Source organism: Rhinoderma darwinii, chromosome 10 (assembly GCF_050947455.1).
Source record: "Rhinoderma darwinii isolate aRhiDar2 chromosome 10, aRhiDar2.hap1, whole genome shotgun sequence".
Classification (NCBI taxonomy): Eukaryota; Metazoa; Chordata; class Amphibia; order Anura; family Rhinodermatidae; genus Rhinoderma; species Rhinoderma darwinii.
Genome location: NC_134696.1, coordinates 87,903,846 through 87,975,934, shown reverse-complemented (window position 1 = coordinate 87,975,934; position 72,089 = coordinate 87,903,846). Strand labels below are relative to the sequence as shown.

Sequence of the window (72,089 nt, the reverse complement as noted above, 5' to 3'; positions counted from 1 at the left end):
TGTTTTATCTCTGACTGTCACGATGATTGGGTCTCCTTCATTCCCCTGGCAAAATTTTCCCATAATGACCGGGTCAGTAACTCGTCGGGGGTCTCCCCCTTTTTCTGTAATTTTGGGTTTAATCCACGGTTATCCTATGTTTCACCTGGTGGTTCCAACAATCCCGAGGTAGGTGTCGTTCATCGGGAACTGTGCACAGTCTGGGCCCAGGTTCAGAAGAACCTTGAGGCGTCCCAGAGCATCCAAAAGACTCAGGCAGATAAAATACGTTCTACTAACCCCTTATTTGTGGTCGGGGATCTGGTGTGGCTGTCTTCCAAAAATTTGCGCCTTAAAGTTCCGTCCCAAAAATTTGCTCCCCGGTATATAGGGCCGTATAAGGTCATTGAGGTCCTTAACCCTGTCTCCTTCCGGCTGGAGTTACCCCCGTCTTTTCAAATACACAACGTGTTCCATGCCTCCCTCCTTAAACGCTGCTCCCCGTCCTTGGCTACCTCGAGGAAACCTCCGGTCCCTGTTTTCACTCCTGAAGGGGTAGAATTTGAGGTGGCCAAGATTGTGGACAGCAGGATGGTCCAAGGCTTCCTCCAGTACCTGGTCCATTGGAGAGGATACGGGCATGAGGAGAGGACTTGGTTATCCGCCCGGGATGTTCACGTTATTGCTCAGGAAATTCCATCTTCTTTTCCCCAACAAGCCAGGCCCACCTAGGAAGGGTCCAGTGGCCCCTCATAAAAGGGGGGGTACTGTAAAGGATTTTCCAGACACAGCTTCTGTGTCGACGCCCGTGGTTAACCAGCCAGCATCTGTTCCTAGGTCTGCTAGAGTGACTCGATCTGCTACCACTCAGGCTGGTAGGCTTAGGAGTGGGAGAACCTATCAAAGCCTAGCCAGATGGTTCTAGCTCCCGCCCTTGGTCAATTTATACCTTAATTTGCTGCTTTTCCTTTGCCTGTGATTCACTTGTTTCCTGACTCTGCTGTTCCTGCGATTACCATTGACCTCTGCTTCATATTGACCCTGGCTTGACTGACTATTCTCCTGCTCTGCTTTTGCTACTACGTACTCTCCTGGTTTGACTAGGCTCGTTCACTACACCTGTTGCTCACGGTGTTGCCGTGGGCAACTGCCCCACTTCCCTTGCTTCTTGTACCCTTGTCTTGTGTTGTCTGTCGTGCACATATTGAGCGTAGGGACCGTCGCCCAGTTGTACGCCGTCGCCTAGGACGGGCCGTGCAAGTAGTCAGGGACTGAGTAGCCGGTAGATTAGGGCTCACCTGTCCGTCTCCCCACCCCGACATTACAGCAAAGCAGCAAACAGGTATTTGAAGCCGCTGGTGCCTCTGGAGTAGGAGGTTTGCAAGTGTGCATAAAGCTATTATTCGGCCACCCCTAAACAATACTCACAAGCAGAAACGGTTGCTGTGGGCTCAGAAATACATGAAGACTAATTTTCAAACCGTGTTGTTTACTGATGAGTGCCGTGCAACCCTGGATGGTCCAGATGGATGGAGTAGTGGATGGTTGGTGAATGGCCACCATGTCCCAACAAGGCTGCGACGTCAGCAAGGAGGTGGTGGAGTCATGTTTTGGGCTGAAATCATGGGGAGAGAGCTGGTAGGCCCCTTTAGGGTCCCTGACGGTGTGAAAATGACCTCTGTAAAGTACGTAGAGTTTATGACCGACCACTTTCTTCCGTGGTACAAAAAGAAGAACCGTGCCTTCCGTAGCAAAATGATCTTCATGCATGACAATTCACCATCTCACGCTGCAAAGAATACCTCTGTGTCATTGGCTGTTATGGGCATAAAAGGAGAGAAACTCATGGTGTTGCCCCCATGCTCCCCTGACCTCAACCCTATTGAGAACCTTTGGTGCATCCTCAAGCAAAATATCTATGAGGGTGGGAGGCAGTTCACATCAAAACAGAAGCTCTGGGAGGCTATTCTGACATCCTGCAAAGATATTCAAGAAGAAACTGTCCAAATACTCACAAATTCAATGGATGCAAGAATTGTGAAGGTGATATCAAAGAAGGGGTCCTATGTTAACATGTAACTTGGCCTGTTAAGTTTTTTTTGATTGAAAGAGCTTTTGATTTCTGTAAACATGACCTCCTGATGCTGCAAATTCAACAAATCTTTTGATCTCTGTTGTGCATAATAATTTGAAACAGTGCATTTTGAGTTTTTTACTTCTAAAAAAAAATCTGTTATCATTAGGAGATTTGTTCATTAAAATCCGCATTATACTCCAACGGTTGATGGCTTGAAGATTATATTGACTGTCATGTGCATCGACTATTTAGGAAAATCAGCGAAAAATAACGTTTGCATAATAATTTGGAACGCGGTGTAGACTAGGAAGAACTAATGTCAAATAATAGTGCAAGTGATAAATGGGAGATTTTAAAATCTACTTTGGGTAATTATAGTGCAAAATTTATTCCTATAGGTAACAAGTATAAACGACTAAAATTAAACCCCACATGGCTTACACCATCTGTCAAAAAAAAAGGGGCAATATATGACAAAAAAAGGGCATTTGAAAAATACAAATCTGGGGGTACAGCTGTAGCCTTTGTAAATTATAAAGAGCTTAATAAAATCTGTAAAAAAGTAATAAAATCAGCAAAAATGCAAAATGAAAGGCAGGTGGCCAATGATAGTAAAACAAATCCCAAAAACTTCTTCACGTATGTAAATTCAAAAAAACTCAAGGTCTGAACATGTAGGACCCCTAGATAGTGGCAGGGCCGCCATCAGGGGGGTATTAGGGGTAGTGGTGTGAGGGGCCCGGCCAAACCTAACTGAAAGGGGGGCCCGGCAACTGCCGCAACATTCTTTTGGTAGGAAAAAACGGGCCCCTGTAATGGGGCCCGTTTTTTTCACCAAAAGAATGTCGTGAGCTGCTGCTGCTGCGGGCCCCCTCCCCTCGTCATGGGGGGCCGTCAAACAGTCCGCCCGCGCGCGCGCACCCGATCGCGCGCACAAGGAAACTCCCGCGCGTGCGCACTTGCGAGCGCGCACCCACGAACGCCCGCACTGGAGACCGCCCGCGCGCGCACCCGCGAACGAAGCGCGCGCACCCGCGAACGAAGCGCGCGCAGCCGCGGACACACATGGACAAAACTTACCTGGAGCCTGGCTGGAGGTGAAGGACTGGACGTCTGGACCGAAGACCTCGCCTGGAAGACATCGCCGGAAGAGGACTTGAGTGGGAGCAGCTCTTCTGACACGGTGAGTAAATTATCTCAAAGTGCTGTTTATGTATGGCCCTGTTCACACAGTATTTTGCAGGCAAAAAAAAATCTGCCTCAAAATTCCTTAAAGAATTTTGAGGCAGATTTTGACCTGCCCACACTATCTTGCCGCGTTTTTTTGCTGCGTTTTTTGCTCGCGGCGATTGATGACAGCAGACAAAAAACGCAGCGAAAAATGCATTTTCTGCCTCCCATTGATTTCGATGGGAGGTCAGAGGCGGAACCGCGGCAAGAAAGGACGTGCTGCTTTTTCTTTTTTCCGCGACTGGCTCCCATTGATTTCAGATTAAATCAATGGGAGGCGGTTTTGGAAGTTGTTTGGTGCTGATTCTGACGCAGTGTCCGAGTCAATATCAAGGCCCAAAAGCTCTGTGAACTGGGCCTTATTGTTAGGGCTTATTCAGGCGAACGTGTAATACATCCGTGCAACGTGCGTGATTTTCACGCGCCTCGCACGGACCTATGTTACTCTATGGGGCCGTGCGGACTGTCAGTGATTTTCACGCAGCGTGTGTCCGTGTGTCCGCTGCGTAAAACTCACGACATGTCCTATATTTGTGCATTGTTCGTGCATCACGCACCCATTGAAGTCAATGGGTGCGTGAAAATCACGCCCAGCACTTCCGCAGCCGTATAAACTATGAATGAAAACAGAAAAGCACCACGTGCTACAAACAGAGTGTCATAATGATGGCGGCTGCGCGAAAATCACACAGCCACGCATCATACGCTGCTGACACACGGAGCGGTTATGGACCTTTTGCATGCGCAAAACGCCACGTTTTTTGCGCGTGCAAAAAGCACATGCTCGTGTGAATCCGGCCTTAGAGTAGGAACACACTAGGCATGAACACTGCGGATTTTATGCAACACATTTTATTGTGGAAAATCCGCAGCGTATTCCAGTCGCAGCAGAGTGGATGAGATATGAACAAATCTCATCCACACGCTGCAAAAATAATGGACCTGCCGTGTGGCTTTTGGCTTTTTAAGCCGCAGCGTGTCAATGTATTCTGTGGAATCGCCGCTCCTCTGTTGCGGAAATGCTGCGGTTCTGCCGCAAAAATCACAAATGAGAAAAAAAAAAGGTACTTTTTTAAATTGATAAAAAGTTTAGACTTGCCCCGGCCGTAGTCCTGGTGACGCGATCCTCTATTCTTAGCGCAGCTCGGCCTCCTGTCATGACGTTTCATCCCATGTGACTGCTTCAGCGGTCACATGGTCTACAGCGTCATCCCAGGAGGCGGGGCTACGTTCAGAAGAGAGAGATGCGTCATCTAAACTACGGCCGGGGCAAGTCTAAACTTTTTTTTCCCTGCAGGATTCCCGCAGCGGACACGCCTCACCAAACCTGCGCCACTATTTGGTGCGGTTTTGCTGGCAGAATTCCCTGCGGCTACCGGGGGCGGATAAGCTGTGGAGTTTTACTCAGCATATCCGCCTAGTGTGTCCCTTATGATGTCGCTCCTGGAGCTGCTGCCGCTCTCTAAATAGGCGGTTGGTTCAGTAGAATTTGGAATTATTTTTTTTTGTGAACCAGCTTAAAAAAATACAAAACTTTTGTGTTAGGGCCTGTTCGCATCACCGTTCGCTTCCGTTCCGGGGTTCCGTCTGAGGTTTCTGTCGGGTGAACCCCGCAACTGAAAGTGAAAGTGACAGCACAGCTTCCGTTTCAGTCACCATTGATCTCTAGAGATCTAGAGATTCTCTAGTGACTGGTATAGTGCCAAGGCACTGGCGCAGGGCAAATGTGGTGCCTATTTTCAAAAAGGGTTTTACGTCTTCCCCGGGTAATTATGGACCAGTAAGCTTGACATCCATCGTGGGGAAAATGTTTGAGGGGCTATTGAGGGACTATATACAGGATTATGTGACAATAAATAGTATTATTAGTGACAGCCAGCACGGTTTTACTAAGGACAGAAGTTGTCAAACCAACCTGATCTGTTTTTATGAAGAGGTGAGCAGAAGCCTAGACAGGTGGGCCGCTGTGGATATAGTGTTTTTGGACTTTGCAAAGGCATTTGACACTGTCCCCCATAGACGTCTAATGGGTAAATTACGGACTATAGGTTTAGGAAGTATAGTTTGTAATTGGATTGAGAATTGGCTCAAGGACCGTATCCAGAGAGTTGTGGTCAATGATTCCTACTCTGAATGGTCACCGGTTATAAGTGGTGTACCACAGGGTTCAGTGCTGGGACCACTAATATTCAACTTATTTATTAATAGAGAATGGGATTAATAGCACTATTTCTATATTTGCAGATGACTACACGCTGTGTAGTATAGTTCAGTCTATGGAAGATGTTCGTAAATTGCAAGCTGATTTGAACACACTAAGTGTTTGGACGTCCACTTGGCAAATGAAGTTTAATGTAGATAAATGTAAAGTTATTCATCTGGGTACAAACAATCTGCATGCATCATATGTCCTAGGGGGAGATACACTGGGGGAGTCACTTGTTTTGAAGGATCTGGGTGTACTTGTAGATCATAAACTAAATAACAGCATGCAATGTCAATCAGCTGCTTCAAGGGCCAGCAGTATATTGTCGTGTATTAAAGAGGCATGGACTCGTGGGACAGGGATATGATATTTCCACTTTACACAGCATTAGTGAAGCCTAATCTAGAATATATAGTCAGGAGTATATAAGAATATATCAATTTTATTAATACAAAATAACATACATTTAAAAACACATCATTCAAAGACTCTAGTACTAGTACTATGGTGCGACATACAGCACAGAACGATTGTATGTAACACAGACGAAAAGGTATATACCGCAAACCTGTATATACTACCCACGAAAATAGTTATAATATATTACATCCATGTGGATTGTATACTGATCATCCACAGTGTCCTCTCAGTTATATAGGCATAAAAGATACTATGAAGTCAAGAGAGAGTCACACTGGGAGGATCAGTAGTGAAAATAATGAGCAGTTATAGCAGAGCAGTCTTACCCATTTCAGAGAAGAGTAAAGGGTATCAATGCACGTCCGTGCTGTGTCGCCCACAGAAAACCCCAACGCGCGTTTCGCTGTTCTTAGTCGCTTCCTCAGGGGGTACATTCAACCCACAATGTATGTGGTCCTTATATAGTGTGTGCACATACCCCAGTGAATCCACATTATCGCCGAGATGGCTAGTTTGCTTTTAAACACTAGTGGGAGGGACTGTAGGGAACTCAGCAGTAGATTGAGGAATCTATTTCACCAGAGAACCAAAATCTGGTGGAACAAGGCATTCCTAGAGAAATACCTTACTAGGAAACTTATCCCTCGTGGCCTGAGAGTCCAGGTATTCCCATCATTCGATATAGAGAATCAAGATTTTAGAAAAAGATGGGAGGAACTATCAGACAATTGCTCAAGAGGGTACATGGAGCTGTTAGTATCATCGAATAAGTTCACTCTAACTGAGATCGAGAAAAACATTGAGGAGATCCAAGCAACACTTAGAACAGAACTTTCCAGTGTAGCATTGGATAAAGTATCTGAAGATTTGAATAAGGATCTAGAGAAATGGGAAAAGGATATCTGTGCAGTCAAAGCTGGTAAATTCCAGCGAGACGTCCTAGACTATCAGCAACAAAGGGTATATAAATGGCGCATGGGTAGAGGTTGGTCCAGATCCAAAATTAGATCTCGATCATCCTCCATGTCGTCTCACACATCATTGGATGAACCCTCTAGGCTAAGAGATAGTGGTAATACCTCAGAACCAACTAACGCTCCCAGACCTCAAAATTCACGAAGATTTTTCGATAGACAAGTGAAACGGAAGCAACCATCTAACGATCAGTGGGACAAGAAACCCAGGCGCAACCTTGAGGTAACCAATCTTTCTTCACATGCCCTTTCTGATGCCCAATGTGAGGTGCTGGGTAGAGGTTTAACTTTCTCACCCACAAATTCTTTTAATTTCTTCACAGCCCTAAAAGATCTACATTTGTTTGCAAGGAAACTGGTGCTCAAAAAGCTACACAGTAGGGGAGATGTACCTGCGGAATTTAATAGCCCAATGGAGAGAGAAGCACTCCTAGCACTAGAAGATCTGTTGCGGGAACAAAGTACTGATGTAGCAGGTACGTTTCCAACTACTGTTGTGCCAAAATCTGCCAGATTTCCCCCTTTGTCCCTATGTCCTCAGGTGGAGATCTTCACCAAGCTAGTCATTGATGATTTTAAAAAGCTGTCTGTATATAAGACCAATGACAACTTAACCTTTCAACAAAGGACCGCACTGAAAAAGTTACAAGCATTTGACGATATCGTCATTAAACCTGCGGACAAAGGGGGAAATGTTGTAATTTGGCCAACAACCAAATATGAGAAAGAGGCATATAGACAGCTGCAGGACAAGCAGACATATATGAAATTATCTCACAATCCACTGAGCTCTTTCTCACTGGAACTCCTCAAGATTCTTAATATAGCCTTCGAAAAGGGTATTATTCCTAAAAAAATATATGATGGGTTGGTGACTCTTGATCCAAAAATACCGACCCTATATTTCCTGCCTAAAATACATAAGAATCCCATCGACCCTCCGGGGCGCCCGATCGTCTCCGGCATTGATGGACTCTGTGACCCTATCTGCAAGTTTATCGATTATTATTTAAAACCTTTGGTCGTCCTAAGGAGGATCGATGGGATTCAAATCGAACAAGATACGTATCTCGTGACTGCTGACATAGAATCCCTATATACCAGCATTAAACATCACGACGGGCTGGGGGCGGTCCGCTTCTTCCTGGGGACCAGCAACTGGGATGGACAATTATGCGATTTGATTATGGAACTGTTACAATTTATCCTGAGCCATAATTTTTTTGCGTTTAAGGATTCTTTTTATTTACAGAAACAGGGTACCGCAATGGGGGCGGCGTGCGCTCCATCCTATGCAAACCTGTTTCTCGGACTCTGGGAGAGGCAGGTTTTTCATGGGGATGGAGCCTGCGCCGCCGACCATGTGCTCTCTTGGACACGCTATATTGATGACATTTTCTTTATCTGGCAAGGATTGGAGTCTGGGCTGGTGGATTTCATGCAGCATTTGAACGATAATTCGCTCAATATTAAGCTAACATACAAACATCACCCGCGTCAAGTGGAATTCCTAGATATACAAATATTTACTGATATTCGGGGTTTTCTACACACAGATGTGTTTCGTAAGACCACATCAGTTAATGCCCTGCTGCATGCTTCATCAGCCCACACTCCTTCCACTATTAAAGCCATCCCAGTGGGCCAGTTCCTCAGGATGAAGCGGATCTGCTCCTCAGATACTTTGTTTGAACAGCAGTCAGCTGACCTCACTGAGAGATTCAGAGAAAGAGGATACAGCAACAGGAATATCAAACGAGGCTATAGCAGAGCGAGATCTACCCCTCGTACTGATCTCTTTAAATCGAAATCACGAGCCACCGGCAATCCAAATGTCCGGTTTATATCAACCTTTAATGGACAATGGGACGCAATGAGAACCATTCTAACCAGACACTGGCCTATTTTAAGATCTGAACCACAGTTGGCGCAGGGCTTATCAGTAAGACCCCTAATGACAGCAAGAAGATCAAAAAATCTTAAGGATCTTCTTGTTAGTAGCCACTATATACCCCAACAAATTTGCCCATTTGGCTCGCGTGGTCCGCGAAAGGGATGCTTCCCATGTGGAGACTGTAAGTCCTGTGCCAACATCTGCCGTGCTACTCATTTCTCCACGGTTGACGGAAAAAAGGAGTTTCAAATTAGGGAATACATCTCGTGCAGCACCACTTATGTGGTATACTACGCGACATGTGGATGCCCCAAAGTTTATGTGGGGCTCACCTCCAGAGAATTGCGTATTCGCACGAGGGAACACGTGCGGGATATTATGGGGGCAAGAGAAATCGATGACCTCACACAATTAAAAACACTGCCGCGACACTTTAAAATATACCATAATTGTAGCCCCAAAACACTACTAATACGGGGCATTGAGAAGGTACATTGTGGCATCAGAGGGGGCAATGTGAAGAAGATACTTGCACAGAAAGAGTGCAGGTGGATTGTCCTACTGGGATCCATGAAACCTGATGGACTTAACGAAACATTGAGCTTCGCCCCTTTCCTGTAATTTCTACTGCTGAGTTTATGTGTTATTAATTATGTGTTTTTGTATTATATTTGTATTTTTTAGATATCCTTCTACTTTTCCCATGTGTCTGGTCCCCTTATATGGTGCAAATATGATGTGATCCATCAGAATGTCCAGGAGAAGTTAAGACTAAGAAAACCAAGATCTACTGTTTGTTCTGGATATAACCACTACTATGTATTTATGTGGTACTATACGTAGATGGCGCTATTGTGCTATAACATCTTTGTGAATTTGAGCCCTCTGTTGAATGGATAGTATGATAGTTCCTTTATTTTAGTATAACAGGGATAAAAGGCTATGTGTAATGTGACTGTTGATGAATTTATCCAGCAGCTATGTCAATGCAGTGAATATCGGGATTTACCTCTGCTTTCATATGTATAATTGTTTTGGGAAATAGCCGGATGCTACTTCCCTATAATATAGCACGTCTCTCTTGGTATTGAGCACTACATCTCTTGGTATGGTTTTGGTACTGTACTAGGGTATATTTGTAAATTTTTAATATTCGGTTTTTCCTATGTCACTTTATATACACTTTTTGGTGTATTTTAATACTTCACATTTAATTTATGTTCAACAGAATACTACCGTATGTGTGTTGACATATCATACACAATCACTTATATGTAATTCTAAAATCGTTTTCACGTCATTGCTTTTATACAGTATATATGTATACTGCCGTAAATAACACTCCTTATTCATTTATTATTTATTATTTATTCCTTATTATTTTTGTATTTCATTGTAATTTATTTTATTTTATTTCATTTTATATTTTTTAGTTATTATTTAATACTCATCCCGAGTGTTTTATTTTGTATATTCACATATGCTATTAATAATGGTGTCCAGAACTCAAACTGGCCTTACAGCTATACTGTTATGCTGTCAGAACCTCTCTAATATGACGAACATCACGATGCTCTATTCTTGAAATCTGAAGTACTCCAAGGTAGAACCCACTTACCTCCTTGATGATGTGCGCTTGCTCGGTGGTGCGGCCCGCGGCGATGCCTGCCCCCTTCGGCTTCAATGCATGCACTGCGCATGTCCGGAACTCCCGTCATGCGTCGGGACTCCGGATGTGCGCTCCAGCATGCGGGGCCGGATGTGGGGCATGCCTTGCTTCCGGTCGCGTCATCGGACAAGCGCCGACCCCCATCTCGGCGATAATGTGGATTCACTGGGGTATGTGCACACACTATATAAGGACCACATACATTGTGGGTTGAATGTACCCCCTGAGGAAGCGACTAAGAACAGCGAAACGCGCGTTGGGGTTTTCTGTGGGCGACACAGCATGGACGTGCATTGATACCCTTTACTCTTCTCTGAAATGGGTAAGACTGCTCTGCTCTGCTATAACTGCTCATTATTTTCACTACTGATCCTCCCAGTGTGACTCTCTCTTGACTTCATAGTATCTTTTATGCCTATATAACTGAGAGGACACTGTGGATGATCAGTATACAATCCACATGGATGTAATATATTATAACTATTTTTGTGGGTAGTATATACAGGTTTGCGGTATATACCTTTTCGTCTGTGTTACATACAATCGTTCTGTGCTGTATGTCGCACCATAGTACTAGTACTAGAGTCTTTGAATGATGTGTTTTTAAATGTATGTTATTTTGTATTAATAAAATTGATATATTCTTATATACTCCCGACTATATGCTCTATTCTTTCTTCGGTATGGTTCTATATTTCGGAGCAGTCTATCCGATACATTATGGGGGGAAGTTGGCCTGTTAAACTTTACCTAGCCTGTAACCTATTAATGCTTGGAGTCTATTTATCTAATCTAGAATATGCAGTTCAGTTCTGGGCTCCAGTTCATAGAAAGGATGCCCTGGAGTTAGAAAAAATACAAAGTAGAGCAACGAAGCTAATAAGGAGCATGGAGAATCTAAGTTATTAAGTTAGAATTAAATCTATTTAGCCTTGAAAAGAGATGGCTTAAGGGGGACATGATTAACTATATGAATGGCACATACAAAAAATATGGTGAAATCGTGTTCTATGTAAAACCCCCTAAAAAAAAGGGGGGCACTCCCTACATCTGGAGAAAAAAAGTTTGAATCTGCAGAGGCGACAAGCCTTCTTTACTGTGAGAACGGTGAATCTATGGAATAGTCACCGCAGGAGCCGTCACAGCAGCTACAGTAGATGGCTGCAAAAAAGGCTTAGATAATTTCGTAGAACGAAAAAACATCAGCTCATGTGTGTAGAAATGTTTCCCTTGCCTTTTCCCATCCCTCGGTTGAACTTGATGGACATGTGTCTTTTTTCAACCGTACTATGTAACTATAAAATGTATTATCCTATTATAAAGCTGCAACTTAAATTAATAAATAAACATGTTTTTGATAGAATATATATATTCTAGCCTATATGTTCCTTTTGTTCGATTTTGGTTTATATCATGTCTATTTGGGAGCCATAGGCTGTTCCCTTCTCATTTAAGACGTACTATTTATATTTTATAAATAATGCTAACAGGTGTAAAAGTTTTGATCAACATCATGAATTGTATTTGTATAAATCGATAAAAGTAATGTTAAAAAATATTTATTTTGCCATTTGTGAGACCAAACGAAGTCCATCATGGCAGCTTTTAAAGGTTATGTAAACCATTGAAAGGAATTTTTTTTAATTTTTTTAATAAAATGGTCAGTCAGTGTGATTGGTGCAACTTTATAAATAGTTTCATTAAAAATTATTTTTACTTTTTGAGACACAACTGCTCTGTATTCTCTATACATAGCAGCTGTATCTTTCATTTTGACCTGACTCTGTCAGTCCCGCAGACCAGACGGGTTCAGTGCCAACATGTCATGCGAGTCTCTGAGATCTACCTGTAATCTATCACATCTAAGTTACGAACTTAGATGTGATAGATTACAGGTGGATGACATGCAGAATCCACTTTCACTGAACCTGTCAGTCCCGCGAACCTGAGCGATACAGCTGCAATGCATAGAGAATGCAGAGCAGCTGTATATCAAAAAGTAAAAATAATTTTTAATAAAAACTATTTACAATGTTGCACCAATCACAATTGATCTTTTTATATATATATATAAAAAAAAAATGACATTCAAAGGTTTACATAGCCTCTAAGGACTGTCTTCAAATATATACATATATATACAGTGACGTAGCTATAGGGGTCGCAGCGGTCGCAATTGCGACCGGGCCCCAAAGCCTGGGGGGCCCACGGCCCCCCCACCACATTTTCGTGAGGTTACTAATGTAAAAACGCTGCATAAGCAGCGTTAAAGCTGGACAGATGCTGTTTGCTAAAGGACCTTTAATGACGTCATGCCCATGTGACCTGATTCGCCTTTGAGGAACAGAAGCCACGCCCACCGATCAGGTTCTTCTACCACAGTATAGCAGCAGAGTCGGGAGAAGAGACGGCACGTCCACCTCTCAGGTCCTGGTTAGCGCTTCCTTAACCCCCTCTCTCCCTGCATCCCCCATTGTCTCTTCTTTACTTGTCTCTCCTGACCCCAACTCCTGTAGGGTTTGTTAAGTTTTTTAATTCACCATGCGCTTTGCCGCAATTTTCGTAATCGCGGCAAAAATGGCGCGGTTTTGTAGCGATTTTCCTAATCGCGACAAAAATGGCGATTATGAAACTTGCAGCAAACCACACCAATCATATCACAAATTAGAAGATTGCTTAAAAGTAGTACAAGATGCATAACAACATTAGGCTTAGGGCTTATTCAGACGAACGGGATATACGACCGTGCAACGCGCGTGATTTTCATGCGCGTCGCACAGACCTATATTAGTCTATGGGGCCGTGCAGACAGGTGCGTGATTTTTACGCAGCGTGAGTCTGCTGCGAAAAACTCACAACATCTCCGTTCTTTGTGCGTATTTCGCGCATCACGCACCCATTGAAGTCAATGGGTGTGTGAAAATCATGCGCACCACACGGAAGCACTTCCGTGGGACGCGCGTGATTCGCGCAACAGCAGTTAACCCCTTAACGACCGCCCACCGTCTTTTGACGTCGGGCGGTGCAGGTACTCAGTCTACAGCGACGCCTTTTGGCGTCGCTGTAGTAGAGTGGGTTTAACGGCAGCCTGGTCAAGTCTGCACTAAAAACCGGCTGTATGTAACAGGTCCGGTTCTTAGTGCAGCCATCAGGACCTGCCGATTTCGTCGTAAGAGCACGTGACCGCTGTGACAGCCAATCACAGCGGTCACATGCTGTTACTGCGTACAGAGCCGCCGGGAGTGTCTAAATGACAGCTCCTGCTCTAAGAACGAGCTGTTGCTAGCAGCTCTGTTCTTAGAGCAGTGATCAGGAGCCAATAGTATTGGTTCCTGATCTTTTGTGATCACTATTAGATCCAATCATAGTGATCACTACAGTAAAATAAAAGTAAACACATGTATCTGTTTCTCCTCACTGTTCTAGTTGTGGAGAGAAACAGATACAAGTGTGTCAGTGTCCCCTCACAAAATCACTTGTCCCTTACACAGTTTATTAAAAAAAAACACATTTTTTTCAGTATTTTATAGTATATAAATATATTTACTGTATATACTAAGAATCGTACTATAAACTACTTTCTTTTTAGGGTACGCTTTAGACGGCGTGTACGCTGTTAGGCCTCATGCACACGACCGTAGCCGTGTGCACGGCCATGATTTTCGGGTCGGCCGGCTGCGGACTGTCAGCCGCAGGCCGCCCGTAAATCGCGGGACATGCACATGGCCGCCACCATTGTTTTCAATGAGCCCGGACCGCAGCACAGGGTCGTAATAAGACATGCCCATTATTTCTGCGGTCCGGGCTCCCGGGCCGTGCAAGGACCGCAAAAACTACGGTCGTGTGCATGGCCCCATAGAAAAGAATGGGGCCGCAATTCTCCCGTGGATTTTCGGGGGAATTGCGGCCGCAAAAACATGTTCGTGTGCATGGGGCCTTAGACCCAACGCATTAGGGTCACAATGTGGGCATTTTTGAAAACAGGGTGATAGATTTTGGGGTGTGTTTCTTCATTCTGATGGTCGCTTTACAAAGAAATCGGTCTTCAAGGTGATACTTTTATATAAAAAGTGTTGTTTTTTTTAATTTCACCTGCTATTCATTAAATTTAGCAAAAAAACTGTGGGGTCAAAATACTCACTACACCCCTAGATAAATACATTAAGGTGTCTAGTTTTCTAAATGGGGTCGTTTTTGGGGAGTTTCTATCGTTCTGGTAGTTCAAAACCTCTCCAAATGTACAGTGGGGCCTAAAACATTTTCAAGCAAAAATGAGACCTGAATGCCTCCGGTTGCTCCCTTCCTTTCGGGCCCTGCCGTGTCTCCAGGCAACGCATTAGGGTCACAATGTGGGCATTTTTGAAAACAGGAGAAACAGGGTGATAGATTTTGGGGTGCATTTCTTCATTCTCATGGTCGCTTTACAAAGAAATCGGTCTTCAAAGTGATACTTTTATGAAAAAAGTGAAATTATATTTTTTTACGCCTGCTTTGCATGAATTCTTACAAAAAAACTGTGGGGTCAAAATACTTACAACACCCCTTAATAAATACCTTAAGGGGTGTAGTTTTCAAAATGGTGTCACTTGTGGGGGTTTTCACCATTCTGACACCTATGAGCCTCTGAAAACCTGGCTTGGTGCAGGAAAACAAAATGTACTTCAAAAGTTATAAAATCATTACTAAACTTGTAAGTCTTCTAAATTGCTCAAAAAAAATTTTTTTTTTTCAAAAGTGCTGCCAAAATACAGTAAAGCGATGGAAATATATATTTAATAAAAAAAATTGTACAGTATGTATGTACATATGTGACATATTGCAGTTAAAAATAGGGAAAAATGATAATTTGTACAAAATTTCTTCAATTTTTCTATTTTTTCATTAATTTCCGCAAATCTTATCAGTCTACTTTTACCACTAAAATAAAGTACAACATGTGACGAAAAAACAATGTCAGAATTACTTGGATATTCAAAACTTTCGCAGAGTTATTCTCTGATAAAGTCAGACATACCAGATTTAACAAATCTGGCTTGGTCATTAAGGTCTTTTCAGGCCCGGTCATTAAGGGGTTAAACTATGAATGTAAACAGAAAAGCACCACGTGCTTTTCTGTTTACAAACATCCAAATGGAGTGTCATTATGATGCGCGCAAAAAAAGGCACTTAATAGCTCCGTTTGTCAGCCCTGTATGATGCGCGGCCTCGTGATTTTCGCGCAGCCGCGCATCATACAGGGCTGACACACGGAGCTGTTAAGTGCCTTTTGCGCGCGCAAAACGCACACGCTTGTCTGAATCCGGCCTTAATTGACACAGTGCTGTCAAATCACATCATGTGCTGCGATTTTGTGAAAACGTTGCAAAAAAATGCAATTTGACAGCACTGTGAACACGGTACATCCTAATATCACAAGTAGCAAGAAAACATAGGTGTGATGAGCGCTGCTGGATGGAGCCAGTAGTTCTTTAAATGATTACTTGATTAATAACTAGCAAGTGGCGCCTCTATCAATTACATGATTACGGTTCGTTGCCGAATGCTTTGGGGGAGTTCACAGTCTTTTGGCGCTGTTTTTGATGCGGAAACCGCCTTGGAAATTGGGCCAAAAAAGGTTCAAAATCGCCTCCCATTGATTTCAATGGGGGGCAAAGTTGTTTTTTTTCCCCGCGAGCGGAAAAAAAGCGTTGTGTCCTTTCTTCAGGCGTCATAGTCTCTGACCTCCCATTGACCTCAATGGGAGTCAGAGAGAGTGTTTTCCGTGGCGGTTTTTCCCTGCGGCGCTCTATGGCTGCAGCCAAAAAATACGTTCTGCCAGCAAGTCAAGATCTGCCTCAAAATTCCTGGAGGAATTTTGAGGCAGATTTTTTTGCCTGCAAAAAAAACTCTGTGTGAACTAGGCCTTAGTATTTAAAGAGGCTCTGTCACCAGATTTTGCAACCCCTATCTCCTATTGCAGCAGATCGGCGCTGCAATGTAGATAAGAGTAACGTTTTTTTTGGCCAAGTTATGACCATTTTTATATTTATGCAAATGAGGCTTTCTAAAGTACAACTGTGCGTGTTTAAAGTTAAAGTACAACTGGGCGTGTATTGTGTGTACATCTGGGCGTTTTTACTTCTTTTACTAGCTGGGCGTTGTGAATAGAAGTGTATGATGCTGACGAATCAGCAATTGAGACTGGGCCCTGAAGCCAGGTGACGAAGGATACCGGGGTAATAATGGGGGTTAGTGTTGACCTTTTCACCGGCTCACATTAAGCCCCGCCTTAGTAATGGAGGTTGTCAATCAGCCAGCGACCATTACTAAGGCGGTGATAATACAGATTAAAAAAAATACAAAGACAGAAAAATTATTTTATTGAAACCCTTGTTAACCATTTTATTCAGAGTAAAAAACTGCCGTCATCGAAGTAGTCCTCGAATCCGATGTAGTCCAACAACCGATATCATATCCTATCATGTGTGATACTGTCTGCTGAGCTGCTGTATCTAATCCTATCATGTGTGATACTGTATGCTGAGCTGTGTATCTAATCCCATCATGTGTGATACTGTCTGCCGAGCTGTGTATCTAATCCTATCATGTGTGATACTGTCTGCCGAGCTGTGTATCTAATCCTATCATGTGTGATACTGTCTGCTGAGCCACTGTATCTAATCCTATCGATAGCTACAGGGTCATAGTGCTACAGATATGCTGTCTCCGATATAGAATTATATATTTGTGTATATATATATATATATATATATGTATACATACACATACACACACACATACATTTTTTTTATGGGGGGAATATATATTGAGGCTATTGACCCTGATGTTTTAAGCCCTTAACTACACCCCTGAGACCCAGCGATTGAGCTGAAAGCTGTGGGCCGTCAGCCATGAAGAGAACTGGGGGGGGGGGGGGGGGGGGGGGGGGGGGGGGGCATGAAGGACTTTTGCATCGGCCCATGAGCCTTTAGCTACGCCCCTGTATGTATGTGTATATATATATATATATATATATATATATATATATATATGTATACACACAATCCAGATACAGATGAACACAGCACTCCAACACACCTATATATTAGGCCATGTGCTCGTTACCAGAGGATGAATCAGTTCCCCAACCTGAATACAAAACGACCATAGAACAAAGTAACGGCACCAGGACTTCAGGGAAGATGAAACACGGTGGATTTATTCACATATATTGCATTTTTTATATGAATTAACTGTGAAATTCATGCACTTTAAATAATTGTCTTTTGACATGGGTTGGAATTTATATTTATATACTCTTTTCATATAAACTGTACATCAAATATGTTTTTGTGAATTGTTGAATGTGCTTCCTATTTATACTTGACACTGTGTGCAGTGTGTTGTAGCTTGAGAAAGGTTCTGTGACGGACCGAAATGTCGCTCACTTGGGGTGAATAAGTGTTTCATCTTCTCTGAAGTCCTGGTGCCGTTACTTTATTCTATAGTTGTTTTGTATTCAAGTTGGGGAACTGATTCATCCTCTGATGATGAGCACATGGTCTAATATATTAGGTGTGTTAGGGTATGTTCACAGGCACTGTTTTCAATCGTAATTCGGGCGTTTTACGCCTCGAATTACACCTGAAAAACGCCCCTAATACACCTACAAACATCTGCCCATTGCTTTCAATGGGAATTACGATGTTCTGTTCCCACGAGCCTTTATTTTGCGCGTCGCTATCAAAATACGGCGGGTAAAATGACGGCTCGTCAAAAGAAGTGCAGGACACTTCTTGGGACGTTTTTGGAGCCGTTTTTCATTGACTCCATTGAAAACAGTTCCAAAAACATCTGTAAAAAGCGCAGCAAAAAACGCAGCGAAAAACGCGAGTTGCTCAAAAAACGTCTGAAAATCAGGAGCTGTTTTCCCTTGAGACGTTTTTTGTTAAGCGTGTGAACATAGCCTTAGAGTGCTGTGTTCATCTATATCTGGATTGTGTTTGTTGAATTAGAACACGTGCACCCACCGTGGTATGATGTCTACCGAAGATGATGTGGATTTAGGTGTGATTACACCCCAAGTTTTCGCCTATACCAGAGAGGACGCTGACCATATCCTCCAGGGTCCGTCTGGAGATGTTACCTTCCTAAGTTTACCCACTGTTGAAAATGTGAGGAGAAAATGGGAGGCAGACTCCAAAAGATTGATCTCTCTCGAACTGCACCTTTCAACTCTTGGGGAATATTATAAATGCTTTCGTATTCCACACGGATACACAAATTTCAATATCTGGCAATAACTTTGTTTCTGATCTCTTTTAAAAAAAATAAAAACGGATAAAAATAATCTTCTACATTATACTAGTGGACATCCTAGGCTAATATTGAAATCATTGCCCTTTAGCCAATTGATCAGAGTCAAGAGGATATTGAGTCAAGAGGACAAGATATCCTCACGGCTTGATCAAATGTGCACAAAATTTGGTGATAGAGGGTAAACTAAAGATATGCACAAACTGGTAGATTAAGGAACATTAACCCCTTCAACACACAGCCTGTTTTGGCCTCGTGGACACAGATGATTTTTTAAAATCTGACGTGTCGCTTTATGTAGTAATAACTTCGGAATGCTTTTACCTATCCAAGCGATTCTGAGATTGTTTTCTCATGACATATTGTACTTTATGTTAGTGAAAAATTCAATATTTATTTGTGAAAAACGTCAAATTTTAGCAAAAATTTGCAAAAATTGGCAATTTTCTAAATTTAAATGTATCTACTTGTAAAACAGATAGTAATATCACACAAAATAGTTACTAGTTAACATTTCCCATATGTCTACTTTATGTTTGCATCATTTTTTTCACGTCCTTTTATTTTTCCAGGAAGTTACAAGGCTTAGAACTTTAGCAGCAATTTCTCATATTTTCGTTTCAATAGTTTTTATTGAGAATTTTTTGAACACAAAAACATTTACATATTGCAAGTAATTCAAGTATACAGGAGATACAGAGCGATACATCGAAGGTTTTGCCCTGGAGCAAAGATATGCCGTATCGTTCCGTCCCGATGACGTGACAGTAAAGAACATAACATGAACAAAAAAACTATACATAACAAAACCATTCATATAGTGCAATAAGATTGTATTTTGTACAGTCAATATCTAAGTATATTTGTACTCATATGTTCATGGCCTACTTTTGAAATGAGAGTTGACTTTAATATTATTGTTATTATGACCTCTTACAGCTTATAAGATAAACCTCTTTATAGAGATTTGTAGAAGGTGCTGTTGCGCCACGGGGCCCATAAAAGGTTGAATCTATCGAGCGCGGAATTCCCTAGGGCCATTATTCTTTCATAAGCATATGTCATGTTGATTAACGCTAAAAGTTCCTCTAATGCTGGGGTTTCTACTTTCTTCCAATATCTTGTGATGATTAGTTTTGCCATTACCAGGATCTTACACATTAGGCATCTCTCCAGGAAAGGGAATCCCTCTAATTCTAGAAATAATAACGTTACCTGAGGGGACATGACGATTGGTTTTTGCATAATGATCACCAAGAGTTCAAACACTTGAGCCCAAAACCTGTCTAATTTATGGCATTGCCATAGCATATGAAATAGGGAACCTGTATTTCCACACCCTCTCCAGCATAGCGGGGAGGACTCAGGATATATCCTATGTAGACGATCTGGGGTGAAGTACCATCTCAGGGATGTTTTTAAAGCTGCTTCAATATGTTGAATGCACGGGAGCGCTCTATGTATAAGTTTAAATGAAGCTAGCCATGTGGTGTCATTGAACGATTTCCCCAGGTCTCTTTCCCATGACTTAATTAAGTGAGTTTTGGTGAAAGAATAGTGGTTTCTAATCGTGTTATATATGGGTTTTAAACCTCCCATGCGTCTGGAGAAATGGGCAAATAACTTAAAATTACATAAGGCGGCGAGATTGTTGGTGGTCTCCATGCAATGTTTTATTTGAAGATATTTAAAGAAATCAGAATTGGGTAGAGAGAACTTTGACTTTAGCCGCTCAAAAGTCACCAAATGATGACTGTCAAGCAACAAAGATACATCTGTGATGCCACCAGCAATCCATGACGACAACCTAAGATTTGGAATTAACAACACAAAGAATTCTAAAGGAATGTAGCTTTTGGGTAACGGAATACTGTTGAGAGTGTTATTCTGTATGTAGGACCAGCATTCCAGAGTCGTCTTTGTCAGAGGGGACAATATTCGCGAAGATTCTATATCCCAGAATGTCCAGAAAAGAGTGGCTTTTAAAGGTATAGGTGAAATATATGAAGTTTCAATTTGTAACCACTGCTTTCCTGGGTCCATATTCCACCAACAAGAAATTTGTGCTACCTGGGTGGCGACATAGTAGCTATGGATGTCCGGTATGCCCAAGCCACCAATTTTCCTATCTCTGACCAATAAATGCATGGCAATTCGAGGATGCGTTTTTGACCAGACAAATTGGGAGAGATTCCTTTGTGCTATCTGAAAAAATCTTTTAGGAAGAGTAATCGGTAAGGTTCGGAATAGGTATAATAGTTTTGGCAGTAGAAGCATTTTATAGGCCGCAATCCGACCTAGCCATGAAGTTTCGAATTTAAGTAGGCGATCTGTGTCTATCTGAATAGCTTTTAATAGAGGTTCATAGTTAGCTGCATATAGGTCCTTGTATGAGGCAGTTAGCGTTATCCCCAGATATTGGATACCTTTCATTTGCCAATCAAAGGGGTATTTTGTTTTAAGAAAATGTAGTGTGGAAGGGTCTAAGCAAAAGGGAAGTATTTGCGATTTCTGCGCGTTTAACTTATAATACGATATGGTGCCAAAAGTTTTAATAATGTCCATGGAAGCTTCTAGTGATGATTCTGGGTTTGTTAAAGATAGAATGATGTCATCTGCATATAATGAGATAGTATGTGAAACCTCTCGACATTTAACCCCTTTAATGTCCGAACAGCGTTTAATGTGTTGAGCTAAAGGTTCCATGGAGAGTATAAAAATTAATGGAGATAATGGGCATCCTTGTCTGGTACCATTCGTTATATGGAACTCTGTGGACAGGATACCATTAGTATAAATTTTTGCTGTGGGTGCTGAGTAAAGTGCTCTAATGGATGTCAGAATGTTGCCCTCGAATCCCATTTCTCCTAGGGTTGCGAAGGCGTATTCCCAATTAATTCGGTCGAACGCCTTTTCCGCATCTAGGGCCAGCATTAATGCTGGTGTGCCTCTTGTTTCAATGAGATGAAGTAAATTTACAATCCTCTTGGTATTATCTGATGCCTGCCGCCCCTTAACAAACCCCACCTGATCTATGCTCACCAGAGTGGTTAGTAGAGGAGTGAGCCTTGCAACCAGAATCTTGGCATAAATTTTGAGGTCCGAATTTAGTAGTGAGATGGGTCTGAAATTTTGGGGAGTATCGGGAGTCTTGCCCGGTTTAGGGAGAGTGACAATAATAGCCGCTTGGTTTTCCTTTGGAAAGAAGCCATGATCCATAGCCTGTTGGAAAAATTTAGTCAGGTGAGGGGCCAGTACATTGGATAGGTTTTTATAATAAGAGTTGGAAAGACCGTCTGGACCTGGAGATTTACCCTGGGGAAGGGAACGTATACTATTCAAAATTTCCAGTTCTGTCATTGGGGCATTTAAAGATCCTAATTGTTCTGCTGACAATTTAGGCAGTGATGCTTTCCTAAGGAAATCCATTATCTCGTGGTGAGTAGGACAATTGGTAAAGGGGTCGTCCTTTAGGTTGTAAAGAGAGGAGTAGTATTTTCTAAATTGTTCCACTATATCTCTAGGGTCCATACGTTTCTCTTGAGTGAGGGGGTCTTTCAGATAGGGTATTCTGGTCTTCTGATATTGCGCTTTAAGCCGACCAGCTAGTAGTTTCCCTGCCTTATTGTTCTGGGAATAGTAACGGGCCTTAGTTTTCCTTAAATTTTTCTCATACTCCGATACTAAGCAAAGACGTAATCGTTGTCGAAGTAGGAGTAATTGTGCAGCCCATTCTGAAGATGGAGATAATTTATTTTTTGTGTCTACTAGATGTATTTCGTTGGTTAACAGAGATACCTCTTCTAGACGCTTTTTTCGGACCGTGTGCCCCAGCCTTATAAAGGTGCCTCTTATGTATGCCTTGTGAGCATTCCAGAGGGAGGAGATTCCAACATCCGGCGTATCATTGCACTGGAAATATTCATGAAGGTCTCTTTCTATATCTGATTTATACGTAGGATGAGATAAAAGATATGAATTGCATCTCCAGAGATAATCTGGGCTGGTGTCGTATGTTTCCGCAATCGTCAGGGTGATCGGGGCATGATCTGACCACTGTATGCTCCCAATTGTCGTAGACTGGGATAAAAGGAGAGTCGCTTTATCTATAATGAACATATCAATCCTAGTGTAACTATTATGGACCTGAGAATGGAACGAGTAGTCGCGCTCCGATCCGTGTTGCATACGCCAGATATCGTATAGCTCCTCCCCCCAGAACCAATCCCCATAGGCAACCTGTGACTGTCTAGGCTGTGATGTAGTGTCCATCCCAGGATCCATAACAAAGTTAAAATCCCCACATATAATCAGTTTTCCCTGTTTATGTTTAGCAATTAAACCACGGATTTTGTGAAGGAATCTCAATTGGTGGTTATTAGGCGCATACAACGTTAACAGAGAATATTTTACATTGTTAATAAAACAAATTAATAATATGTATCTCCCATTCGGGTCCGCAAGCATCTCAATCAGCTGAAAAGCAACTGTATTTTTTACTGCTATCAGGACTCCTCTAGCCTTGGTAGAGTGATGTGCCTGGTGTACATGGGGAAATTGGGGATGCTTAATGCGGTGAGCATCTTTTTCCAGGAGGTGAGTTTCTTGAATACACAGAACCTCACAGACCAGCTGTTGTGCTTCTTTCCACATATGTGCCCTTTTATGTGGGCTATTGAGGCCATTTACATTTAGAGAACCAATTTTAAGAGCCATCGCATAAGGGAGAGTGCTTTCGAATATCTGACCATATCATATCAAGGTTTAGACCATACTTGGTGTAATCCAAAGCAATGTGTGTGAATTGACTGTAAAGTGAGTACAAGTGGAACAAATTAATCTGCACTGAACTAAAAGAGAACATAGGACAACAATACAAAAGCATTCAAATACGTTTGAATAGAAAACTGAACAGCAATGAGTTCAGCTAAAATGAGGGGAGAAAACAGTCAACTTGTGAGCCGGACTTTTAGGTCTTGAGAAAAAAAAAAAAAAATCCAGCTGCGCCTCCGCCAAAAAATGAATGTACCTCAGCGTCGTGGACGATGTCGAAGGTTGGGCCCTTGCCAGTCATCTTTAACCGGTTGAGGTGAAGGTTTTTTCTTAGCTCCCAGGGGGACGTCAGGAATGGAAATACCCCATTGCTGTAGAAGTAGCGCACCATCTTGGACAGTTCTGACCACGTGCATAGAGCCATTTCAATGGATCAATAGCCGAACAGGAAAGCCCCATTTATATAAGATTTTGTTATTCCTCAGAGTGGTAGTGATAGGAGCAAGGTCTCTCCTTAGCTGCAGAGTGACGGCAGAAAGATCAGTGTAGACAGATATCATATTGTATTGTGCCGGGATTTTTTCTTTATTTCTGACGGCTGCCATAAAGAGTTCCTTGATGTGGAAGAAATTAAACCGAGCTAGTACATCTCTGGCTATATCCGTTGACAGGTGTTTCGGTCTGGGGACCCTGTGCGCTCTATCTAAGATCAGATCTCTAGAAGTGCAATCAGGCAGTAAGGTGTTAACGAAGCTTTGGAGAAACTGGGTTAAATCTTTTGGGGCTATGTCTTCAGGTATGCCCCGAAATTTGATGTTGTTCCTTCGGGAACGATCTTCTAGGTCAGCAATTTTTGCTTTTACTTGTGAGAGATCAGCTTCTAAGTCGAAATGAGCATCTATAAGCTCGTTATGAGAAGCTGCAAAGTCCCCCATTTTAGATTCCACATGTTGTACACGATCCTCCACTGCATGTAATTCGGCAGACATTGGTTTGATTAGTTGAGCAAACCCAGAGTAAAGAGAATGTTGAAGCGCCTGTAGCATATTTTTGAGAGTGATTTCCGTGACAGTGTTGGTTGTCGATGGCATATCAGCAAAAAGGTCTGAGGAGGTCCCCATATCTCCTTCAATGTGCTCTATCTCCTGCGGAGTTGGGGCATTGTGAAAGTCCTGTTTAGACCCATTAGCAGGGCTCCCATGTCCTGGTGAAGGAGGTGAAGAAGGAGAGGGACCACGTGCGCGGTCTTTAAAATGGCGTCCCCTGGGTGCCGTCATCCCCTTTGTCTCTCTCGTCGGCATTAGAGCTGCACTCTGTGAGTGTGGATAGGCTGACTGAGTTCTAGGTGACAACGCCGGGACAGGGCTGCTTCGGCGAAGCGGTGATCTAATCTGCAGGGATCCCGGCATTAAGGTGAGTGAGCCTGTGTGCATGTCGGGGCCGGCGCCATTTTGTGCCGTTTGGCGGTCGTGGGGAAAGTAGAAATCCAGCATTTTCGCTGGTCTACTCACCGACTTCTTTTGTCTGGGCATGCTTGGCGGGTATCCCCCTCCGGTAGATCAACTGCGGGTTGCAGGAGAGGTCGTAGTTGCTTTGCACGTCGCTATCAGCGGTTGGGCAGCACGGAGCTAGGTCCTCACACGATCATCCAGTCCAGCAGCCATGCCACGCCCCAATTTCTCATATTTTCAAGAAAGTTTCAAAAGGCTATTTTTTCAGGGACCAGTTCAGTTCTGAAGTGGCTTTGAGGGCCTTATATATTAGAAAGTGCCCATAAATCACCCCATTTTGAAAACTGCACCCCTCAAATTATTCAAAACCGCATTCAGAAAGTATTTTAACCCTTTAGGCTTTTCACAGGAATTAAGGCAAAGTAGGGGTGAAATTTACAAATTAATTTTTTTTTGCTGAAATTCATTTGTAATACTTCTTTTTCTGTAACACCGAAGATTTTACCAGAGAAACGCAACTCAATATTTATTTCCTAGATTTTGCAGTTTTTAGAAATATCCCACATGTGGCCCTAGTGTCCTAATGGACTGAAGCACCAGCCTAAGAAGCAAAGGAGCACCTAGTGGATTTTGGGGCCTCCTTTTTCTAGGAATATATTTTAGGCACCATGTCAGGTTTGAAGAGGTCTTGTGGTGCCAAAACAGTCGAAACCCCCCAAAAGTTACCCCATTTTGGAAACTAAACCCCTCAAGGTGTTTTTCTAGGGGTATAGTTAGCATTTTGACCCAACAGTTTTTTTGCAGAATTTAGTGGAATTAGTCTGTGAAGATGAAAATCACCTTTTTTTTCTCTGAGAAAACATAGATTTTTTTCATTTTTACAAGGAATAAAGGAGAAAAAGCACCCAAATGTTTGTAGAGCGATTTCTCCCAATTACGGCAATACCCCATATGTGGTCATAAACGGATGTTTGGACTCATAGTTGTGCTCAGAAGGGAAGGAGCGCCATTTGGATTTTGGAGCGCAGATTTTGCTGGATTGGTTTTCAGTGCCATGTCGGGTTTGCAACGCCCTAGAGGGACCAAAACAGTGGAAACCCCCCAAAAGTGACCCCATTTTGGAAACTAAACCCCTCAAGGAATTTTACTAGGGGTATAGTGGGCATTTTGACACCAAAACTTTTTGTAGAATTTAGTGGAATTAGGCCGTGAAAATGAATATCAACATTTTTGTCCACTAAAATATTTAACTATTTAATTTTCACAAGGGATAAAAGAGAAAAAGCCGCCCAACATTTGTAAAGCAATTTCTCCCGATTACGGCAATACCCCACATGTGGTCATAAATGGTTTTTTTTAAATTAGAAATTAATTAACTCTTTCAGGACTGATCCATTTTCGTTTTTCACTCCCTACCTTCCAAGAGCCATAACTTTTTTTATTTTTCCATCAATAGAGTGGTGTGAGGGCTTATTGTTTGCGGGAAGAGTTGTAGTTTCTATTGACACCATTTAAAGTACCATAAAATGTACTAGGAAACTGAAAAAAAAATATTTTCGGGCAGAAATTGGAAAATTCCGCCATTGTTTTTGGGGTTTTGTTTTTACGTCTTTCACCGTGCTGTAAAAACGACAACTTTAATTTTATTCTGCGTCTCAATACGATTACGGTGATACCAAATTTCTAATTTTTTTTTTATATTTTACTAGTTTTACAAAGAAAAGACTATTTGTTAAAAAAAAAAAATTGTTTTGTATCATCACATTCTGAGAGCCAGAACTTTTTTATTTTTTGGTCGATTGAGCCGTGTGAGGGCTTATTTTTGGCCGGACGAGCTGTAGCTTTTATCGGTATTATTTTATAGTACATACAACTTCTTGATCACTTTTTATTATATTTTTTTTATAGGTAAGGTGATCAAAAAACAGCGATCTTGGAGTTTTAAAGTCTTTATTTCTTACGGCGTTCACTGTGTGCAATGAATTACATTTTACTTTTTTATTCTGCGGGTCGGTACGATTACGGCGGTACCATATGTATATCTTTTTTATGTTTTACGTTTCTATAAAATAGTTTATTTTCTGAGACACCTTATTCTGAGAGCCGTAACTTTTTTATGTTTTAGTCAAAAAAGCAGGTTTTTTTTGCGGGACGGGTTGTAGTTTTTATTGGTACTATTTGGGGGTAAATGCGACTTTTTGATCACTTTTTACTCTATATCTTGGGAGTGGTGGTGACCAAAAAATAGCGAAGCTGGCATAGTTTTTCATTTATTTTGTTTGCGGCGTTCACCGTGCGGGAAAAATAACATTATAGTTTCATAGTTTGGGTCGTTACGAACGCGGTGATGCCAAATATGTGTCCTTTTTTTAACGTTTTAGTTTTTTCCCTATAATAAATGACTTATTATAGGAAAAAAACAAACTTTTATTTTTACACTTTTATAAGACATTTTTCTAAACTTTTTTGTACTTTTTTTTTTACATTTTACAGTTTCTTTTTTTACCTGCAGCTTTGATCTCTGCTAGAATACATTACATCACAAGCATCAGCAACCCCCACAATTGCATGGGGGCTGCCGATGTGCTACAAACCCCCTAAATGCGGCGATCGCAATTGATCGCTGCATGTAAGCTGTTAATTGCCTAAATCAGTGGCGATGAGCTGCTGATAGGCAACACTGGAGTGTTAGCTGACCTCCCGTTCCCGATGCACACCGTGTTGCCGACGGTTTGCATCGGGAACGACACAGTGACTTCCTGTCACTCTGACAGGAAGCCTATCAGGACCAGCCGGAGGTTGGTCCTGATGGGCTTCCGTCCATGGCAGACACGGAGGCCATTGTTTGGCTTACGTTTGCCACTTTAACTATTGGCAAACCCCGCGATTTCAGACCGGGGTCTGCCGATATGCTAGAAACCCCCAAAATGCGGTGATCACAACCGATCACCGCATTTAAAGAGGCTCTGTCACCAGATTATAAGTTCCCTATCTCCTACATAATCTGATTGGCGCTATAATGTAGATAACAGCAGTGGTTTTTATTTTGAAAAACTATCATTTTTGAGCAAGTTATGAGCTAGTTTAGATTTATGCTAATGAGTTTCTCAATGAACAACTGGGCGTGTTTTTACTTTTTACCAACTGGGTGTTGTACAGAGGAGTGTATGAGGCTGACCAATCAGTGACCAATCAGTGTCCTGCACTTCTCATTGTTCCAGCCCAGCATGATCCACAGCACAGTGTGATTGTCCAGTGAAAGAAGTAAACACGCCCAGTTGCTAAAAACACAATACACGCCCAGTTGGAAATAAGAGAAAACACGCCCAGTTGTCCATTAGAAAGGCTCATTTGCATAAATATAAAATAGCTCATAACTTAGCCAAAAATGATCGTTTTAAAAAAAATAAAAAACGTTGCTGTTATCTACATTGCAGCGCCGATCACATGCAATAGGAGATAGGGATTTGATAATCTGGTGACAGAGCCTCTTTAAGGGGTTAATTCGCCAAAATCAGCGGCAAAGGACCGCTGGCCGGCAAGAGTGAAGTGTCAGCTGTCGGCGACAGCTGACCTCCCGGTTCCCGGTGCACACTGTCACCTCCCGCGACGACGTATAGTTACTTACTCCTGTAGATAGGGGTTAAAGGTTTCTTTACATGTCAGACATCATTTGTTATTTACCTATTGACCTTTCCCTGTGGTCTTCACTATGTTAGTGAGACCACTACGGAAGTGACCCTCAGGATGAGGAATCACAAATCCAATATTAATACAAAGAGATGGGAGTTACCAGTGTCTAGACATTTCCTGGAAAGTAAGCATGGGGTGTCACAATTAAAATTTAGAATCATAGATTCAGTACCCCCAATGAGACGTGGTGGCGATAGAGAGTTGGCCCTTAAAAGAAAGGCGTCTGAGTGGATATATAGGTTGGAAACTATGTCTCCCAAGGGATTAAATATTGTATATCCATCTGGTCCACATATTTAGAACAGTGGGGGAAACCTGCATTAGTCTCTGGGGGCCACTGTTGGTGGATTAACTTGAAGCTATAACTAGTTTATAAACACGTGTGATTAAGGGTCTAATTTGGACCCTTTTCCACATGTATTTTTACCCAATTTTACGGTGTTTGTGCTTATGAATACTGTATAGTAACTTTTTTATTTTCTGTATCTTTGAGATAAACACTTTTTTGTGAAGCAATTGGATGGCTGTTGTAAAGTAGCAGAGGCCGATTTTTTGAGTCACAATTTCCCAAGTAAAAATAGATGTGTTTTGGCTTTTAAATTTTTGTTCCAGAGTATAAGGATGGAGCACTTTCTAATATATTCTTCACATCTTGGATTGTAGAATTGCTGCGAAATATATAGCAGAGTTCCCCACTATTTAAATTGTTCCCCATATGCATATATAAGCAAGGGGAGCTTCTCCCCACCAAGTGATAAGTGTACACAGTCAGTACTTAAAGGAACAGTGTCACCCAAATTTTTTTTTTCATGTCAGTTTTATGTTAGTGTTTTATTAAAAACGTTTTTATTTATTTGTGTGTTTGTGTGTTACTTTTTTCTATTTTTTCACTTTTTCTTCCCTATGGGGGCTGCCATTTTTTTTTCTACATGGAATACGGCAGCCACAGTCCCATAGGGACTGCGAACGGGGCCCGTCCCATCCACTTCTGTGTACGCCGTCTGTGTTGGAACGGCGCATGCGCCGCTCCCACACAGTCCAATTTGAAATGCGCGCCGTCCGGCGCCATTTTCCTGTGGACCGGAAGTCGCGGCCGGACAATAAGATTACTACTTCCGGTCGCGGCTTCCGGACTTGTGCACTTGGACCAGCGGCAGCAGACGGAGCGGACGGGCCGGAGGGAGCCGCGGCGGCAGGAGCAGGTAAGAGATTTCTATGTATGTTCGTGTTTGTGTGTGTTTACTACTGTATGTAAACCTACTACACTGTGTGTTAGCTCAAAAAATGGCGACACACAGTGTAGGAGGTTAGACCGTTCAAACCCCTCATTTATCCCGGCACTAGCCAGGATAAAGGAGGGGGGATTCTGAGAGCTCACTAGAGCGAGTGCTTTTTTCCCAATTTTGCAGCAAAAAGCAATGTGGTTGCTTTACCACATGCAATGCTGCAATTTTGGGAATAGCTCCATCTAGTGACCAGCAATGGGAAATATTATAAATTAGAATCTAATTTATAATATTTCCTGACTCGTGAAAAAAAAAAAAAAATGTGAACAATGTTTAATCACCTACACACTAAATATTTAACTAAAAAAAAAAATACATGTTTTGCTGGCAACACATTCCCTTTAATATAAGTCTATCCCCTGATGTTCATGGGTGTGGGTCTATTTAAAATCCCCAGTGGAGATATTATTCCCAGTAATCTTGAGAGTCGGATATGATTAGATGGTGAGTGTAGCTACAATTGACAATACATCTGGTTGTCTATTCAACGTATGGTAGGCTTTGAATTTGGGGGTCACATAAATGTGAGTTATTTTCCTCTGGATCCATGCTATCTGCTGCGTCTATTGGATGCTGCACTGCTCATGGATCTATTTTGCAGCTCCTCCTTTTCTGCTACATATTCTATTTAAATATTACATCTATATTTGGGAGACTAGTGCCGTAGCTCGCATACGCGCAGAACGGCTGGAACGCAAGTGCTGCTTGTGCGCATGTGTGCACATGCAGTAGTGATCCTCCTGTCATATGCGTTCCACTTGACCGAACTACCGGATGGACGCCATCTTTGAGCATGCGCAGTAGGTGCGTGCGGGACGCTGTATATATATATATATATATATATATATATATATATATATATATAAAGAGAAAACTTGCAGCACTCCAATATGAAAAAAATGGTGGTTTATTCAGTCAAACGCAAAGCGACGTTTCTGTCCTACAATAGGACCTTTATCAAGCATAGTGACACATCAAATACTGCAAACATATATAGGGCAAATACCATTTGCATAATTAATCTAATTAAAATACAAATCTGGGAGTCCACTCTTCATCTATACAGAACATGGTACTTGTCCACATGTTTCATCATAAGCATTGTTATTATTGCATACACATGACATTTTATCAAGAATATCTAATGGGTTATTTGTGAATCAACAAATAAGAACTAGACCCTAGTGACCAGTGATTGCTCCGAAGTCAAATCAAAATGGGGTTGTCTTTTGCTTGACATTTTAGTCCCATTATTTTATCAGAGCATGGGCCAACCCTGTATGGGCCACATTTAATTGAAAAAAATAAATGAAATAAAATTGTGACTTCTCATAAGATTTTTTTTGATTACAAAAAATATTCTTGAATTTATTTTTCATTTTCTTTTTATGGAATCTAAAATCTGTGTGCAATATATTCTTAGAAACAATCTTGGGATAAATGTTAAAAAAGTAAGTTTTTCTTAGGTAAATTATTACTTAGATTTTGTTTCGGGCAACCAAATATTTTTCTATAATAGAAGTGGTAGATAGACGTGATTTTTGGAGAATTGGACAAGAACTAAAACATTTTAACAGCATAACCCTATAATATAGTCATAGAAAAAGTTAGTTTAGTGACACCGTGAAAGTTTCTTCCTAACAATCATTGTCCTCAAGGCCTTTTCCAGAGCACCATTTGAGCAATTATTCAGGATCTTTTGTTAAGAAGTGGTGAGAGGTCCGCTGGAATTCCAATCCATTCTGGAAGATAAGCAGCTTCATATTTAAAAAGTTTAAGGAAAGGGGAATCGGGTAATGTGTAGTTTGTTAAATAGATAGTTTCCCCTCCTACCAAGTAAGAAATCCAAATACCAAACGTCCCCATGCTCATGATAGTGTGGTTACAGTGTGCAAGCAAGGCAAAATCCCGACCAGGCGAGCTCTCCTGGCCATCTCCAGCAAAGTGGACATCACTAAGTGAATTGTTTATATTCTCTTTACACCAATCCATACCATTACTGGAGACCACAAAAAGAGGGTTTTCATACTTTTGTCTGAAGTAGTCCATGGCTTTTTGCAAATAACCTTTATCAGCAAGAACTGCTTTTATGTCTGGCATGATATGCACATAGTCACCTCTCCGGACGTGAATCCCGACAAAGGTGACGTTCTTCTTGTCTCCTCTAACCTTCTCAAGATAAGCGTTAGACTCTTCTCTGACAAAATCGTGGAAAGTAAATTCATGAAGTATCTCATCCTTTATATGGTGGTAGAAAGTAAATGAACAAGGGAAACCATCAAGGCTGACATAGTCACCTTCAATGTGTCTGTACTCGTCCGACATCCAGTCGTGAAGTTTATAATGTCTCCATTGGATGCGATTAATGGTCTCTTGGTGAAGCACAGGTAATTTAATTTTAAAGATCTTTGACAGTTTTGTATGCATCTCTGGCAAAATGTAAGCTTGATGACCATTTATCTTGGAAAGGGCATAAAGCGTTGCATACTGGCCCATTAAGTTGCCCATACGTCCTAAGGCATTGATAGTCCAAACACCCGTCAGTTGTTTGGGTTTGCTTAATACCAGCTCCAATTCTTTTTCAACAGCTTTTTGTTCTTTTATCGTGGTGGTCATGAACATATTAGCATCCGGCTTGGCGTGATAAATGTAGGAGATCCACAAAATAACAAGGATAAGCAGAATTACACCAATGTAGCAGAGAAAACGTTTGGAAATCCCACCTATGGATAAAATGGAAAAAGATTATAAGTAAGTACATAGTGGTGTAGTCAAAGATGTCATAAAAATGTGTACGTGGCTATGGGAGTAGGGGTTATATTTGGAAATAAATAACCCCAATTTAATTATCTTCTTCATATTTCTTTCTAAAGACGTCCATGGGTTTCTAAATGTAGTATTGGTCAGCAACCACCCCTAGTAGAATGTCAATCTATGAAGGGGTTATGGGTGTGGGGAAAAAACCCTAATTTAACAAACTTAAATAAAACATTATAGGGCGTGGTTTAGAAAAACCTTTAATACGCTATTAGGGTAGAAACACACAGGGTGAATACGCTGCGTAAAAGCACACAGCGTATCCGTTCTGTAAATTGTGGTGTAGTTTTTTGGGTGGAATGTTCACTGTGGAAATCCTACAAGGATGAAAAAAAATAATTCTTACCGCCCGGACGTTGTTATAGCAACGATCCCCTCTATTCTGAGCGCAGCCCGGCCTCCTGGAATGACGCTGTAGTCCATCTGACCGCTGCAGCCTTTGATTGCCTGCAGCAATCACATGGGATGAAACGTTATCCCAGGAGGCGCTCAGTACAGAGGATACCGTTGCTATGACTATAGCCGGGAGTAAGTATAAGCTTTTAAATAAAAAAAGCTATTTTTTCTTCTTATTTGCGATTTTTGCGGTGGAATTGCAGTGTTTCCACCACAAAAGTCGCAACACATGACTCTTTGTGGGGGGTTTTACCTCCTCATTAAATTCAATGCGGAATACCTTTAACTGAAGAGCAGTGGAAAATATCTGAGAAACTGTTCATAAATTGTCCCTTGGTGCAGTATTTTAATCCGCTGCATGTCAATACATGCTGCCGATTAAAATACTGCACCGCGGGTCAATTTATGAACGGTTTCTCTGATTTTTTCAGCTGTGTGTGGATGAGATTTGTTCAAACTTCATCCACACTGCTGCTACTGTACTAAGCTGCACAATGAAATCAGTTGTGAAAAATCCGCAGTGTATCCGCTGTGTGTGTTTCTAACCCTAGGAAACTTTGAATTAATTGAAAGGGGTCTCCCATTCAGTACCCTTATCTAGTAGCCAGAGAGTTTCTACTAAATGTGTCTCTCACACTGGAGGATCTGGTGCATTACATGGACAGCCAATTGATTTCAATAGGCACTGTGTAATGCTTCATTTCCCCTGAAGGGGCAGTGCATGAAAATTGATCACTTACTGCTGAGTTTCTTCACAGAAAACTGTTTATTGCTCGGGTTCTCAGCAGCAAAATACTCTGTAATCAACTTTTTAGTGGGTGATCCATCTAACAAAAAGGGATTATTCTTATCCTTGATGGTAATACAAAATTTAGTGAATTACACAGCTACTGAATATCTGCCACTGTCTATTTAGCAAGTGAGTATTATGTGATTGGCTCTCATTCAACTCAAGTATGGTCTTTCACCAAGTATGATAAAAATGTGAAGTGCCATAGGGTCTTCATTCTCCAAAAGGGACTATGGATCACTTGAGAGTGATAAAACATAACATAGCAATATAGAGCTCTGTAAACTCGGCGTTATTTTAATTATCTTTGAAACTTCTGCAAACAATCAGCCTCTAATATTACAATGGTTTAACAAGGTCGGGAAAATATAATTAATAAGAGAAAAAACACGTCCTCATATCATGACACAACCGTATACAACCTTTCAGTGCTCATTAATAGCTAGATATTTGCTACATTGAGAGAAGCTAGATTAAAAGATAGACAGATAGACACTAGATATATAGAATTAACAAATAAAATGTCCATAAGGTCATAATAAAATAATCTCTGGGATATTTTCTTTTAAGATCTTTGGCATGCCACACACAGATAAAGCAGATGTCCCTCTGCTACAATAAGCATAGAATCATTACATACAATATTACATGTGTGGCTGCTCTTACTATTCATTGGTCTCATGCCTTCATTTCTTTAAATATAACAATATCCATTAAAATTAATTTAAAGAGATTACTATAAGCAGAAATACAAAATTGAAACGTGCAGATAAGGACCATAAAGGTAAAATCTATTGATGGAGGGGCACACTGATATTCCACAGCAGCTCTATAAAACATTACCTCCCTACTATACAAAAGATGGACAAACCTCCTGCCACAACTTGAGGCTGTTTTTTTTCAGGAATATGGCACAGGTAAAACCTAAAGACAACCTTCATTAGAGCGGCTGTGACATCATCGGTCCGCCTTCTGTGAAATAACCAATTCACGCAGGACATGTTGGCATAATAAAACCATACCCCCCAAAGTTTTCACACCTCACAAAAATGAACAACCAATGTGGCACGCGAAGCACATCATGGCAATTATTATCCTTTTAAGCCACGCCTCTAAACCCGCACTTACACACCCAGTTCAGCCCACACATATTCATGCTCCCATAGCGCCTCCCCATAGTATAATTCCCCCATAAAACCCCACACACAGTATAAAGCTCCTATAGCTGACCCCCACACAGTATAATGCTCCATAGTGCTTGCCACATAGTATAATACCAAATAGCTGCACCTACACAGTATAATGCCCCCATAGATGCACCCATAGAGTACAATGCCAACACAAATTCCCCCATACATTATAATGCCCCATAGCGGCCCCCACAGAGCAAAATGCCCCCATGGATGCCCACATACGGCACAGTGCCCATACAGATGCCCATAGAGTATAATACCCCTATAGCTGCCCCATATAGTATAATGCCAACATACAGTATAATGCCACCACAGATGCCCCACTACAGTATAATGCCCCCATAGTTGCCTCAATACAGTGTGGTGCCCCCATAGCTGCCTCTAAACAGTATAATGCCCCCATAGCTGCCCATACAGTATAATGCCCCCACAGCTACCCCATACAGTATAGTGCCCCTAAATCTGCCCCATACAGTATAATGCCCCCTTTGCTGCCACCATACAGTATAACGTCTCCTTAGCTGCCACCATACAGTATAACGTCTCCTTAGCAGCCACCATACAGTATAATGCCCCATAGCTGCCTTCATACAGTCCAGTATAATGCCCCCTTAGCTGCACCTAGTGCCAGTGCCCACATATAAAGTGGCAGTACCCATGTAGATAGTGCCACAGTGTCCTCTGTAGATTATTTCCATATATTCCTACAATGCCCATGTAGATAGTGCCACAACCCCCTTGAAGATAGCGCCAACCACCTGTAGATAACGCTACCCCCGTCTATAGCATCATTGGGGCTTCATCTAGAAGCAGAAGCCACAGCCAGATAATTGGTCACTCTGTGGCAGGGTCCACTCCAGTAGGAGCCCCTGACGTCACTGTAAATATATAAACAATGACATCAGGGATTCCCTCTAGGAGTGCAATTCCCGGCCAAAATGTTATCAAAGCTGTAGCAGGGGATTCCACTCCAGGAGCAGCCCCTAATTCATGCTCCATATTTGAACAGTGACATCAGGGGTTCCCTCTAGGAGAGGAATCCCCGGCCAAAGCATCAACAACGCTCTGGCAGGCGATTCCGCTCGAGGAGTAGACCCTGATGCCACTGTCCATATATGGATAGTGACACCCGGGGCTTCTTCAGGAACGGAAAACCTGTACAGAGTGTTGGGAATGCTTTTCCAGGGGATTCTGCTCCAATATGGACAGTGACATCAAGGGCTTTCCCAAGACAGGATGCCCCCGGCCAGAGAGCTGGCGTTTCTCTGGCCGGGGACTCTATAGTTGAAAGCCCGACATCACTGTCCATATATGGACAGCAAATTGAAGGGCTTCCTCGGGTTCAGCACTTAAAGTAGCGCTGCGCCCCGGGGAATACTCGGATAGTGGAGATGCTCCCACTGCTCCTCCGCTCTTTACTAATGCTGGAGCAGGGAGCTGACGTATCATTCAACTGTATCTGCGTCCTGAGGAAGCAAATACAGTTGACACTGGGACATACCACCGGCCGCCCTGGACAGTGGGACACCGCTCAGATTCTGGGACTGTCCCGCTGAATCCAGGACGGTTGGGAGGTATGATAAAACTATAGATCTTCCTGGCATATTTAACAGAGCATTTTTCCTTTAGAATGCCAAGCTGCTGTCAGGAAAGGATCGTGAACTGCATAAGAGACTGTTACATGGAAAACGTTCAATATTTGGGCACCTTTCGGTGATATGTGTAACCTTTAATTTGGGAATCATGAGAGGCCAAGATTGCAGGGGTATGAAGTCATAATTTGATGGAAGAAGAGAAATGTGTGCATTTAAGTAGTGAGTGTTCATGTGTGTCTGCCTGTAGGTAGTGAGTGTGAATGCCTGTGTGTAATGAGTGTGTTTGTGAGTGCATGTCAGTAGCAAGTGTGTATTTGTGCGTGCCTGTAAGTAGTTCATGTATTGTGAGTTTCTGTTCCTCTGTGTTGTGATTTTGTGTGTGTTCATGCCTGTATATACTGAACATGTGTACGTGTATGTATGTACAGTGCGTAGTTAATGTAAAAACTCATGTTTGTTTGACTGTATGTGGTAAGAATGTGTTCATGTCTGTGAGTAGTGAGAACGTATATGTGCTGGTCAAGCTAAGCCCTCCAACCCTTATTGGAAAGATAAATAAATAAGATAAAATAATACAAAGTAATAATTATACTCCCTTCTCTGCCCCTCTTTTCTTCTCCCCACCGGGTCCCCTCATCCCTCCAGCACTGCTCATATAACGTACTGTTGCCGGCACATGTTTGTGAAAATGTGATAGCGAGAAGGACCGACAGCTCGACGAAGCTACTGGTTTAGCGAAACGTGCGTCAAGGTGTTGTTCCTCCTTGCTATCACGTATACACAAACATGTCCCAGGGTAAGTTCTTGGTTTTCCTATTTCATCTGGCCTTCTTTTTGATTGCATAGGCCATTTGTTGGATTTGTTAGCGGACTTCATATTGAGTATTTCCTTTGGGAGCCATACCATGTTCTTCCATTATAATATTTATACAGCATATGGTTAATCAACCCATAACCACCTGTTTATATTCTAGTCTTATACTCAGGACATTCTTTAGGCTTTTTTTGTGTCATATTGGCATTTACATTGTTACATTTTTTGACATACTGTATGCCTATTATTTTATATTACACCTTGTCTGTATGAGCCACAGTTTGTGTATACTGATTGCATGGAGGGGCTTTCTGTGTTTTTGGGATTTGTTATCTTATGTCCTCCTTTTTGTCCAATATTTTAACTGATTGTTTTATTGTCATTTATTGTTCAAATTATATTTGCTAATACATCTTTGATATAATATTTTTAAAATATTCTCTCAGCATTTGTAGTTCTTATGGTCTATTATAAGTTTTTTGCATTTGAAAGGGAGCCCCTTTACCCTCTTGTTGAGGTTATGTCCATAGGTTCTATATTCTTATACCTGTGTTGTCTGAAGTTCTTGCTGCTCCATTTCCTTTGTGTGGCGGTTCTCATCCTAAATCACCATCTATGCATGCCTATAGGTAATGAGTGTATATGTCTATGTGTAGTGACTGTGTATGTATACATAGCATGTACATAGTAAGTGTGCATGTGTGAATGAGTGTATGTAGTAAGTGTTCACATCTGTATGTAGTGAGTGTACATACATGTGTTTGAGTGTAAACTATAGCAGTTTTATTTGGGCATTGGTGGTATTATTCCATTGTCATATGACCTGCATTTACCCGAGATGTTGTAATGTATGATACAATGACAGCATTCAAAAAGGACTAGACTTTTCTATTATGACATATAGCATTGTGGGTTATAATGAATCTAATAATAATTGATGTGTAATTAATCTCAGTAGGTTAAACTTGATAGACCTGTTTCTTTTTTCAACCTAAGTAACTATGTACTGTGGAATGTTTTATTTTTCCCTGTGGTGGCACGTCTGAAGTTGTGATCGGTGGGGACTGAGAACCCCACCGATCGCTAAAACAAAGCAGCAGAATGTCTGAGTGTGTAAACCACTCGCTCGGCATTACGAGGAAAGGAGCACAGTGCCCACCCGAGCGCTTCTGTCACTTTGTTTTAGGGATCGGTGGGGGTCCACTGCTCGGACCCCCACCGATCAAAACTTCTGACATGTCAAAATTCTTTGAAAAATTGAGGTATACTTTAAATACTTGCTGATGAGTTCCCCCAAAAATTACAGCTGATTGCTGGAGGTCCCGGCAGGAGGAAATCCTGGGATCGGCTGATTGTTGGGGACCCTCTAATACAAAGAGGTTGTAAGAAACAAGAACCCCTTCAATAAGGCAATCTCAATAAAGAGGAATATTAGTGAACTGCTGGTTATGCAATTCCCCTAAATAACAGTGTGGGTTTTGCTGGGACTCACCTAAGGTAAACCTATGCTTCAAGAACATACTGTACTTGATATAACAGTTGTTTGCATACATCTTATATACCGTTTAATAGAAATATCTAGATTTTAGCTCTTGCACTTATGCAAAATAATAAGATTAAAATAATAAAAAACCTATAATAGGCTCCATGATGTTTATTAAAATTGTTTCAAATATCTTTTTATTATACATTTTTGTATATTTAGTTGGATTTCTTTGTGTTTGAAAACTCAGCTCTTCCAATCTATAGATTTGGGTCACCTCTTTCCGTCAACACAATTGGACACAATTGCCTAAGAATAAGTTCATGATTATAAAAATTGCACCTCGCTTATTTGACAGAGGTAAGAGTCCTTTTGTCGATTGTGAATTTGTAAATGCTCAGTAATGATTTCCATCGTTTCTCTAGTGCGTATGCACAGTTAGTGGGTGCAGCTCCCTAGGCCGTAGAGTCTGAGGGGGCCCAAAGTCCCTCTGCTATATAAAAAGTCAGCATTACTATGAATGGCATGAAATGGTTGAAGAGCCCTTTTATAGAGCTTGTTTAAGGGTCCTTTGCTTAGCAGAGCTGACTTTATCATTTAAAGAGGCTCTGTCACCAGATTTTGCAACCCCTATCTGCTATTGCAGCAGATTGGCGCTGCAATGTAGATTACAGTAACGTTTTTATTTTTAAAAAACGAGCATTTTTGGCCAAGTTATGACCATTTTTGTATTTATGCAAATGAGGCTTGCAAAAGTACATCTGGGCGTGTTGAAAAGTAAAAGTACAACTGGGCGTGTATTAGGTGCGTACATCGGGGCGTGTTTACTACTTTTACTAGCTGGGCTTTCTGACGAGAAGTATCATCCACTTCTCTTCAGAACGCCCAGCTTCTGGCAGTGCAGACACAGCCGTGTTCTCGAGAGATCACGCTGTGTCATCACTCACAGGTCCTGCATCGTGTCAGACGAGCGAGGACACATCGGCACCAGAGGCTACAGATGATTCTGCAGCAGCATCGGCGTTTGCAGGTAAATCGATGTAGCTACTTACCTGCAAACGCTGATGCTGCTGCAGAATCAACTGTAGCCTCTGGTGCCGATGTGGCCGACACGATGCAGGACCTGTGAGTGACGTCACAGATCTGCACTGCCAGAAGCTGGGCGTTCTGAAGAGAAGTGGATGATACTTCTCATCAGAAAGCCCAGCTAGTAAAAGAAGTAAAAACGCCCCGATGTACGCACTTAATACACGCCCAGTTGTACTTTTACTTTTCAACACGCCCAGTTGTACTTTTGCAAGCCTCATTTGCATAAATACAAAAATGGCCATAACTTGGCCAAAAATGCTCGTTTTTTAAAAATAAAAACGTTACTGTAATCTACATTGCAGCGCCGATCTGCTGCAATAGCAGATAGGGGTTGCAAAATCTGGTGACAGAGCCTCTTTAAGAGGGCTGTCCGCTTGAACAAATCCCTTTTTGTTAGAAGTGTCCACTTACAATAAGCTGATCACAGGGTGTTTTGCTGCTGGGTCCCCCAGTGATCAGCTGTATTTTGTAGGGGAGCCCAGCAGCGTTAAATTTTCCTGCAGCGCCACCACAGGGTAAATGAAGCATTACACATCTTATTAAAATCAATGGGTCCTGTGTAATGTATAGACATGCTGGGTCCTCCAGAGCGACAGACTCTCTTTGTAGCCACTCTCTGCTCTGGCATATCGATGAGGATCCTGAACGGGGGTTCCCCCCTTTTTTATCTCAGAAATCCCTATTAGGGTATTTGAAAATGGGTTCCCTAAACCAGACAAGCCATTTATCTGTTTGTTCTAGTAGCATGATGACTTTCTATGTACTCATTTATGTTTATCCTGGCCGATTTTGCTTTTGTTAGTATAAAAAAAAAAAACTGGATCAGAAACATAAAACTAGTGGATTAAAAAAATATTTACATAATATGATGGACACCCTCCAGTCCTATATAAAAACAACTCAGCTCTGACTCATCTGTTTCTAATGTATGATCCTAAGCGTCATGATTATCGTTACATCTGTACAGAGATGTGACTAAATATCTTCCTGTATGGAATTGTGACTAAATACATTCTTGCAACGCTTCTGGAAATCTATAAGAAGAAAGTAATAGTACATGGGCTGATGGCAGGAGATGTGTGAGCTTACCTGTTACCGCACGTTGATTCATTTTTGCCTTTAGTTCTTTTGTCTCCTCTAATGTTATGACATTCACAAAGTATGAGTAGAGCACCTGCACCGCAGTCACCTGTCACCTTCCCAGTAACAATACAGAGTGTAAACTCAGCAGACTTAGGTGACCTGACCATGAGATGCAGTTACTGTGGGTGTGGTGAATATTCCCTGCTTTATTTAAAGTCCAGGAAATCGAGTACTGGCTTCAATGTAAGCATGAAAAAGAGGAATGAGTTAGGAAAATGCAAAAGGCTTAAAGGGGGTTTCCCAAAATCATAAATTATCACCTATCCACAGGATAGGTCATAATTTTCTGATTGCTGGGTCCTCCCCACTGGAACCCTCACCGATCGTGAGAACAGTGATTCCGAACCCCCTGTTACTCCTATTTGCTCAACAGCATTGAGGAGGACATTGAATATTGAGCATGCGCCCGCTGCTTTATTCATTGTGTGTGGGAATGACAGAAACAGCCGAATGTTACACTCGGCTGTTTCCATCATTCTCATAGACTGTGAATGGAGCAGCGGGCGCATGATTGACCGCTGCTCCAGTCAAGCTTCTACTCACTGTGGGAGGAGCAGTAAGGAGGGACGGGGTGTTCGGGACCCCATTCTCACGATCGGTGGGGCTCTCAGCTATCAAAAAATTATCACCTTGTCTGTGGATAGGTGATCATTTATGATTTGGGGAAACCACCTTAAAGCCTACTGCATTTTCCTAACTCATTCCTCTTTTTCAACCTTTAAGACTAGTCCTATGAAAAGATTAATTGAGGACAGGGGAAGCCCTGATGAGCTTACACATTACATAACTGAGAGCGTATGTACATGATCTAAACCCCATGGTAAATGCATGGGCTGCCGCTATGTGGCTGGCCACCTTGTACAGTGGAGCAACTAATGTAGTTGTTTTGAGGCCCATGAGGGGGATTATTTCATTCACCCACACTCTGGGCTATGTGATGTGTGTGAATGTGTGTGTGTATATATATATATACCAGTAGAAAAAACGGCAGCACTCTATTTCAACGTACAGATTCCAGTAATGAAGGGTGCCAGCTGATAGTCCCGATCCAAAGACCATACGCATATCCAAGAAGAAAATTCAGCAGCACTCCAATGATCAAGGTGAAAAAAAAGTTACATTTATTGTGCCAACATGGCAATGCAACGTTTCCGTCCCACCTTGGGACCTTTCTCAAGCATAGTGATACATACATATTCAGTGGTTTATATAGTGTGTATCCAATCAGTATCGTCAATCTCATTAAAATAATGAGGTTGATATATACATCTCAAAACAACGTGATACAAACAGTGAAAGAGTATCGAAGTGACATAAATCGATACATATAGTGAAAACAATAAGTTGATGTTAAAAGCAACATAAAACATACATTTTTCATGCAAGAAAACACATAATTCCATAAATCACAATATTCACCAGCTGGGTGAAAATCGGAGACTGCACGACCACTTAGCCAATCAGAGAGGTATTATTGTTAGACGTATGACACCTGTCATTCACAGCCCGTATCTGTCCGGCTCCAATGCGCATGCGTCGGATCAGTCCGGACCGGATATGACGTCTCGCTTTAGTAACTAGGATACCGATCGTTAGTAAACAGAGTCCTCTCAGCATTCAGTTATACGTGGTCGATCAGTATATCCCGGAGATGACATATCGCTCCGAGAGTTGAACATATCGATCGCCAAAAACGATTGTATACAATATAAATAGGAAATATAAATCAAATAAGAAAATTGCTCATCCTGTCTTTACACAGCACCTAAAGGGTAAATATACCCAAATGTAATGCCTGCATGGAAATAGGCAGTTTACCGCACATCATAATTAGAATGTCAAAAGCTTATTCATGGTAATATATAAGTAAATAAACCAGTAGAGTCCACACGAGGACGACGGCATCCCGATCACATTCTGTGTACGGCGGTCTCCGTCATTCATGTTCGTGGAAAGAAACGCACACAACATCGTGTACGCGGTCCCAACCATATCGCCTATAACTCGTGTAGCGGACTCACGGTGTTTTGAAATAATAAAAATAAAAAGAAAGGAGAGATGTGACGTAAATACAACTCAGCCATGGAAAAAAAGAAGAAACTAATAAGATATCAAATATGCTGAGTAACAGACACATTGAGCAAGAGAACAATTCAACCATCTTTCCATCACAAATATAGCTTATATTGGTTTATCGTAATATCAATAAAGATGATCTGAAGTGGTCCTGCAGTCCCATGTTTATCTATAATAGAAGAATTTTTTGTTAAAAATATGTCAAAGGTTCATGTATCACACATTTTTTATTTAAAGACGAGGACAGAACCAGAAGTCAAAACACAACGGAAGGTAACAATCTCAGGGAGCAACTCTGGATACATTAAATTCAACGTTAAGACCATTAGGTCGCAAAGAATTCAATAGGAAAATCCATTTAAGTTCACATTTGTGTAGTGCCCTATGTCGATCACCACCCTTATAGGATAAAGGAATATGTTCAAGGATCATAAATTTAAGATCCTTTTCCGTATGACCATGATCGGTGAAATGTTTTGCAACAGGTAAGTCACATTTCTTTTTTCTTATTGAGTACCGATGGTTATTCAACCTCGTTTTAAAATCACATGTAGTTTCTCCTACATACAGTAAGTGGCAGGGGCATCAAAGCACATAAATAACCCAGTCTGTATCACAGGTTACATGATGTTTAATCTTAAATACCTTATGTGTCACAGGATGATCAAAAGTGTTCTCCCTCTGCATAAGATTGCAATTAATGCATCTATGGCATGGGAAATTTCCTGGTCTTAAAGACTTTAACAACGCTTGTGTCCCTTTTAGCTGTTGTTCACCAACTCTGGTTTTGACAAGATTATCACGTAGATTCTTAGATCTACGATAGGACATTAAAGGCGGGTTGTTTAATTCACAGATATGGTTATAGCTGTTTTTGATGATAGGCCAATGTCTATTCAAAATGCTGGAGACACTGCCACTTAACGCATTATATGTGGATATAAATGGTATCCGTTTACTTTTAATGTGTTTACACAGCTTAGTCAATGTTTCCTTCGGAATACTCTTAATCTTCATTTTGTGAGTATATAATAAATGTTTAGGGTATCCCCTTTGTGCAAAATTAGAGATCATGAGGTCTAAGGACGTGTCTAAATCATTCGGATCATCCACAATCCGTTTTGCTCTCATCATCTGACTAAATGGCAAAGACTGTATCATGTTCTTAGGATGACAACTCTCAAATTGTAAAAGGGTATTACGATCTGTGTCTTTCGTATATAACCTAGTAGTCAGGACATTGTCCCTCAGTATTACATTGACATCCAAAAATTGTACCATCTCATTGGAATAGGTCATAGTAAACCGGATATTGTGATCAATCTGATTAAGGAACTGATGAAAAGACTCCAAGTTCGTTACAGTATCAGTCCAGATGAGGAAGACATCGTCTATGTATCTCCACCACCCCAGTACATGAGTGAAGTGGTGGGACACATAGACGCATGTCTCCTCCATCATGTCCATGAAAATATTGGCGTAGGTAGGGGCCATGTTAGACCCCATAGCCGTCCCTTTTAATTGAATGTAAAATTTCTCATCGAACATGAAGTAATTATTGGTCAAAATAAGTTCTAGGAGAGACATAATGAATTCCCTGCATGGGATATCATAATCAGAATCCATAAGTATCCGTCTCACTGCCTCAATCCCTCTATCATGTCCTATAGAGGTATAGAGGGAGACAACATCGAAAGACACCAACAGGGCTCCTGCTGGGGGTCTTGTCTGTTTTATTTTCTGCAGGAAATCTGTGGTATCCCTAATATAGGACTTAGTACCTGTTGCAAATTGTCTCAATGCCTTGTCAACAAAAATCGAGATATTATTTAAAAGGGAACCCCTGCCGGATACAATCGGGCGACCTGGCGGATTCACTAATCCCTTGTGAATCTTGGGAAGTAAATAAAGACAAGGAGTATTTGGATGATCTATAAGCAAAAAGGTATATAACGCAGAATCGATAATACCCTCATCAAATGCTGATGTCAAGAAATTTTTAATCTTCTTCTCAATATCACATCTGGGGTCAGTTTTTAACAGTTTGTAAATCTCTGTGTCACTCAATTGTCTATGAGCTTCTGACATATATGTTACGGTATCCATAACCACGACCGCACCCCCTTTGTCAGCGGGTTTGATGGTGAGGTCGTGGTTATGGATCAACTCATGCATAGCTGTCATTTCTGCAGTAGTGATATTAGGGTGATTAAGACAATCATTATTCTGCACACATAATTTAGACAGATCTTTCTTGACTAACTCAACATATGTTTCAAAAGAATTTGATATCACAGGCGGCTGAAAGCCACTTTTGTTAAATAAACCAAAGTCCTTAAGACAAATTGGTTTAGATTCAGTCTCCTCTAAATTGTCGTGGGGCTTAGAATCAAACCACACTTTCAGTTTAATGGATCTAATGAAATTATATAAATCAAGTTCCAATTGGAACCAATCTAAACGTTGACTCAGACAAAAAGACAGGCCTCTGGCCAACAATTGCAACTGTGCATCAGACAATATATGGGAAGAAATATTTACCACGGTTTCACTACACTCCTTTTTTGGTTGTTGTACACAGTCCTCTGATTCAATTGACGCTGTTGTCTTTGTGAGCGGGTTCTTCCTTCCTCGGTTTCTTTTACGTCCTGCCCTCCTGGTGGGTTTGGGCTATGTTTTATGTTGCTTTTAACATCAACTTATTTTTTTCACTATATGTATCGATTTATGTCACTTCGATACTCTTTCACTGTTTGTATCACTTTGTTTTGAGATGTATATATCAACCTCATTATTTTAATGAGATTGACGATACTGATTGGATACACACTATATAAACCACTGAATATGTATGTATCACTATGCTTGAGAAAGGTCCCAAGGTGGGACGGAAACGTTGCATTGCCATGTTGGCACAATAAATTTCACTTTTTTTTCACCTTGATATATACACACACATTCACATTATATATATACACGCACAGTATATGGAGAAAAGTATTGGGACACACCTCTTAATAATTGAATTCAGGAGTTTCATTCAGTCTAATTGCCACAGGTGTATAAAATCCAGCACTTGCCATGCAGTCGCCATTACTAACATTTGTGAAAGAATGAGTTGATGTAGAGAGATCACTGAATTCCAGCGTGGTCCTGTAATAGGACGCCACATTTATAACAAGTCAGTTTGTGACATTTCTTCCCTCCTAGATATTCCACAATCAACTGTAAGTGGTATTATTGCAAAGTGGAAGCGTTTAGGAACCACTGCAACTCAGCCATGAAGTGGAGACCACGTAAAGTTAGAGAGCGGGGTCACCGAGTGCTGAGGCACATAGTGCGTAAAAGTCACCAGCGCTCTGCTGACGGAATAATTGCAGAGTTCAAACCTCCTCTGGTATTAACATCTGCACAAAAACTGTGCTCCGGGAGCTTCATGACATGAGTTTTCATGGCCGAGCTGATGCATGCCAACCTTACATCACCGAGCACAATGACAAGCATCAAATGGAGTGGTGTAAAGCCGCCGCCACTGGACTCTGGAGCAGCGGAAACGTGTTCTCTGGAGTGGTGAATCACGCTTCTCTATCTGGCAGTCTGATGATGAGTCTGGGTTTGGTGAATGCCAGGAGAATGTTACCTGCCTGACTGCATTGTGCCAACTGTAAAATTTGGTGGAGGAGGGATAATGCTATCGGGTAGTTTTTCAGGGGTTGACTTATGCCCCTTCCAATGAAGGGAAATCCTAATGCCTCAGCATAACAAAAGATTTTGGACAGGGGCCTGGTAGGGTGAGTTTGGTGTGGAAGTCTCCTACCATCTTATATTATCTCCATTACCAGTGAAGGTCTCCTACCGTGTCATATGAACTCCACCACCATATTAACCTTTCATTCAGCACAAAATTCGCAAAAGATTATTGGTACCTATCCTCCCTTCGCTATGCACTGATTTGGGAGAATAGGTCTGGAGGAGTTAAATGACTCATCATGCATATATATATATATATATATATATATATATATATATATATATATATATATATAAAACTGACCACATAGAAGTCCTTGAGTCTCGAATATAGCAGCATTTTCAGGCTATAAATGAAAATGAAGACACTTGCCATTGGGTTGATGAAACAAGGCAAATACCATAGGTGAGTCTTGGTTGCGATTGTTTTATTTTAGTCACCCGTGGAGGCACTAACAAGGGAGATAACCGCTAATGTTGGTTGTAAAACCGAAGATTTCCCTCAATCAGAGAAACCATATTTTAGAGTTACAATCAGAATTATTTCTTATTATTGAAAAACATTCCATCTGTATCACAAAATTACCATAAAGATAACTTTGCAGTAAAATAAAATAGTCAAAACCCTTCATATTGTCACCATAGTCACAATGATTATTGCTCTAACAAGAAAATCACAGTCAGATTGGTAGAATTATCACCACGTCTTTGGCATCCTTAAACAATTCAGATCCTTATAGAATTATTACCCATAGAAAAATTTATACCTACATATAAACATGATCGTGCAATAGATATAATAATATCAAGACTCAGTTACATCCCTGAATTAAAAGATATGGCATAAAATGTCACCGTCTCTCAATACAGTACTGCCTTCCCATCAGGGGCACTGGCGTAGCTATAGGGGTCGCAGAGGTCGTAATTGTGACCGGGCCCCGAAGCCAGGGGCACCACATCAATAAAAAGTTACTATAGTAACTCGGGCGCGGGCCCCGGTTACTAAAGTAACAGACTGTACTTACCTTTCTGGTTCCGGATCGCAGCGGAGGTCCTGACGTCAAGCGCTGTGTGCAGCGCATTACGTCACAGCCAGTGGCGTAACTACTGCCGTAGCAGCGGTAGCGACTGCTACGGGGCCTGCGGCATGAGGGGTCCCGTGTCGCCCACCGGCACGGGCCCCCACCATGGCCACAGGCTCCGCTAGCAGCTGTTATGGCTGCTACAGCGGGACACCTTTGAACACTATGGCAGAGCAGGGAGGTATCTCCCCGCTCTGCCATTAAACAAGACATGTATCCCCTATCCACAGGACAGGGGATACATGTGTGATCGCTGGCATTGATAGGGAGAACGAGGGACTGAAAGTCCCCTGAAGTTCTCCATCACAAACCTCGGACTTCCGGGGTCTGTGTCGGCAGCTCTGTAGAAATGAATGGAGCGCCGGTCGCGCTTGTGCGCATGCGTGACCAGTGCTCCTTTCATTTTTATTGAGCTGCCGACACAGACGCCGGAAGTCAGAGGTTAGTCATGGAGAACTTCAGGTGACTTTCAGTCCCCCGTTCTCCCTATCACTGCCAGCGATCACACATGTATCCCCTATCCTGTGGATAGGGGATGCATGTTATTTGTAGGACACACTATAGGTCGCATTTTTGGCGGGGGGGGGGGGGGGTGGCTGTATGGCGTTCCCTGCAGTGGGGGCTGTATGGCGTTCCCTGCAGGGGGGGCTGTATGGCGTTCCCTGCAGGGGGGGGCTGTATGGTGTTCCCTGCAGGGGGGGGCTGTATGGCGTTCCCTGCAGGGGGGGCACTGTATGGCGTTCCCTGCAGGGGGGGGGGGCTGTATGGCGTTCCCTGCAGGGGGGGGCACTGTATGGCGTTCCCTGCAGGGGGGCTGTATGGCGTTCCCTGCAGGGGGGGCTGTATGGCGTTCCCTGCAGGGGGGGCACTGTATGGCGTTCCCTGCAGGGGGGCTGTATGGCGTTCCCTGCAGGGGGGGCTGTATGGCGTTCCCTGTAGATAACGCCATACAGTCCCCTGTAGATAACGCCATACAGTCCCCCTGTAGATAACGCCAAACAGCCCCCCTGTAGGGAACGCCATACAGTCCCTCCTGTAGATAACGCCATACAGACCCCCCCTGTAGATAACGCCATACAGCCCCCTCTGTAGATAACACCATACAGACCCCCCCTGTAGATAACGCCATACAGCCCCCCTGTAGATAATGCCATACAGCCCCCTCTGTAGATAACGCCATACAGTCCCCCTCTGTAGATAACGCCATACAGTCCCCCTCTGTAGATAACGCCATACAGTCTACAGGGGGGGCTGTATGGCGTTATCTACAGGGGGCGCTGTATGGCGTTATCTACAGGGGGGGCTGTATGGCGTTATCTACAGGGGGGACTGTATGGCGTTATCTACAGGGGCGGCAGTAAAAAAGGCACTATCTACAAGGGGGGGGGGTTGTGTGACACCCAGGGGAGGGGGGGCCCCAGTCAAAAGTTTGCTATGGGGCCCAGTCTTTCCTAGTTACGCCCCTGGTCACAGCGCTATGCGCCGCGCCCAACATCGAGACGACAGAACTTCCGCCGCGGCTGAAGAGGAAGGTAAGATTAGTATCCCTGACTGGCGGGGTCCGACTCCCGGGACCCGCCAATCAGCTGTTTTGAAGGGGCCGCAGCACTCGTACGAGAGCTGCTCCCCTTCATTCCGGTCACACTGTGAATAGGTGTCGGCGATTCACAGTGTGAGCGAGTAGTGAAATGAAGGGGAAGCAGCTCTCGTACGAGTGTTGCGGCCCCTTCAAAACAGCTGATTGGCGGGTTCCGGGAGACGGACCCCGACACATCAGCTATTGATGGCCTATCCTGAGGACAGGCCATCAATGTTTAGGGACTGCACAACCCCTAAGCCTACGATGTAGCAGGCTTAGGGGGCCCATGAGACAGGATCACAGATTGTGTGACCCTGTCTGCTAGGCCCTGTATCTAAGCCAATCACATGGTAGGCTTAGATACATGGACCATGCGTGATCCTGTCTGCTGGGCCCTGTATCTAAGCCAATCACATGGTAGGCTTAGATACATGGCCCATGCGTGATCCTGTCTGCTGGGCCCTGTATATAAGCCTACCACACTGTAGGTTTGGATACAGGGCCCCAGCACACAGTAATCTTATACTGTATAAGATTACTGTCTGCTGGACCCTGTATCTAAGCCTACGTTGTGGTAGGCTTAGATACAGGGTCTCACAGACCGTATCACACATGGGCCCTGTATCTAAGACTAACACGTGTTACTAATCGTTTTTCTTGTGTGTTTTCTTACAGGTTCGGTCGTTGGACTACGACGGATTCCAGGACTACTTCGATGACGGCTTTTTTTTTATTATCAATAAAATGGTTAATGAGGGTTGTGTGGGTTTTTTTTATTTCAATAAAATATTTTTTCTATGTCTTTGTGTTTTTTTTTAAACTATATTACTACCGCCTTAGTAATGGCTGCAGGCTGATTGACAGCATCCATTGCTAAGGCGGGGCTTAGTGTTAGCCGGTGCAGAGGCCAACACTAACCCCCTTTATTACCCCAGTACCCACCGCCCCCAGGGGTGCTGGGAAGAGCCGGGTACCATCCAGTACCTGACCATCTGTAGTGATGGTCGGCCAATGGGGTGGCCGCAGGCTGGTATTATCAGGAGGGGAAAGGCCAGATACAGTGGCCCTTCCCACCCTGGTAATGCTAGGCTGCTGCTGCTGCTTTATTGTATCTGGCTGGATATGAAAAATGGTGGGGACCCCACGTCATTTAAAAAAAATAAAAATAAAAAATAATTGGAAAGAACGATGTGGGGTCCCCCCCAATTTTCATAACCAGCCACATACAACACACCAGCAGCAGTCAGCATTACCAGGGTGGGAAGGGCCACTGTTTTTGGCCTTCCCCAGCCTAATACTACCAGCCTGCGGCCGCCACGGTGCCTGACCGTCACTGCAGATCAGGGGTAAACATTTTGTGGTCTAATTTCTATAATAAATAAGAATATATCTAAAATGGACATAGCTATAATTTTAAAATGTATATAATAGGGGGTAAAAGAACATATAGTAAAAAGTATAAGATTTTGAATAAAAACAAAGACAAAAAATGATTACATAGTTACATAGTTTGTTACATAGTTTGTACGGTTGAAAAAAGACAAATGTCCATCAAGTTCAACCAAGGGATGGGAAAGGGGAAGTAAAAACAATTCTACACATAGGAGCTAATACATTTTTGATCTAGGAAATGATCTAAGCCTTTTCTAAAGCATCTACTGTCCCTGCTGTGACCAGCTACTGCGGTGACTATTCCATAAATTCACCGTTCTCACAGTAAAGAAGACTTGTCGCCTCTGCAGGTTGAACCTTTCTTTTTCCAGACGGAGGGAGCGCCCCATTGTTTTTTTAGGGGGTTTTACATGGAACAGGATTTTACCATATTTTTTCTATGTGCCATTCATATATTTATAGAAGTTAATCATGTCCCCTCTTAGTCGTCTCTTTTCAAGGCTAAATAGGTTTAGTTCTTTTAATCTTTCCTCATAACTTAGATTCTCCATGCCCCTTATTAGCTTCGTTGCTCTTCTTTGTATTTTTCCCAACTCCAGGGCATCCTTTCTATGAACTGGAACCCAGAACTGAACTGCATATTCTAGATGAGGCCTCACTAATTCTTTGTAAAGTGGTAATATTACATCCCTGTCCCGCGAGTCCATGCCTCTGTTAATACACGACAATATCCTTCTGGCCTTTGAAGCAGCTGAGAGACATTGCATGCTGTTATTTAGTTTATGATTTACAAGTACACCCAGATCCTTCTCATCAAGTGACTCCCCCAGTGTTGCTCCCCCTAGGACATATGATTCATGCAGGTTGTTCGTACCCAGGTGCATAACTTTACATTTATCTACATTAAACTTCATTTGCCAAAGAGACGCCCAAACACTGAGTGTGTTCAAATCCGCTTGCAATTCACGAACATCTTCCATAGTTTGAACTATATTAAATAGCTTGGTGTCATCTGCAAAAATATAAATAGTGCTATTAATCCCATCCTCTATGTCATTAATAAATAAGTTGAATAATAGTGGTCCCAGCACTGATCCCTGTGGTACACCACTTATAACCGGGGACCATTCAGAGTAGGAATCATTTACCATTACTCTCTGGATACGGTCCTTGAGCCAATTCTCAATTCAATTACAAGCTGTACTTTCTAAACCTATAGTCCTTAATATACCCATTAGGCGTCTATGAGGGACAGTGTCAAATGCCTTTGCAAAGTTTAAAAACACTACATCCACAACAGACCCTCTGTCTAGGCTTCTGCTCACCTCTTCATAAAAACAAATCAGGTTGGTTTGACAGCTTCTGTCCCTAGTTAAACCGTGCTGGCTGTCACTTATAATACTATTTATTGTCACATAAACCTGTATATAGTCCCTCAATAGCCCCTCAAACATTTCCCCCACAATGGATGTTAAGCTTACTGGTCTATAATTACCCGGGGAAGACCTAGATCCCTTTTTGAAAATAGGCACAACATTTGCCCTGTGCCAGTCCCTTGGCACTATACCAGTCACTAGAGAATCTCTAAATATTATGAAGAGGGAGACAGAAATAACTGAACAAAGCTCCTTAAGAACTCTAGAGTGTAACCCATCTGGTCCCGGGCCTTGTGTACGTTTATTTTATTTCATTTAGCTTGCACCATATCTATATTCATCCAATTCAGTATATCAACTGATATATTAACAGCACTGGCACCTGTAATGACGGGGGTGGGGAGACAGACAAGTGAGCCCTAATCTACCCGCCACTCAGTCCCTGCCTACTTGCAACGACCCGCACTAGGCGACGGGGTACAACTGGGCGACGGTCCCTACGCTCAATAAGTGCACGACAGAACCGATAAAAACAGGGGGACATATACAAAAACACCGAAAAAGGCCATACTTACAAATGGACACAGCCAGGTCAGAAACGCTGATGAAAGGGTGAGCAGGTGCTTTAAATAATAATAGCCACTCCCACTAGTCTTGAGGGGAGTGGTGTGTGGTGCATGGGATGTGTAGTAAGAAATAATAAATGAATAGTGTGTGTGCAAGTGTAATACTATAAGTGAAATATAGGGGGCAGTAATGAGTGAAGTGCCTCAATAGAAATAAATGGATAATGGGGTGCAAGTGAGTGAAACATGGAGGGATAGTGTGTACGTCATGAGGCACAACGTGTATAGCCAGGTAGAAGCCTATTTGTGACGCCTTGATAATTCATAGAGTGGGCTACCCTGCTTGCTATGCCAAACAACAACACACCATGCTCTCCCAGCATCAAAGACCCGGCTGTGTCCAAGAGAAGCGAATATACATAATAATGAAAAATACCTGGGGTATTGGTAATTATTTTGGCCAAAAGGACGCAAGCTCGCAATCCACGACAAGGATCCCCAGACTTGCGAGTCCCTAACTCCTAAACTGGAACAGAACGTTCCTGATGCACAAACTGAACCGATAAAAACAAGGGGACATATACAAAAACACCGAAAAAGGCCATACTTACAAATGGACACAGCCAGGTCAGAAACGCTGATGAAAGGGTGAGCAGGTGCTTTAAATAATAATAGCCACTCCCACTAGTCTTGAGGGGAGTGGTGTGTGGTGCATGGGATGTGTAGTAAGAAATAATAAATGAATAGTGTGTGTGCAAGTGTAATACTATAAGTGAAATATAGGGGGCAGTAATGAGTGAAGTGCCTCAATAGAAATAAATGGATAATGGGGTGCAAGTGAGTGAAACATGGAGGGATAGTGTGTACGTCATGAGGCACAACGTGTATAGCCAGGTAGAAGCCTATTTGTGACGCCTTGATAATTCATAGAGTGGGCTACCCTGCTTGCTATGCCAAACAACAACACACCATGCTCTCCCAGCATCAAAGACCCGGCTGTGTCCAAGAGAAGCGAATATACATAATAATGAAAAATACCTGGGGTATTGGTAATCATTTTGGCCAAAAGGACGCAAGCTCGCAATCCACGACAAGGATCCCCAGACTTGCGAGTCCCTAACTCCTAAACTGGAACAGAACGTTCCTGATGCACAAACAGAACCGATAAAAACAGGGGGACATATACAAAAACACCGAAAAAGGCCATACTTACAAATGGACACAGCCAGGTCAGAAACGCTGATGAAAGGGTGAGCAGGTGCTTTAAATAATAATAGCCACTCCCACTAGTCTTGAGGGGAGTGGTGTGTGGTGCATGGGATGTGTAGTAAGAAATAATAAATGAATAGTGTGTGTGCAAGTGTAATACTATAAGTGAAATATAGGGGGCAGTAATGAGTGAAGTGCCTCAATAGAAATAAATGGATAATGGGGTGCAAGTGAGTGAAACATGGAGGGATAGTGTGTACGTCATGAGGCACAACGTGTATAGCCAGGTAGAAGCCTATTTGTGACGCCTTGATAATTCATAGAGTGGGCTACCCTGCTTGCTATGCCAAACAACAACACACCATGCTCTCCCAGCATCAAAGACCCGGCTGTGTCCAAGAGAAGCGAATATACATAATAATGAAAAATACCTGGGGTATTGGTAATCATTTTGGCCAAAAGGACGCAAGCTCGCAATCCACGACAAGGATGCCCAGACTTGCGAGTCCCTAACTCCTAAACTGGAACAGAACGTTCCTGATGCACAAACAGAACCGATAAAAACAAGGGGACATATACAAAAACACCGAAAAAGGCCATACTTACAAATGGACACAGCCAGGTCAGAAACGCTGATGAAAGGGTGAGCAGGTGCTTTAAATAATAATAGCCACTCCCACTAGTCTTGAGGGGATAAGTGCACGACAGACAAACAGACAAGGGTACACAGAGCTAGGGGGAGAAAGGGGCAGTTGCCCACGGCAACACCGTGAGCAACAAGAGAAGTGAACAAGCCGAGTCTAACCAGAAGAGTACGAGGTGCCAAACGCAGAGCAGAAGAGTAGTAAACAAGCCGAGTCAAACCAGGAGTGTACGAGGTACCAAACGCAGAGCATTTTTGGGCCATTTTTGGGCCAAATCCTCACTCCTTATGAATTCCGCATGGACCCTGCCAAGGTCTAGGCTGTGGCGGAATGGGTCCAACCTGCCTCCCTGAAGGCGTTACAGTGCTTCCTGGGGTTCGCTAATTATTACAGGAGGTTTATTGCTAACTTCTCGGTCATCGCTAAGCCTCTTACGGACCTCACTCGCAAAGGTGCTGATCTCCTCCACTGACCTCCTGAGGCTGTCCAGGCTTTTGAGGTCCTTAAGAAGTGCTTTATCTCGGCCCCGGTGCTGGTTCAGCCCAACCAAATGGAGCCATTTATCGTGGAAGTTGACGCGTCCGAGGTGGGAGTGGGGGCTGTCTTGTCCCAGGGTACCAGGTCCCTCACCCATCTCCGTCCCTGTGCCTAGTTCTCCAGGAAGTTTTCGCCCACTGAGAGTAACTATGATATTGGCAACCGCGAACTCTTAGCCATTAAATGGGCATTTGAAGAGTGGTGCCACTACCTGGAGGGGGCTAGGCACCAGGTAACGGTCCTTACCGACCACAAGAATCTAGTTTTCCTAGAATCTGCCCGGAGGCTAAACCCGAGACAAGCTCGATGGGCGCTATTTTTTACCAGATTCAACTTTTTGGTTACCTATAGGGCTGGGTCTAAAAATATTAAGGCCGATGCACTGTCGCGTGGCTTCATGGCCAGCCCTCCTTCGGAGGAAGATCCTGCTTGTATTTTGCCTCCTGGTATAATCATTTCTTCTATTGATTCTGATTTAGTCTCTGAAATTGCGGCTGATCAAGGTTCAGCTCCCGGGAACCTTCCTGAGGGCAAGCTGTTTGTTCCCCTGCAATACCGGCTAAGGGTACTTAGGGAAAATCATGACTCCGCACTATCTGGTCATCCAGGCATCATGGGTACCAAGCACCTCATTGCCAGTAACTATTGGTGGCCTGGGTTGCCTAAAGACGTTAAGGCCTACGTCGCCGCTTGTGAGGTTTGTGCTAGGTCCAAGACTCCCAGGTCCCGACCAGCGGGCTTACTACGTTCTTTGCCCATTCCCCAGAGACCTTGGACCCATATCTCCATGGATTTTATCACCAATTTGCCTCCATCTCAAGGCAAGTCGGTGGTGTGGGTGGTAGTAGACCGCTTCAGTAAGATGTGCCACTTTGTGCCCCTCAAGAAACTACCCAACGCCAATACGTTAGCTACCTTGTTTGTCAAACACATCCTGCGTCTCCATGGGGTCCCTGTCAATATTGTTTCGGACAGAGGGGTACAATTTGTTTCTTTGTTTTGGAGAGCCTTCTGTAAAAAGTTGGAGATTGATCTGTCCTTCTCCTCTGCCTTCCATCCTGAAACCAATGGCCAAACTGAGAGGACTAATCAATCTTTAGAACAATATTTAAGGTGTTTTATCTCTGACTGTCAATATGATTGGGTCTCATTCATTCCCCTCGACGAATTTTCCCTTAATAACCGGGGCAGTAACTCTTCAGGGGTCTCCCCCTTTTTCTGTAATTTTGGTTTTAATCCACGGTTCTCCTCCGTTTCACCTGGTAGTTCCAACAATCCCGAGGTAGAGGTTGTTCATCGGGAACTGTGCACAGTCTGGGCCCAGGTTCAGAAGAACCTAGAGACGTCCCAGAGCATACAAAAAACTCATTCAGATAGAAGACGTTCTGCTAACCCCTTGTTTATGGTCGGGGATCTGGTGTGGTTATCGTCTAGGAACTTGCGCCTTAAGGTCCCGTCCAAGAAGTTTGCTCCCCGGTTTATTGGGCCGTATAAGGTTATTGAAGTCCTCAATCCTGTCTCCTTGCGACTGGAGTTTCCCCCATCTTTTTGAATACACGATGTGTTTCATGCCTCCCTCCTTAAACGCTGCTCCCCGTCCTTGGCTCCCTCGAGGAAACCTCCTGTTCCCGTTCTCACCCCTGAGGGGGTGGTGTTCGAGGTGGCCAAGATTGTGGACAGCAAGATGGTCCAAGGCTCCCTTCAGTACCTGGTCCATTGGAGAGGATACGGTCCTGAGGAGAGGACTTGGGTACCCGCCCGGGATGTTCACGCTGGGGTATTGGTCAGGAAGTTCCACCTTCGTTTCCCCAATAAACCAGGTCCACTTAGAAAGGGTCCGGAGGCCCCTCATAAAAGGGGGGGGGGTATTGTAAAGGATCTGCCAGGCACAACTTCTGTGTATACTCCCATAGGTAATCAGTCTGCACCTGAGTCTATGTCTCTGAGACTGACTCCATCTTCCACCACTCAGGATGGCAGGCTTAGGAGTGGGAGAGCCTATCGCAGCCTGGCCAGATGGAGCTAGCTCCCGCCCTCTGTCTATTTATACCTGCCTTTCCTGTTCCTCCTTTGCTTGTGATTCTTCTCGTGTGGTTTCCTGGCCCAGCTACAGCTTCTACTATTTGATCCTGCTCCATACTGACCCTGGCTTACTGACTACTCTCCTGCTCTGCGTTTGGTACCTCATGCACTCCTGGTTTGACTCAGCTCGTTCACCACTCTTGTTGCTCACGGTGTTGCCGTGGGCAACTGCCCCTTTCCCTTTGCTTTGTGTTCCCTTGTCTGTTTGTTTCGTGCACTTACTGAGCGTAGGGACCGCCGCCCATTTGTACCCCGTCGCCTAGGGCGGGTCGTTGCAAGTAGGCAGGGACAGAGTGGTGGGTAGATTAGGGCTCACTTGTCCGTTTCCCTACCCCCGTCATTACACTACCCTTAGGGAGCTTAGCTCCTGGTACCAAATTGATTGCGCAATCATATTCTCTATGAGGAGGTAACACTTCGGAGGCCTCCTTAGAGAAAACTTTGGCGAAGTCCTGAACAAACTCAGGTAGCGTGTTCACCACCTATGGGGGAGAAATAGAATTAACAGAAAAACATGACGTCAAGCATTCATTACCCCACTTGGTAAGGTTCCCAGAATTCCAGTCAAACGTGGGATTATGAAACTGCAACCAGGGAAGGCCTAAAACCAAATCGGACTATAATCCCTGCATTAACAGTACAGAGCACTGCTCCAAATGCATGGAGCCAACAAGGAGTTCAAAAACAGGGGTATGCTGTGTAAAATAACCATTAGCACGAGGAGTGGAGTCGATACCCACTACCGGGACAGGTTTAGGCAAATCAATCAAAGGCATAGCTAGAGACATAGCAAATTCCACAGACATGATATTAGCAGAAGACCCTGAATCCACGAAGGCACTGCCGGTAGCAGACCTACCACCGAAAGAGCCCTGAAAGGGAAGCAAGATTTTATTACGTTTCATATTTACGGGAAATACCTGTGCGCCCAAGTGACCTCCCCGATGATCACTTAGGCGCGGAAGTTCTCCGGCTGCATTCTTACGCTTAGGACAGTTGTTCACTTGATGCTTGTCATCCCCACAGTAGAAGCAGAGACCATTCTTCCTGCGGAAATCTCTACGTTGTTGGGGGGACACGGAGGCCCCGAGTTGCATAGGTACCTCCGAGTCTTCCGGGGAGGAACGGAGCAACGGAACCTCGGGAGGCATAATGGGGGAGTCAGAGGAGAAAATATCAAGACGTTCATGTTGTCGTTCCCTTAGACGTCGGTCAAGTCATACCGCTAAAGCCATAACCTGGTCTAGGGAGTCAGAAGAGGCATAACTAACTAGCAGATCTTTCAGGGCGTTCGACAGACCCAACCTAAACTGGCACCTTAAGGCAGGGTCATTCCACTGAGAAGCTACGCACCACTTCCTAAAGTCAGAGCAATACTCCTCAACAGGTCTCTTACCCTGACGTAAGGTCACCAGCTGACTCTCGGCAAAAGCAGTCTTGTCAGTCTCGTCATAGATGAGTCCTAGAGCAGAAAAGAAAAGATCAACGGAGGAAAGTTCAGGGGCGTCAGGAGCCAAGGAGAAGGCCCATTCTTGGCGCCCTTCCTGGAGCCGTTACATAATTATACCCACCCGCTGGCTCTCAGAACCTGAGGAGTGGGGCTTTAAACGAAAATAGAGCCTACAACTCTCCCGAAAGGGGAGAAAAGTCTTCCGGTCCCCTGAGAACCGGTTGGGCAACTTGAGGTGGGGTTCAAGAGGTGAGGTGAGGGGGACTACCATGGTAGCATCAGGCTGGTTGACCCTCTGAGCCAGGGCCTGGACCTGTAGGGAGAGACCCTGCATTTGCTGAGCCAGGGTCTCAAGGGGGTCCATAGTGGTGTCAGGGATCAGGGTAGACTAGGTATGGGCTTGTGATTATGTAATGACGGGGGTGGGGAGACAGACAAGTGAGCCCTAATCTACCCGCCACTCAGTCCCTGCCTACTTGCAACGACCCGCCCTAGGTGACGGAGTACAACTGGGCGACGGTCCCTATGCTCAATAAGTGCACGACAGACAAACAGACAAGGGTACACAGAGCTAGGGGGAGAAAGGGGCAGTTGCCCACGGCAACACCGTGAGCAACAAGAGAAGTGAACAAGCCGAGTCAAACCAGGAGTGTACGAGGTACCAAACGCAGAGCAGCAGAGTAGTCAGCAAGCCGGGGTCAATATGAAGCAAGGACAATGGTACAAGAAGCTGCAGTAGGGCCAGGAAACCAAACGAGAAGAATCACAAGCAAAGGAGGAACAGGAAAGGCAGGTATAAATAGACAGAGGGCGGGAGCTAGCTCCGTCTGGCTAGGCTGTGATAGGTTCTCCCACTCCTAAGCCTGCCACCCTGAGTGGTGGAAGATGGAGTCAGTCTCACAGACATAGAAGCAGGTGCAGACTGATTATCTATGGGTGTTAACCCCGAAGCTGTGCCTGGCAGATCCTTTACAGCACCGGCTACATCAGCTGCTTTTTCTTCTGTTGTATATACAGAGCTAAAGAACCCTTTTAGTAACTCTGCCTTCTTTTGATCCTATGTGACCAACTCCCCATTACCTCTATCTAGGGGTCCCACATGTTCAGACCTTGATTTTTTTTTGCATTTATATACTTGAAGAAGTTTTTGGGATTTGTTTTAATATCCTTGGCCACCTTCCTTTCATTTTCTATTTTTGCTGATTTTATTACCTTTTTACAGATTTTATTAAGCTCTTTATAATTGACAAAGGCTACAGCTGTACCCTCAGATTTGTATTTTTCAAATGCCCTTTTTTTTCATGCCCTTTTTACAGAAGGTGTAAGCCATGTGGGGTTTAATTTTAATAGTTTATGGTTGTTACCTATAGGAATAAATTTTGCACTATAATTACCCAAAGTAGATTTGAAAATCTCCCATTTATCATTTGTAGCATTATTTGACATTAGTTCTTCCCAGTCTATATCCTTAATTGCAGCCCTCATCTTGGGGGAATTGTCCTTCTTAAAATGAAGTGTTTATGCCCTCCCAGCCTGTGTTTGTTTTTTACAGTATAGGTAAAATATAACTATATTGTGATCACTGTTACCGAGGTTTTCACGAAAATTGACGTTCCCAACAAGCTCTGCATTATTAGAAATGACCAGATCCAACAGAGCTTCACCTCTAGTTGGGTCTTCCACAAACTGGCCCATAAAATTTTCCTGCAACAGGTTGAGGAAATTGAGGTATCTCCCCGCTCTGCCATTAACTGGTTCCCGACCGCTGGCTGTATTTTTACGGCCAGCGGTCAGGGTCCTTAAAACCCGAGCCATAGACTTTCTACGGCTCGGGTTTTAACTTGCTGCCCGCGCGATCAGGCAGCTGAATGTCGGGTCTCCGGCTGTCAGTGACTGCCGGGGACCCTGAGGAGAGGATAGAAGCAGCTTTCGCTGCTTCTGTCTTCTCTGATCACTTGTACACAGCGCTGAATGCGCGCTGTGTACAGGAATAGAGACAGCAGCAGCGGCGCTGTCTCTATTCCTCCCGGTGATCATGTGACTGGTCACATGATCGCCGGGTGCCGTTAGTGGCAGACTGTTGCTGGGTCTTACTAGACCCAGCACAGCCCTATTAGTGACAATCGTCACTATGAGAGGGCTGATTTCCCCTGTAACTGGGACTGCTGTGCAGCTCCAGTTACAGGGGAAAAGATGGTGTAAAAGAAAGAAAAAAAATATATAAAGTTCCCCAAAGGTCTTCTTTGACCTTTGGGGGACAGACCATAATAATAAAGTAAAGTGCAAACAAAAATGTAAATAATAAATACACATAAAATACCCACCCCAAAAAAAAACGTTCCCCCACCCCCGCCAATCATTATTGTAACGCTAGCGCTGACCCAATTACCCTAATATAGACATGTAATATATTAACATTTACGGTAGACAATGGCGATCACAAATAAAAGGTCTATTTTAGGGTAAAACTATGTTATTACCCCCAAAAAAATAGCTGAAATGTAAAAAAGTTTATTTTTTTACTATTATTTTCAAACTTTATGAATAAAAATTCTAAAATAGCAAAAAAGGTGTGTATAAAAACGATAAAAAATGAAACCTGCATTGTCTACGGAAAAAAACATCGCAAAAATCACGTAGTTAGCCCAACAAATAAAAAAGTTATAGCCATTTAACTAACACGTGCTAAAAAGGGCTAAACGGTGTCTGGTCCTGAAGGCGCAAAATAGAGAAAAAGACATGTATCCCCTCTCCACAGGACATGTATCCCCTCTCAACAGAATCTCCAGAGGACATGTATCCCCTCTCCACAGGATCTCCACAGGACATGTATCCCCTCTCCACAGGACATGTATCCCCTCTCCACAGGACATGTATCCCCTCTCCACAGGACATGTATCCCCTCTCCACAGGATCTCCACAGGATAGGGGATACATGTGTGATCGCTGGCAGGGATAGGGAGAACGGGGGACTGAAAGTCCCCTGAAGTTCTCCATCACAAACCTCAGACTTCCGGGGTCTGTGTCGGCAGCTCCGTAGAAATGAATGGAGCGCCGGTCGTGCTTGTGCGCATGCGTGACCAACGCTCCTTTCATTTTTAGTGAGCTGCGCAGACGCCGGAAGTCAGAGGTTTGTCATGGAGAAGTTCAGGGGACTTTCAGTCCCCCGTTCTCCCTATCACTGCCAGCGATCACTCATGTATCCCCTATCCTGTGGAGATCCTGTGGAGAGGGGATACATGTATTTTGTAGGACACACTGTAGGTCGCATTTTTTTGGGATGGGGGACGCTGTATGGCGTTCCCTACAGGGGGGGAGCTGTATGGCGTTCCCTACAGGGGGGGGGTGGCTGTATGGTGTTCCCTACAGGGGGGAGCTGTATGGCGTTCTCTACAGGGGGGGGGCTGTATGGCGTTCCCTACAGGGGGGGCTGTATGGCGTTCTCTACAGGGGGGCTGTATGGCGTTCTCTGCAGGGGGGCTGTATGGCGTTATCTACAGGGGGGCTGTATGGCGTTATCTACGGGGGGGGGGGCTGTAAAAAAGGCACTATCTACAAGGGGGGGGGGTTGTGTGACACAAAGGGGAGGGGGGGCCCCAGTCAAAAGTTTGCTATGGGGCCCAGTCTTTCCTAGTTACGCCCCTGTTGGGGAGTCTATAGATTACACCAAAAGTAATTTTTTTCAGTGTTTACCTCCGTTTGTAATTCCACCCACAAGCTCTCAACCTCCTCACAATCTTCACCCTCTAATGTCTCATTCACACTCACCTTCATATCACTTTTCACATACAGACTTACACCACCACCTTCCCTATTCGCTCTGTCTTTCAGAAACAGTGTAAAACCCTGTAGATTTACAGCCCAGTCATGTGAAGAGTCCAGCCATTTTTCAGCAACACGAACTATATCTATATTTTGTTTTAGTACCAAGGCCTCCAGCTCCCCCATTTTGCTTCCTAGACTTCTGGCATTTGTGAACATACACTTTAACTTGCCTTTAAATGTTTCACTTTCAGTATCAGAAATGTGATTATTTGACATTTGGGCATTTTTATTTTCATTGCTGTTTTTTAATGAAAGGATCTCCTTATCTTGTTGCCTAGTCCTCTCCCCACAGTCTGTTTCTCCCCCCACCAATATAGTCTGACACCTCTCTAACCTAACTACCCCTTTATTTTCTACATTGGCCTCCCTCCACAGCCCTAGTTTAAATACTCCACCACCCCAGCTAGAATTCTCTCCCCCAGCACAGCGGACCCTCTTCCACTTAGGTGCAAATCATCTGCAGAATACAGTTTGTACCCCAATGAAAAGTCTGCCCAGTGCTCTAGGAACCCAAAGCCTTCTCCTCTGCACCAAGACTTAAGCCATGCATTTAACTCCCTAAACTCCAGCTGTCTTTCCTGTGATGCGCATGGCACAGGCAGTATTCCTGAGAATACAACCTAGTTCTTTAAACGTATTCTTAAGGCTCCTTCCCCTACCATTTATTCTGTCGTTGGTACCCACATGGACCACGACAGCTGGATCATCACCAGCCCCTCCCATCAATTTTTCCACCCGCTCCACCACATGCGGAACCCTGGCACCAGGGAGACAGCAAACCATTTGGTTCAGGCGGTCTTGCCGACAAATTATTCTATCCGTCTTCCTGAACATAGAATCCCCTACAACTATCAATTGTCTTGCCTTACTTGCATTACCATCCCGCCGACTACTAGCTGGGCTGTTCTCCCGGCTGTCAGGGAGATCAGTATCCACTAGGGCTGCCATTTCTGAGACCGACACCCTCGCATCATCACCCAACTTTACAATTTTGCTTGGAATGTAAAAAAAATCAACTGCCCCAAATTCTCACAAATGCATATTATATTTTTCATAAAGAATTTTAATATTTTTCTTGAAATAGGGTAAAGCTCTACGTCTTTTCCCAGTGTTCTAAATTATTTTGCACCCCTCTTACCCCGTGTACATCACAATGCTGTTGCCGATTTGTTAGCAAAGCTTGCCTGCCCACAGACTGTGCACAGTGGTGGATATCTGTACTGAGAAGTGCTCTCCACACCAGGAAAGGGTATGAGAAGAGGAACACTTCTGAACCCGCAAGTACTGGCAAATTTATGTATGGAAAGAAAGGAATTGTACAATACCTTATCCTGGTTCCCATCTTACTAATGCTGCTTCCCCTATTGTACCTGATGCAAACGAAATTGTTGCATTACTATTTTACAACTAGCATCTAAGTAAAGGTGCTTTTACACTGGACAATTATCGGGGAAATGAGCGTTCACATAAAGCTCGTTTCCGATACAGGAAAACGATCAACCGATAAACGAGCCAACGCTCGTTCATCGCCTGATTGCATTGTTTCAAATGCCTAAACTATTATAGTTGTCGGGAGCACATCTCTCTGTGTAAACAGGGACATGTACTGCCGACATGATAGAAATGTAAGGGAACGCGAAGTAATGAGCGTTCGTCCCCATACTAGCTCCATGTTGTCTCATTGATCAGCGCTCGTGTCGGGCCGTGTAATGCCAGCTTTAGTTTGTCTATTTCCAGCGGTAGTGGTATCAGGGGAAACTCCTGAAGCGGAATCCCTGTCCACAGCGTTGCCGACGCTGTGACTGTCTATTCCTCTCTAGGAGAAGCTCCTGTCATCAGTGTCCATGACGTCCATTATGTCACTGGCTTCTCCTGTGACCGGGGATTCAGCTTCAGAAGTTTCCCCTGATGTCACTGTCCATATATGGACAGAGAAATCAAGGAGCCCTCCAGGAGCACAATCCACGGCCACATGGGGATTCCGCTCCTTCAGGGAGCTACAGTGGCGCTAGTAGATAGCAGAGCAGGGAGATACCTTCCTGCTCTGCTATAGTGCCGTCGCTACCGCTATAGCCACGGCCCTAATGCCCGGTGTCGCCGCTAGCAGCCGCTATGGCTGCTACAGCGGTAGCAACGGCCACTAAGTGAAGAAGTGCCTGGGCGGAAAGGCGACTGCCTAAGCCCGGCGCTAGGTGCAGTTAGCGAGTGGCACCTGACCCGCTGGTAGTTGCAACAGCATGGGGATACACACACCCACTGGCGCCCCTCTTGCGATGTGGCGGCTGGCGCCCTGTGCGACCGCACTGGTTGAACATATCTAAGGCCGGCCATGATCAGTGGTGATTCTAGATGTCACGTTATATGAACAATAAATCATGAGCAAGCTGGGTGATAATCAAACCTACCGACAACTGACCAGTGATCTAACAAATATATTTAAAGGGAATGTGTTGCCAGAAAAACATGTTTTTTTTTTTTTAATTAAACATTTAGTGTGTAGGTGATTAAACATTGTTCACATTTTTTTTATTTTTTTCACGAGTCAGGAAATATTATAAATTAATTCTAATTTATAATATTTCCCATTGCTGGTCACTAGATGGAGCTATTCCCAAAATTGCAGCATTGCAAAATTGGGTAAAAAGCCCTCGCTCTAGTGAGCTCTCAGCATCCCCCCCTCCTTTATCCTGGCTAGTGCCGGGATAAACGAGGGGTTTGAACGGTCTAATCTCCTACACTGTGTGTCGCCATTTTTTGAGCTAACACACAGTGTAGTAGGTTTACATACAGTAGTAAACGTACACAAACACGAACATACATTGAAATCTCTTACCTGCTCCTGCCGCCGCGGCTCCCTCCGGCCCGTCCGCTCCGTCTGCTGCCGCTGGTCCAAGTGCACAAGTCCGGAAGCCGCGACCGGAAGTAGTAATATTACTGTCCGGCCGCGACTTCCGGTCCACAGGAAAATGGCGCCGGACAGCGCCAATTTCAAGTTGGACTGTGTGGGAGCGGCGCATGCGCAGTTCCCACACAGACGGCGTACACAGAAGTGGATGGGACGGGACCCGTTCGCAGTCTCTATGGGACTGTGGCTGCCGTATTCCATGTCTGTATGTGTCGTTAATCGACACATACAGAAATGGAACAAAAAATGGCAGCCCCCATAGAGAAGAAAAAGCGTAAAAATAAGAAAAAGTAAAACACAAACACACAAATAAATATAAACGTTTTTAATAAAGCACTAACATCTTTAACATATTTAAAAAAAAAATTGTGATGACACTGTTCCTTTAAAGATAAATTATCAAAGCTTCTCGAGGAAGGACAAGCTATGGGTATTCTTAACCATAAAGAAACAGAATACAGGAATAAGGATTTTCCGATCATATCAATCTCTCATGACCTACCAAAAATACATAAAGCCCAATTTCCCCCACCATTTAGACCTATTGTGTCTGGCATTGGCTCTCTTATGGAATGACTAGGAGCCTGGCTTGGCACCAAATTACAGCCACTTGCTAAAAGAACACCAAGTTACATTAAGGGCAGTACAGCAGTTCTGAAGATTATGGACTATTTGTCTTGGCAACCAAATAACACCTGGCTAACATATGACATTACAGCGCTCTACACATCTATACCCCACGAGAGAGCTTTGACCACTTTGGAACATCATCTGTCTAAATATTCTAATTATGAATATTAGAGATGAGCGAACCGGGACAACCGAACCCGGTTTCGGTCCGAACTTCCGGAAAAGTTCGGTTCGCAGCGAATCCGAACTTCACCGGGTACGGCCAAACCCGTTTTGACCGAACCCGGTCAAAAACAGTATACAAATCGGCAGCCACTTATCTCTATCAATCACTGATAGAGAAAAGAGGCTGCTGATTAAAAATAAAATAAAAAGCATTTCATATGTACCCAGTCTTTGTCTTGGTGACGAGTCCCTCTTCTTCCTCCAGTCCGACCTTCTTTTCTGACGCGGCAGCATGTTCTATTTTTTTAACGGCACGGGCACCTTCCCGTGAGAAAACGGAAAGGTACCCGTGGGTAACAGAAGTCTATGAGCCCGTTATTGTGAGTGGTAATTACGACCCGCAATAACGGGTGTTTTTACGGTCGTGTGCATAATGGGAGCACGGCTCGGAAAAACGAACGGCTGCCCGTGCTCATCTCCTGAAATACTCTGTGCTGCCTTAAACTCTGTGGACAGGTCAGGATCCTGTTTCTTTTAAATGCTGCTAGGGAACCCGCTCGATCCACTATATAAGGCTGCGCTACAGTGCAGCATTTAAAAGAAACAGGATCCTGACCTGTCCACAGAGTTTAAGGCAGCACAGAGTATTTCAGGAGATGAGTGTGCAGATTCAGTGCTGCTGTGAACTCTGCTCTTACCATTACGAAGCTCTCAGTCTGTTACCTCTCTGTAAAGGATCTGCCAGGCACAGCTTCGGGGTTAACTCCCTTAATTAATCAGTCAGCACCTGAATCTACATCCCTGAGACTGACTCCAGCTTCCACCACTCAGGCTGGCAGGCTTAGGAGTGGGAGAGCCTATCGCAGCCTGGCCAGACTCAGCTAGCTCCCGCCCTCTGTCTATTTATACCTGCATTTCCTGTTCCTCCTTGCTTGTTATTCTTTTTCGTGTAGTTTCCTGGCCCAGCTACAGCTCCTTCTATTTTGTTCCTGCTCCATACAGACCCTGGCGTACTCACTACTCTTCTCCTCTTCATTTGGTACCTCGCACACTCCTGGCTTGACTCGGCTCGTTCACCACTCTGCTTGCTCACGGTGTTGCCGTGGGCAACTGCCCCTTTCCCTTGCTTGTATTCCCTTGTATGTTTGTCGTGTTTGTCGTGCACTTACTGAGTGCAGGGACCGCCGCCCAGTTGTATCCCGTTGCCTAGGGCGGGTCGTTGCAAGTAGGCAGGGACAGAGTGGCGGGTAGATTAGGGCTCACTTGTCCGTTTCCCTACCCCCCGGTCATTACATAATAACAAGCCCATACCTAGTCTACCCTGGTCCCTGACACCACTATGGACTCCCGTGAGACCCTGGCTCAGCAAATGCAGGGTCTCTCCCTACAGGTCTAGGCCCTGGCTCAGAGGGTCAACCAGCCTGATGCTACCTTGGTAGTTCCCCTCACCGCACCTCTTGAACCCCACCTCAAGTTGCCCGACCGGTTCTCAGGGGACCGGAGGGCTTTTCTCTCCTTTCGGGAGAGTTGTAGGCTTTACTTTCGTTTAAAGCCTCATTCCTCAGGTTCTGAGAGCCAGCGGGTGGGTATAATTATGTCCCGGCTCCATGAAGGGCCCCAAGAGTGGGCCTTCTCCTTGGCTCCTGACGCCCCTGAACTTTCCTCCGTTGATTGTTTCTTTTCTGCTCTCGGACTTATTTATGACGAGACTGACAGGACTGCCTTTGCCGAGAGTCAGCTGGTGACCTTACGTCAGGGTAAGAGACCTGTTGAGGAGTATTGCTCTGATTTTAGGAAGTGGTGCATAGCTTCTCGGTGGAATGACCCTGCCTTAAGGTGCCAGTTTAGGTTGGGTCTGTCGAATGCCCTGAAAGACCTGCTAGTTAGCTATCCCTCTTCTGACTCCCTAGACCAGGCTATGGCTTTAGCGGTACGACTTGACCGACGTCTCAGGGAACGACAACATGAACGTTTATGTGTTTTCTCCTCCGACTCCCCCATGATGCCTCCCGAAGTTCCGTTGCTTCGTTCCTCCAGGAAAGACTCAGAGATACCTATGCAACTCGGGGCCTCCGTGTCCCCCCAACAACGTAGAGAATTCCGCAGAAAGAATGGTCTCTGCTTCTACTGTGGGGATGACAAGCATCAAGTGAACACCTGTCCTAGGCGTAAGAATAAGCAGCCGGAAAACTTCCGCGCCTAAGTGATCATCGGGGAGGTCACTTGGGCGCACAGGTATTTCCCGTAAATATGAAACGTACTAAGATCGTGCTTCCCTTTCAGGTCTCTTTTGGTGGTAGGTCTGCTACCGGCAGTGCCTTCGTGGATTCAGGGTCCTCTACTAATATTATGTCTGTGGAATTTGCTATGTCTCTTGCTATGCCTCTGATTGATTTGCCTAAACTTGTCCCGGTAGTGGATATCGACTCCACTCCTCTTGCTAATGGTTATTTTACACAGCATACCCCTGTTTTTGAACTCCTTGTTGGCTCCATGCATTTGGAGCAATGCTCTGTACTGTTGATGCAGGGATTATCGTACGATTTGGTTCTAGGCCTTCCCTGGTTGCAGTTGCATAATCCCACGTTTGACTGGAATACTGGGGAGCTAACCAAATGGGGTAATGAATGTTGTACGTCATGTTTTTCTGTTAATTCTATTTCTCCCCCTGAGGAGGCGAATACGCTACCCGAGTTTGTTCAGGACTTCGCTGATGTTTTCTCTAGGGAGGCCTCCGAAGTGTTACCTCCTCATAGAGAATACGATTGCGCTATCGAATTGGTACCAGGAGCTAAGCTTCCTAAGGGTAGGATATTTAATCTTCCTTTTCCGAACGTGAAGCCATGAGAGAGTATATCCAGGAATCCCTGGCCAAGGGTTACATTCGTGCCTCTTCTTCTCCGGTAGGTGCTGGCTTCTTCTTCGTGGGGAAGAAGGATGGTGGTCTTAGGCCATGCATTGACTACCGTAGCCTGAATAAGGTCACGGTAAGGAACCAGTATCCCCTTCCTTTGATTCCTGATCTCTTTAATCAGGTTCAGGGGGCCCAATGGTTCACTAAATTGGATCTACGGGGGGCGTATAACCTTATTCGCATCAAAGAGGGGGATGAGTGGAAGACTGCGTTTAACACGCCCGAAGGCCATTTCGAATACCTTGTCATGCCCTTTGGGTTGTGTAATGCCCCTGCGGTCTTCCAGAATTTCATAAATGAGATTTTGAGAAATTACCTGGGGATATTTCTTGTAGTGTACCTTGATGACATACTGGTGTTTTCCAAGGACTGGTCCTCCCACATTGAGCATGTCAGGAAGGTGCTCCAGGTCCTTCGGGAAAACAAACTGTTTGCCAAAACCGAAAAATGTGTGTTTGGGGTACAGGAGATACCATTTTTGGGTCAAATCCTCACTCCTCATGAATTCCGCATGGACACCGCCAAGGTTCAGGCTGTGGCGGAATGGGTCCAACCTGCCTCCCTGAAGGCGTTACAGTGTTTTTTGGGGTTCGCTAATTATTACAGGAGATTTATTGCTAACTTCTCGGTCATCGCTAAGCCTCTTACGGACCTCACTCGCAAAGGTGCTGATCTCCTCCACTGGCCTCCTGAGGCTGTCCAGGCTTTTGAGGTCCTTAAGAAGTGCTTTATCTCGGTCCCGGTGCTGGTTCAGCCCAACCAAATGGAGCCATTTATCGTGGAAATTGACGCATCTGAGGTGAGAGTGGGGGCTGTCTTGTCCCAGGGTACCAGGTCCCTCACCCATCTCCGCCCCTGTGCCTACTTCTCCAGGAAGTTTTCGCCAACTGAGAGTAACTATGATATTGGCAACCGCGAACTCTTAGCCATTAAATGGGCATTTGAAGAGTGGCGCCACTTCCTGGAGGGGGCTAGACACCAGGTAACGGTCCTTACCGACCACAAGAATCTGGTTTTCCTAGAATCTGCCCGGAGGCTAAACCCGAGACAAGCTCGATGGGCGTTATTTTTTACCAGATTCAATTTTTTGGTTACCTATAGGGCTGGGTCTAAAAATATTAAGGCTGATGCACTGTCGCGTAGCTTCATGGCCAGCCCTCCTTCGGAGGAAGATCCTGCTTGTATTTTGCCTCCAGGTATAATCATTTCCTCGATCGATTCTGATTTAGTCTCTGAAATTGCTGCTGATCAAGGTTCAGCTCCCGGGAACCTTCCTGAGAACAAGCTGTTTGTTCCCCTGCAATTCCGGCTAAGGGTACTTAGGGGAAATCATGACTCCGCACTATCTGGTCATCCAGGCATCCTGGGTACCAAACACCTCATTACCAGAAATTATTGGTGGCCTGGGTTGTAGTAGACTGCTTCAGCAAGATGTCCCACTTTGTACCCCTCAAGAAACTACCCAACGCCAAGATGTTGGCTACCTTGTTTGTCAAACACATCCTGCGTCTCCATGGGGTCCCTGTCAATATTGTTTCGGCCAGAGGGGTACAATTTGTTTCATTGTTTTGGAGAGCCTTCTGTATGAAGTTGGGGATTGATCTGTCCTTCTCCTCTGCCTTCCATCCTGAAACCAATGGTCAAACGGAGAGGACTAATCAATCTCTAGAACAATACTTAGGTGTTTTGTCTCTGACTGTCAATATGATTGGGTCTCATTCATTCCCCTCGCCGAATTTTCCCTTAATAACCGGGTCAGTAACTCGTCAGGGGTCTCTCAGTTTTTCTGTAATTTTGGGTTTAATCCACGGTTCTCCTCCGTTTCACCTGGTAGTTCCAACAATCCCGAGGCAGAGGTCATTCATCGGGAACTGTGCACAGTCTGGGCCCAGGTTCAGAAGAACTTAGAGGCGTCCCAGAGCGTACAAAAAACTCAGGCTGATAGAAAACGTTCTGCTAACCCCCTGTTTATGGTCGGGGATCTGGTGTGGTTGTCGTCTAGGAACTTGCGTCTCAAGGTTCCGTCCAAGAAATTTGCTCCCCGGTTTATTGGGCCGTATAAGGTCATTGAGGTCCTCAATCCTGTCTCCTTCCGGCTGGAGTTACCCCCGTCTTTTCGTATACACGATGTGTTTCATGCCTCCCTCCTTAAACGCTGCTCCCCGTCCTTGGCTCCCTCGAGGAGACCTCCTGTTCCCGTCCTCACCCCTGAGGGGGTGGAATTCGAGGTGGCCAGGATTGTGGACAGCAAGATGGTCCAAGGCTCCCTCCAGTACCTGGTCCATTGGAGAGGTTACGGGCCCGAGGAGAGGACTTGGGTACCCGCCCGGGATGTTCACGCTGGGGTATTGGTCAGGAGGTTCCACCTGCGTTTCCCCAGTAAGCCAGGTCCACTTAGAAAGGGTCCGGTGGCCCCTCATAAAAGGGGGGGTACTGTAAAGGATCTGCCAGGCACAGCTTCGGGGTTAACTACCTTAATTAATCAGTCAGCACCTGAATCTACATCCCTGAGACTAACTCCAGCTTCCACCACTCAGGCTGGCAGGCTTAGGAGTGGGAGAGCCTATCGCAGCCTGGCCAGACTCAGCTAGCTCCCGCCCTCTGTCTATTTATACCTGCATTTCCTGTTCTTCCTTGCTT

General features: G+C 43.8%; 1 protein-coding gene across 1 annotated transcript; it reads right to left on the bottom strand.

The window, feature by feature from the left end:
* Positions 1–31,636: 31,636 nt before the first annotated feature.
* LOC142662631 (galactoside alpha-(1,2)-fucosyltransferase 2-like) lies at positions 31,637–44,504 on the bottom strand. Its single transcript, XM_075840842.1, has 3 exons — positions 43,989–44,504; positions 33,901–34,012; positions 31,637–32,670 (listed from the first exon to the last, which is right to left on the bottom strand). The coding sequence occupies exons 1-3, from the start codon at positions 44,502–44,504 to the stop codon at positions 31,637–31,639; spliced, it is 1,662 nt and encodes a 553-aa protein (XP_075696957.1).
* Between the last annotated feature and the right edge of the window lie 27,585 nt (positions 44,505–72,089).

Bases quoted from the DNA above. Each gene is read 5' to 3' on its own strand.
- LOC142662631 (XM_075840842.1), bottom strand. From the start codon at position 44,504: ATGATACAGTCTTTGCCATTTAGTCAGATGATGAGAGCAAAACGGATT. The intron at 34,013-43,988 runs GTATTTAAGATT...ATTACCATCAAG, and splicing joins ATCATCCTGTGACACATAAG to GATAAGAATAATCCCTTTTT. The intron at 32,671-33,900 runs GTAAGTGATCAA...TTTTATCCATAG, and splicing joins TTCTGTGAAGAAACTCAGCA to GTGGGATTTCCAAACGTTTT.